Source organism: Triticum aestivum, chromosome 2D, assembly GCF_018294505.1.
Source record: "Triticum aestivum cultivar Chinese Spring chromosome 2D, IWGSC CS RefSeq v2.1, whole genome shotgun sequence".
NCBI classification, from domain to species: Eukaryota; Viridiplantae; Streptophyta; class Magnoliopsida; order Poales; family Poaceae; genus Triticum; species Triticum aestivum.
The window spans coordinates 156,973,806-157,045,894 of record NC_057799.1 but is presented as its reverse complement, the minus strand read 5'-3'; the positions used below and the strand labels follow the sequence as shown (position 1 = coordinate 157,045,894).

The 72,089-nt window shown below is 42.5% G+C and overlaps 3 protein-coding genes and 1 pseudogene across 6 annotated transcripts; 2 read left to right on the top strand and 2 right to left on the bottom strand.

Moving 5' to 3' along the window:
- Positions 1–16,224: 16,224 nt before the first annotated feature.
- LOC123049100 (uncharacterized) lies at positions 16,225–17,091 on the top strand. Its single transcript, XM_044472091.1, has one exon. It carries the CDS (start codon positions 16,303–16,305, stop codon positions 16,897–16,899), a length of 597 nt encoding a protein of 198 aa, XP_044328026.1. The 5' UTR covers positions 16,225–16,302; the 3' UTR covers positions 16,900–17,091.
- Positions 17,092–17,799: 708 nt separating this feature from the next.
- On the bottom strand, positions 17,800–25,393 carry LOC123052318 (switch 2). Of its 3 annotated transcripts, none has more exons than XR_006424608.1 (9): positions 24,983–25,393; positions 24,178–24,284; positions 22,604–23,522; positions 22,281–22,528; positions 21,056–21,182; positions 20,691–20,966; positions 19,602–19,836; positions 18,610–19,039; positions 17,800–18,494 (listed from the first exon to the last, which is right to left on the bottom strand). XR_006424608.1 is itself a non-coding variant. In XM_044475457.1 (8 exons), exons 1-8 carry the CDS (start codon positions 25,346–25,348, stop codon positions 18,714–18,716), a joined length of 2,604 nt encoding a protein of 867 aa, XP_044331392.1. In that variant the 5' UTR covers positions 25,349–25,393; the 3' UTR covers positions 18,539–18,713. The 3 variants fall into 3 exon arrangements, 1 of the variants encoding a protein (XP_044331392.1); XR_006424607.1 differs by having other exon boundaries at positions 17,801–18,499; XM_044475457.1 differs by lacking the exon at positions 17,800–18,494 and having other exon boundaries at positions 18,539–19,039.
- A 10,936-nt stretch (positions 25,394–36,329) lies between these two features.
- LOC123049099 (uncharacterized) lies at positions 36,330–39,746 on the top strand. Of its 2 annotated transcripts, XM_044472089.1 has the most exons (3): positions 36,330–36,499; positions 36,972–37,071; positions 38,895–39,746. In XM_044472089.1, the coding sequence occupies exon 3, from the start codon at positions 39,052–39,054 to the stop codon at positions 39,547–39,549; it is 498 nt and encodes a 165-aa protein (XP_044328024.1). In that variant the 5' UTR covers positions 36,330–36,499; positions 36,972–37,071; positions 38,895–39,051; the 3' UTR covers positions 39,550–39,746. The 2 variants fall into 2 exon arrangements, with proteins under 2 accessions (XP_044328024.1, XP_044328025.1); XM_044472090.1 differs by lacking the exon at positions 36,972–37,071 and having other exon boundaries at positions 36,349–36,499.
- A 553-nt stretch (positions 39,747–40,299) lies between these two features.
- On the bottom strand, positions 40,300–44,253 carry LOC123055727 (E3 ubiquitin-protein ligase RNF14-like; annotated as a pseudogene).
- Positions 44,254–72,089: the final 27,836 nt, after the last annotated feature.

Below are 72,089 nucleotides of genomic sequence, written 5' to 3'. Positions count from 1 at the left end.
TCCCCGGCAACGGCGCCAGAAATGCTTCTTGCTACCTCTTGAGCATGCGTTGGTTTTTCCCTTGAAGAGAAAAGGGTGATGCAGCAAAGTAGCGTAAGTATTTCCCTCAGTTTTTGAGAACCAAGGTATCAATCCAGTAGGAGGCCACACGCAAGTCCCTCGTACCTACACAAACAATTAAGAACCTTGCAACCAACGCGATAAAGGGGTTGTCAATCCCTTCACGGCCACTTGCAAAAGTGAGATCTGATAGAGATGATAAGATAATATTTTTGGTATTTTATGGTAAAGACTAAAAGTAAAGATTGCAAAGTAAAAATAGATTGCAAACTTATATGATGGAAAATAGACCCGGGGGCCATAGGTTTCACTAGTGGCTTCTCTCAAGATAGCATAAGTATTACGGTGGGTGAACAAATTACTGTCGAGCAATTGATAGAAAAGTGCATAATTATGAGAATATCTAGGCATGATCATGTATATAGGCATCACGTCCGCAATAAGTAGATCGACTCCTGCCTGCATCTACTACTATTACTCCACACATCGACCGCTATCCAGCATGCATCTAGAGTATTAAAGTTTATAAGAACAGAGTAACGCATTAGGCAAGATGACATGATGTAGAGGGATAAACTCAAGCAATATGATATAAACCTCATCTTTTTATCCTCGATGGCAACAATACAATACGTGTCATTTCCCCCACTGTCACTGGGATCGAGCACCGCATGATTGAACCCAAAGCTAAGCACTTCTCCCATTGCAAGAAAGATCAATCTAGTAGGCCAAACCAAATGACAATTCGAAGAGACTTGCAAAGATAACCAATCATACATAAAAGAATTCAGAGAAGATTCAAATATTGTTCGATAATCTTGATCATAAACCCACAATTCATCAGATCTCGATAAACACACCGCAAAAAGAGTTACATCGAATAGAACTCCAAGAAGATCGAGGAGAACTTTGTATTGAGATCCAAAGAGAGAGAAGAAGCCATCTAGCTAATAACTATGGACTCGAAGGTCTGTGGTAAACTACTCACACATCATCGGAGAGGCTATGGTGTTGATGTAGAAGCCCTCCGTGATCGATTCCCCCTCCGGCAGAGCGCCGGAAAAGGCCCCAAGATGGGATCTCACGGGTACAGAAGGTTGCGGCGGTGGAAATAGGTTTTCGTGGTGCTCCTGGATGGTTTCGGGGTACGTAGGTATATATAGGAGGAAGAAGTAGGTCGGTGGAGCCACGAGGGGCCTACGAGGGCGCGCCTAGGGGGTAGGCGCGCCCCCTGCCTCGTGGCCTCCTCGTTGGTTTCTTAACGTCCACTCCAAGTCCTCTGGCTCACGTTTGTTCCAAAAATCACGCTCCCGAAGGTTTCATTCCTTTTGGACTCCGTTTGATATTCCTTTTCTGTGAAACACTTAAAATAGGCAAAAAAAACAGCAATTTGCACTGGGCCTTGGGTTAATAGATTAGTCCCAAAAATAATATAAAAGTGTATAATAAAGCCCATTAAACATCCAAAACATAATATATATAATAGCATGGAGCAATCAAAAATTATAGATACGTTGGATACGTATCAAGCAACACAGCGTAAACAACACCTGCACACAAATAACAACTACTCGCAACCCCACGTGTAAAAGGGGTTCTCAATCCCTTTCGGGTAGCAGCGCCTCAAGATAGGCAAACGAACGTGAATAATTTTGTAGTAAATTGACAGATCGATCGCCAAATAAAATAAATAGAAATATGCAGCAAGGTATTTTTGTATTTTTATATTAATAGATCTGAAAATAAATGCAAGAGAAAATATATCGCAAAGGCAAATAATATGAGAAAGAGACCCGGGGGCCGTAGGTTTCACTAGTGGCTTCTCTCAAAAAAATTTAGCAAATGGTGGGTGAACAATTACTATTGGGCAATTGATAGAACTTCAAAAACTCATGACGATATCCAGGCAATGATCATTATATAGGCATCACGTCAAAGATTAGTAGACCGACTCCTGCCTGCATCTACTACTATTACTCCACACATCGACCGCTATCCAGCATGCATCTAGTGTATTAAGTTCATGGAGAAACAGAGTAATGCAATAAGAACGATGACATGATGTAGACAAGATCTATCTATGTAGAGATAGACCCCATCGTTTTATCTTAGTAGCAACGATACATACGTGTCGGTTGCCCTTCTATCACTGGGATCAAGCACCGTAAGATCGAACCCACTACAAAGCACCTCTTCCCATTGCAAGATAAATAGATCAAGTTGGCTAAACAAAACCCAAATGTCGGAGAAGAAATACAAGGCTATAAGCAATCATGCATAAAAGAGACCAAAGAAACTCAAATACTTTCATGGATATAAAAAGATAGATCTGATCATAAACTCAAAGTTCATCGATCCCAACAAACACACCGCAAAAGAATTACATCATATGGATCTCCAAGAGGCCATTGTATTGAGAATCCATCAAGAGAGAGATGAAGCCATCTAGCTACTAACTACGGACCCGAAGGTCTACAAAGAACTACTCACGCATCATCGGAGAGGCACCAATGGAGGTGGTGAACCCCATCCGAGATGGTGTCTAGATTGGGTCTGGTGGTTCTGGACTCTGCGGCCGCTGGATGAATATTTCGTTGACTCCCCTAGGGTTTCTGGAATATTAGGGTATTTATAAAGCAAAGAGGCGGTCTGGGGGGCACCCGAGGTGGGCACAATCCACCAGGGCGCGCCTGGGCCTCCTGGCGCGCCCCGGTGGGTTGTGCCCTCCTCGAGGCACCCCCCTAGGCGTAGCCAGGGCCCATTATGTTCCTTCTGGTCCAAAAAAATCTCCATAAAGTTTCGTTGCGTTTGGACTCCGTCTGATATTGATTTCCTGCGATGTAAAAAACATGCAGAAAACAACAACTGGCACTTGGCACTATGTCAATAGGTTAGTACTAAAACATGATATAAAATGATTATAAAACATCCAAGATTGATAATATAATAGCATGGAACAAAAAATTATAGATACGTTGGAGACGTATCAAGCAACACAGCGTAAACAACACCTGCACACAAATAACAACTACTCGCAACCCAACGTGTAAAAGGGGCTGTCAATCCCTTTCGGGTAGCAGCGCCTCAAGATAGGCAAATGAATGTGAATAATTTTGTAGTAAATTGATAGATCGAACGCCAAATAAAATAAATAGAAATATGCAGCAAGGTTTTTGGTATTTCTATGATAAAGATTGAAAGTAAAGATTGCAAATTAAAAATAGATCAGAAACTTATATGATGGAAAATAGACCCGGGGGCCATAGGTTTCACTAGTGGCTTCTCTCAAGATAGCATAAGTATTACGGTGGGTGAACAAATTACTGTCGAGCAATTGATAGAAAAGTGCATAATTATGAGAATATCTAGGCATGATCATGTATATAGGCATCACGTCCGCAATAAGTAGATCGACTCCTGCCTGCATCTACTACTATTACTCCACACATCGACCGCTATCCAGCATGCATCTAGAGTATTAAAGTTTATAAGAACAGAGTAACGCATTAGGCAAGATGACATGATGTAGAGGGATAAACTCAAGCAATATGATATAAACCTCATCTTTTTATCCTCGATGGCAACAATACAATACGTGTCATTTCCCCCACTGTCACTGGGATCGAGCACCGCATGATTGAACCCAAAGCTAAGCACTTCTCCCATTGCAAGAAAGATCAATCTAGTAGGCCAAACCAAATGACAATTCGAAGAGACTTGCAAAGATAACCAATCATACATAAAAGAATTCAGAGAAGATTCAAATATTGTTCGATAATCTTGATCATAAACCCACAATTCATCAGATCTCGATAAACACACCGCAAAAAGAGTTACATCGAATAGAACTCCAAGAAGATCGAGGAGAACTTTGTATTGAGATCCAAAGAGAGAGAAGAAGCCATCTAGCTAATAACTATGGACTCGAAGGTCTGTGGTAAACTACTCACACATCATCGGAGAGGCTATGGTGTTGATGTAGAAGCCCTCCGTGATCGATTCCCCCTCCGGCAGAGCGCCGGAAAAGGCCCCAAGATGGGATCTCACGGGTACAGAAGGTTGCGGCGGTGGAAATAGGTTTTCGTGGTGCTCCTGGATGGTTTCGGGGTACGTAGGTATATATAGGAGGAAGAAGTAGGTCGGTGGAGCCACGAGGGGCCTACGAGGGCGCGCCTAGGGGGTAGGCGCGCCCCCTGCCTCGTGGCCTCCTCGTTGGTTTCTTAACGTCCACTCCAAGTCCTCTGGCTCACGTTTGTTCCAAAAATCACGCTCCCGAAGGTTTCATTCCTTTTGGACTCCGTTTGATATTCCTTTTCTGTGAAACACTTAAAATAGGCAAAAAAAACAGCAATTTGCACTGGGCCTTGGGTTAATAGATTAGTCCCAAAAATAATATAAAAGTGTATAATAAAGCCCATTAAACATCCAAAACATAATATATATAATAGCATGGAGCAATCAAAAATTATAGATACGTTGGATACGTATCAAGCAACACAGCGTAAACAACACCTGCACACAAATAACAACTACTCGCAACCCCACGTGTAAAAGGGGTTCTCAATCCCTTTCGGGTAGCAGCGCCTCAAGATAGGCAAACGAACGTGAATAATTTTGTAGTAAATTGACAGATCGATCGCCAAATAAAATAAATAGAAATATGCAGCAAGGTATTTTTGTATTTTTATATTAATAGATCTGAAAATAAATGCAAGAGAAAATATATCGCAAAGGCAAATAATATGAGAAAGAGACCCGGGGGCCGTAGGTTTCACTAGTGGCTTCTCTCAAAAAAATTTAGCAAATGGTGGGTGAACAATTACTATTGGGCAATTGATAGAACTTCAAAAACTCATGACGATATCCAGGCAATGATCATTATATAGGCATCACGTCAAAGATTAGTAGACCGACTCCTGCCTGCATCTACTACTATTACTCCACACATCGACCGCTATCCAGCATGCATCTAGTGTATTAAGTTCATGGAGAAACAGAGTAATGCAATAAGAACGATGACATGATGTAGACAAGATCTATCTATGTAGAGATAGACCCCATCGTTTTATCTTAGTAGCAACGATACATACGTGTCGGTTGCCCTTCTATCACTGGGATCAAGCACCGTAAGATCGAACCCACTACAAAGCACCTCTTCCCATTGCAAGATAAATAGATCAAGTTGGCTAAACAAAACCCAAATGTCGGAGAAGAAATACAAGGCTATAAGCAATCATGCATAAAAGAGACCAAAGAAACTCAAATACTTTCATGGATATAAAAAGATAGATCTGATCATAAACTCAAAGTTCATCGATCCCAACAAACACACCGCAAAAGAATTACATCATATGGATCTCCAAGAGGCCATTGTATTGAGAATCCATCAAGAGAGAGATGAAGCCATCTAGCTACTAACTACGGACCCGAAGGTCTACAAAGAACTACTCACGCATCATCGGAGAGGCACCAATGGAGGTGGTGAACCCCATCCGAGATGGTGTCTAGATTGGGTCTGGTGGTTCTGGACTCTGCGGCCGCTGGATGAATATTTCGTTGACTCCCCTAGGGTTTCTGGAATATTAGGGTATTTATAAAGCAAAGAGGCGGTCTGGGGGGCACCCGAGGTGGGCACAATCCACCAGGGCGCGCCTGGGCCTCCTGGCGCGCCCCGGTGGGTTGTGCCCTCCTCGAGGCACCCCCCTAGGCGTAGCCAGGGCCCATTATGTTCCTTCTGGTCCAAAAAAATCTCCATAAAGTTTCGTTGCGTTTGGACTCCGTCTGATATTGATTTCCTGCGATGTAAAAAACATGCAGAAAACAACAACTGGCACTTGGCACTATGTCAATAGGTTAGTACTAAAACATGATATAAAATGATTATAAAACATCCAAGATTGATAATATAATAGCATGGAACAAAAAATTATAGATACGTTGGAGACGTATCAAGCAACACAGCGTAAACAACACCTGCACACAAATAACAACTACTCGCAACCCAACGTGTAAAAGGGGCTGTCAATCCCTTTCGGGTAGCAGCGCCTCAAGATAGGCAAATGAATGTGAATAATTTTGTAGTAAATTGATAGATCGAACGCCAAATAAAATAAATAGAAATATGCAGCAAGGTTTTTTGTATTTTTATATTAATAGATCTGAAAATAAATGCAAGAGAAAATATATCGCAAAGGCAAATAATATGAGAAAGAGACCCGGGGGCCGTAGGTTTCACTAGTGGCTTCTCTCAAAAAAATAGCAAAGGGTGGGTGAACAAATTACTATTGGGCAATTGATAGAACTTCAAAAACTCATGACGATATCCACGCAATGATCATTATATAGGCATCACGTCAAAGATTAGTAGACCGACTCTTGTGTGCATCTACTACTATTACTCCACACATCGACCGCTATCCAGCATGCATCTAGTGTATTAAGTTCATGGAGAAACAGAGTAATGCAATAAGAACGATGACATGATGTAGACAAGAACTATCTATGTAGAGATAGACCCCATCGTTTTATCTTAGTAGCAACGATACATATGTGTCGGTTGCCCTTCTATCACTGGGATCAAGCACCGTAAGATCGAACCCACTACAAAGCACCTCTTCCCATTGCAAGATAAATAGATCAAGTTGGCTAAACAAAACCCAAATGTCGGAGAAGAAATACAAGGCTATAAGCAATCATGCATAAAAGAGATCAAAGAAACTCAAATACTTTCATGGATATAAAAAGATAGATCTGATCATAAACTCAAAGTTCATCGATCCCAACAAACACACCGCAAAAGAATTACATCATATGGATCTCCAAGAGACCATTGTATTGAGAATCCATCAAGAGAGAGATGAAGCCATCTAGCTACTAACTACGGACCCGAAGGTCTACAAAGAACTACTCACGCATCATCGGAGAGGCACCAATGGAGGTGGTGAACCCCATTCGAGATGGTGTCTAGATTGGGTCTGGTGGTTCTGGACTCTGCGGCCGCTGGATGAATATTTCGTTGACTCCCCTAGGGTTTTTGGAATATTGGGGTATTTATAAAGCAAAGAGGCGGTCTGGGGGGCACCCGAGGTGGGCCCAATCCACCAGGGCGCGCCTGGGCCTCCTGGCGCGCCCCGGTGGGTTGTGCCCTCCTCGAGGCACCCCCCTAGGCGCAGCCAGGGCCCATTACGTTCCTTCTGGTCCAAAAAAATCTCCGTAAAGTTTCGTTGCGTTTGGACTCCGTCTTATATTGATTTCCTGCGATGTAAAAAACATGCAGAAAACAACAACTGGCACTTGGCACTATGTCAATAGGTTAGTACTAAAACATGATATAAAATGATTATAAAACATCCAAGATTGATAATATAACAGCATGGAACAAAAAATTATAGATACGTTGGAGACGTATCAAGCAACACAGCATAAACAACACCTGCACACAAATAACAACTACTCGCAACCCAACGTGTAAAAGGGGCTGTCAATCCCTTTCGGGTACCAGTGCCTCAAGATAGGCAAACGAATGTGAATAATTTTGTAGTAAATTGTTAGATCGAACGCCAAATAAAATAAATAGAAATATGCAGCAAGGTTTTTTGTATTTTTATATTAATAGATCTGAAAATAAATGCAAGAGAAAATATATCGCAAAGGCAAATAATATGAGAAAGAGACCCGGGGGCCGTAGGTTTCACTAGTGGCTTCTCTCAAAAAAAATAGCAAATTGTGGGTGAAGAAATAACTATTGGGCAATTGATAGAACTTCAAAAACTCATGACGATATCCACGCAATGATCATTATATAGGCATCACGTCAAAGATTAGTAGACCGACTCATGTGTGCATCTACTACTATTACTCCACACATCGACATCCAGCATGCATCTAGTGTATTAAGTTCATGGAGAAACAGAGTAATGCAATAAGAACGATGACATGATGTAGACAAGAATTATCTATGTAGAGATAGACCCCATCGTTTTATCTTAGTAGCAACGATACATACATGTCGGTTGCCCTTCTATCACTGGGATCAAGCACCGTAAGATCGAACCCACTACAAAGCACCTCTTCCCATTGCAAGATAAATAGATCAAGTTGGCTAAACAAAACCCAAATGTCGGAGAAGAAATACAAGGCTATAAGCAATCATGCATAAAAGAGATCAAAGAAACTCAAATACTTTCATGGATATAAAAAGATAGATCTGATCATAAACTCAAAGTTCATCGATCCCAACAAACACACCGCAAAAGAATTACATCATATGGATCTCCAAGAGACCATTGTATTGAGAATCCATCAAGAGAGAGATGAAGCCATCTAGCTACTAACTACGGACCCGAAGGTCTACAAAGAACTACTCACGCATCATCGGAGAGGCACCAATGGAGGTGGTGAACCCCATTCGAGATGGTGTCTAGATTGGGTCTGGTGGTTCTGGACTCTGCGGCCGCTGGATGAATATTTCGTTGACTCCCCTAGGGTTTCTGGAATATTGGGGTATTTATAAAGCAAAGAGGCGGTCTGGGGGCACCCGAGGTGGGCCCAATCCACCAGGGCGCGCCTGGGCCTCCTGGCGCGCCCCGGTGGGTTGTGCCCTCCTCGAGGCACCCCCTAGGCGCAGCCAGGGCCCATTACTTTCCTTCTGGTCCAAAAAAATCTCCGTAAAGTTTCGTTGCGTTTGGACTCCGTCTTATATTGATTTCCTGCGATGTAAAAAACATGCAGAAAACAACAACTGGCACTTGGCACTATGTCAATAGGTTAGTACTAAAACATGATATAAAATGATTATAAAACATCCAAGATTGATAATATAACAGCATGGAACAAAAAATTATAGATACGTTGGAGACGTATCAAGCAACACAGCGTAAACAACACCTGCACACAAATAACAACTACTCGCAACCCAACGTGTAAAAGGGGCTGTCAATCCCTTTCGGGTAGCAGCGCCTCAAGATAGGCAAACGAATGTGAATAATTTTGTAGTAAATTGATAGATCGAACGCCAAATAAAATAAATAGAAATATGCAGCAAGGTTTTTTGTATTTTTATATTAATAGATCTGAAAATAAATGCAAGAGAAAATATATCGCAAAGGCAAATAATATGAGAAAGAGACCCGGGGGCCGTAGGTTTCACTAGTGGCTTCTCTCAAAAAAATAGCAAATGGTGGGTGAACAAATTACTATTGGGCAATTGATAGAACTTCAAAAACTCATGACGATATCCACGCAATGATCATTATATAGGCATCACGTCAAAGATTAGTAGACCGACTCTTGTGTGGATCTACTACTATTACTCCACACATCGACCGCTATCCAGCATGCATCTAGTGTATTATGTTCATGGAGAAACAGAGTAATGCAATAAGAACGATGACATGATGTAGACAAGAATTATCTATGTAGAGATAGACCCCATCGTTTTATCTTAGTAGCAACGATACATACGTGTCGGTTGCCCTTCTATCACTGGGATCAAGAACCGTAAGATCGAACCCACTACAAAGCACCTCTTCCCATTGCAAGATAAATAGATCAAGTTGGCTAAACAAAACCCAAATGTCGGAGAAGAAATACAAGGCTATAAGCAATCATGCATAAAAGAGATCAAAGAAACTCAAATACTTTCATGGATATAAAAAGATAGATCTGATCATAAACTCAAAGTTCATCGATCCCAACAAACACACCGCAAAAGAATTACATCATATGGATCTCCAAGAGACCATTGTATTGAGAATCCATCAAGAGAGAGATGAAGCCATCTAGCTACTAACTACGGACCCGAAGGTCTACAAAGAACTACTCACGCATCATCGGAGAGGCACCAATGGAGGTGGTGAACCCCATTCGAGATGGTGTCTAGATTGGGTCTGGTGGTTCTGGACTCTGCGGCCGCTGGATGAATATTTCGTTGACTCCCCTAGGGTTTCTGGAATATTGGGGTATTTATAAAGCAAAGAGGCGGTCTGGGGGGCACCCGAGGTGGGCCCAATCCACCAGGGCGCGCCTGGGCCTCCTGGCGCGCCCCGGTGGGTTGTGCCCTCCTCGAGGCACCCCCCTAGGCGCAGCCAGGGCCCATTACGTTCCTTCTGGTCCAAAAAATCTCCGTAAAGTTTCGTTGCGTTTGGACTCCGTCTGATATTGATTTCCTGCGATGTAAAAAACATGCAGAAAACAACAACTGGCACTTGGCACTATGTCAATAGGTTAGTACTAAAACATGATATAAAATGATTATAAAACATCCAAGATTGATAATATAACAGCATGGAACAAAAAATTATAGATACGTTGGAGACGTATCAAGCAACACAGCGTAAACAACACCTGCACACAAATAACAACTACTCGCAACCCAACGTGTAAAAGGGGCTGTCAATCCCTTTCGGGTAGCAGCGCCTCAAGATAGGCAAACGAATGTGAATAATTTTGTAGTAAATTGATAGATCGAACGCCAAATAAAATAAATAGAAATATGCAGCAAGGTTTTTTGTATTTTTATATTAATAGATCTGAAAATAAATGCAAGAGAAAATATATCGCTAAGGCAAATAATATGAGAAAGAGACCCGGGGGCCGTAGGTTTCACTAGTGGCTTCTCTCAAAAAAATAGCAAATGGTGGGTGAACAAATTACTATTGGGCAATTGATAGAACTTCAAAAACTCATGACGATATCCACGCAATGATCATTATATAGGCATCACGTCAAAGATTAGTAGACCGACTCTTGTGTGGATCTACTACTATTACTCCACACATCGACCGCTATCCAGCATGCATCTAGTGTATTATGTTCATGGAGAAACAGAGTAATGCAATAAGAACGATGACATGATGTAGACAAGAATTATCTATGTAGAGATAGACCCCATCGTTTTATCTTAGTAGCAACGATACATACGTGTCGGTTGCCCTTCTATCACTGGGATCAAGCACCGTAAGATCGAACCCACTACAAAGCACCTCTTCCCATTGCAAGATAAATAGATCAAGTTGGCTAAACAAAACCCAAATGTCGGAGAAGAAATACAAGGCTATAAGCAATCATGCATAAAAGAGATCAAAGAAACTCAAATACTTTCATGGATATAAAAAGATAGATCTGATCATAAACTCAAAGTTCATCGATCCCAACAAACACACCGCAAAAGAATTACATCATATGGATCTCCAAGAGACCATTGTATTGAGAATCCATCAAGAGAGAGATGAAGCCATCTAGCTACTAACTACGGACCCGAAGGTCTACAAAGAACTACTCACGCATCATCGGAGAGGCACCAATGGAGGTGGTGAACCCCATTCGAGATGGTGTCTAGATTGGGTCTGGTGGTTCTGGACTCTGCGGCCGCTGGATGAATATTTCGTTGACTCCCCTAGGGTTTCTGGAATATTGGGGTATTTATAAAGCAAAGAGGCGGTCTGGGGGGCACCCGAGGTGGGCCCAATCCACCAGGGCGCGCCTGGGCCTCCTGGCGCGCCCCGGTGGGTTGTGCCCTCCTCGAGGCACCCCCCTAGGCGCAGCCAGGGCCCATTACGTTCCTTCTGGTCCAAAAAAATCTCCGTAAAGTTTCGTTGCGTTTGGACTCCGTCTGATATTGATTTCCTACGATGTAAAAAACATGCAGAAAACAACAACTGGCACTTGGCACTATGTCAATAGGTTAGTACTAAAACATGATATAAAATGACTATAAAATGATTATAAAACATCCAAGATTGATAATATAACAGCATGGAACAAAAAATTATAGATACGTTGGAGACGTATCAAGCAACACAACGTAAACAACACCTGCACACAAATAACAACTACTCGCAACCCAACGTGTAAAAGGGGCTGTCAATCCCTTTCGGGTACCAGTGCCTCAAGATAGGCAAACGAATGTGAATAATTTTGTAGTAAATTGTTAGATCGAACGCCAAATAAAATAAATAGAAATATGCAGCAAGGTTTTTTGTATTTTTATATTAATAGATCTGAAAATAAATGCAAGAGAAAATATATCGCAAAGGCAAATAATATGAGAAAGAGACCCGGGGGCCGTAGGTTTCACTAGTGGCTTCTCTCAAAAAAAATTAGCAAATTGTGGGTGAACAAATTACTATTGGGCAATTGATAGAACTTCAAAAACTCATGACGATATCCACGCAATGATCATTATATAGGCATCACGTCAAAGATTAGTAGACCGACTCCTGCGTGCATCTACTACTATTACTCCACACATCGACCGCTATCCAGCATGCATCTAGTGTATTAAGTTCATGGAGAAACAGAGTAATGCAATAAGAATGATGACATGATGTAGACAAGAACTATCTATGTAGAGATAGACCCCATCGTTTTATCTTAGTAGCAACGATACATACGTGTCGGTTGCCCTTCTATCACTGGGATCAAGCACCGTAAGATCGAACCCACTACAAAGCACCTCTTCCCATTGCAAGATAAATAGATCAAGTTGGCTAAACAAAACCCAAATGTCGGAGAGGAAATACAAGGCTATAAGCAATCATGCATAAAAGAGACCAAAGAAACTCAAATACTTTCATGGATATAAAAAGATAGATCTGATCATAAACTCAAAGTTCATCGATCCCAACAAACACACCGCAAAAGAATTAGATCATATGGATCTCCAAGAGACCATTGTATTGAGAATCCATCAAGAGAGAGATGAAGCCATCTAGCTACTAACTACGGACCCGAAGGTCTACAAAGAACTACTCACGCATCATCGGAGAGGCACCAATGGAGGTGGTGAACCCCATCCGAGATGGTGTCTAGATTGGGTCTGGTGGTTCTGGACTTTGCGGCCGCTGGATGAATATTTCGTCGACTCCCCTAGGGTTTCTGGAATATTGGGGTATTTATAAAGCAAAGAGGCGGTCTGGGGGGGCACCCGAGGTGGGCACAATCCACCAGGGCGCGCCTGGGCCTCCTGGCGCGCCCTGGTGGGTTGTGCCCTCCTCGAGGCACCCCCCCTAGGCGCAGCCAGGGCCCATTACGTTCCTTCTGGTCCAAAAAAATCTCCGTAAAGTTTCGTTGCGTTTGGACTCCGTCTGATATTGATTTCCTGTGATGTAAAAAACATGCAGAAAACAACAACTGGCACTTGGCACTATGTTAATAGGTTAGTACCAAAACATGATATAAAATGACTATAAAATGATTATAAAACATCCAAGATTGATAATATAACAGCATGAAACAAAAAATTATAGATACGTTGGAGACATATCAGCTCCTCTAACACACATCAATTGTTCCTAGCCGTGTGCGGCGCCCCCCTCCACCGTTTACTCCTCCGGTCATAGTGTCTTAGTGCTTAGGTGAAGCCCTACGTGGATCACTTCACCATTACCGTCACCACGCCGTCGTGCTGACGAAACTCTCCCTCGACACTTTGCTGGATCAAGAGTTCGAGGGACGTCATCGAGCTGAACGTGTGCAGAACTCGGAGGTGTCGTACGTTTGGTGCTTGATCGGTTGAATCGAGAAGACGTTCGACTACATCAACCGCGTTAAGCTAACGCTTCTGCTTTCGGTCTACGAGGGTACGTAGACACACTCTCCCCCTCTCGTTGCTATGCATCTCCTAGATAGATCTTTGCGTGATCGTAGGAAATTTTTTGAAATTGCATGCCACGTTCCCCAACAAAATGTTTGCGGTTCCTCTCGAAACTATTTTGAATATTAACGAAACTATTTCATAAATATTTTCTTATCACTCCTGTCCTATTAACATTCAAAAAATCATGATTACCTTAAGCTTGTGACCCTGTAGGTTCGGTAAAACATAGACATGAACAAAACCCCTTTCGTTCAATGACCGATAGCGGATCCGTGGACGTCCATATCGATCCCTATGAGTATACGAATGAAATTCGAGTGAACCTTTGGTTATCATGTGTTATTCCCTTTGCTTCGCGATACTTTACAAAATCTGAGGTGGGATATATCGCTATCCTCTTGAGTCATACACATGCTATACCTGTCTTCTTGTTACTGGTTTTGTTCTTCTTTCTCGTTGACATGTTCCAGCATCCCCGTGACATAGTCACATGTGTCTAGCCAGACAATGACGAATGACGTCACACCAAGAGGGCCCTAAGAATATCTCTCCGTCGTCAGAGGAGCAAATACCACTCTCGAGTTATCTAGTCCCTTGTCAAACTTTCCAATGAACCTATAAGTACAAATGACGTTTGAGCAACCCCAAAGTTCATCGTACGGTAAGAAGTGACTACGATACTCTCATGGTCTAAGGAACTAAAACACGTTAACACTCCATGTTATAACAATTGACTTCTGACGATATTATCTCAGAGTATAACAAACAAGTTTGGGTCGATTCAATATGATCGTTCTTCTAATGACGTACTCTCAATGTTGTTTTAGGACTATAGTTACACTAAGGATATCCTAAGATCCAGAAAACATGATCACCAACAAAACTTGAGCTAGTCTTAGAGGCGAGACTAAGAATCTTGTTTTTACCGCTTATCATTCCACACGTGCATATGAATTTTTCACTGAATTGCATATTCCAGGATCATAGCAGTTATATCATAGAATATAAACTCTCAATTATGAATATAACAATATAATAAACAATATTATTGCCTCTAGGGTATATATCCAACACAAAGTGAGTATGTAGAGCCATTGGCATACGATCTCATCACCACACAATGGAACAACTTTGGAAAATAGCAATGTTGCCACACCTACCGACCTCCATCACCACATTCATCCTTCTCCTTTTTCTGTGAAAAATTTGGGATGCTAGAAATGCACAAGTTTTCTGCGGTGTCAACCTTGATGCCAATGATGTAATCCTTAATATCATCGCCGATCTAATGCTTTGGTCCTATAGATCCAAGAACTTCGAAATCAACAGTCATGCCCCACCCCCTCCCCCCGGGGCTGTGGCGTTAAAAAAAACATAAATACCTTTGGACATGAATACTTTGAGTCTATCTAATCCATTTATCTCCAGAACCCGGTTAGCATTTCCATAAGACTACCCACAGTGGGAGTAACAAAGGTAGTAACATCACACATATCTAGGTTAAATAGATGATGTGGCATGCAATAAATGAAGAAAGAGATGAAAGTAGTAACATAGCTAGTTACTACTAGTATGAGTAACATCACACATATCAAGACAAGATGTGTCTATAGCCTAATAAATGAAGTGCTCCATATTACCACACATATGTTACCCCCCACTATAGAGGTAGTAACATAGTGGGTGTTTGGTTCCAGGGACTTTTTTGTGTTAGGACTAAAAAAGTCCCTAAAAGTCCCTAGCAAAACAAAAAGGGGGGGCTTTTTTAGGACTTTTTGCTAAAAGTCCTTAGAAGCACCTCCTTGAGAGTCTTTTTCAAAAAGTCCTAGGGACTAGAAAAAATCCTAGGACTAGAGAACCAAACACCACCATAGACTAGTAACATAGGCATGTTACTAGTCTATGTTACTACCCATTGTGGCTAGTCTAAGGAAATTCTAGCTAACCCTATCCTAAGCTTTCTCATTGTCCAGCTCAAGGATAATAGCCTCATATAACTGGATATATGTACCTCATGGGTGACTTCATGAGCAGTAATCACACTTTCTAGTATAAATCTCTCTTTTATAAAAGCAGCTTGGTTGAGGGAAATAAGCATATCTCCGAGAGGGGAAACTCTACTTGTCATGACCTTAGTGAAGATTTCAAAAGATCGATTGCTAAGGCTAATTTAGCCTAGCATCATTTTCTTTAAGGTTTAGAGCAACAATGGCAAAATTCAATCTAAAAACATCGAAAGAACCATTTTCAAAATCTCCAACAGGAGCCACTTTTTTTAGCTTCCAACAAGAGCCACTTTCCACTTTTAATCGGAAAAGGTTAAAATCTTGGTAGAAAAGGAAGGATAGGGGAAGTGTAATTTGTTCTGGCAGTATTTATGTTTTTTTTTCAACAGCGCTTTAATTTAACCTCTTCTTCGAGTATAGTAGTAGTTGGAAAAGAACAAATGCCTGGTCGCTTCGATCCCTGCGCAGAGTTTGATCGTTCAAGATCCCCGCATGGAGTTACTGTGGTGCGGCAACCGAAAGGTCCAGCGCCGATACGAATTCCCGGGTTAATTAAACCACGGCCATTTTATAAGCAGCGCGCAGATCGCCTCCAGGCCAAACCATAGCAGAAGCCAACACAAGCACATTGGCGTAGACATGTCGCGGCAGGGCGTGGACGAGGAGGAGGAGGACCAGAAGCCGGTGATCAAGCCCGGCGTGCACGTGACACTCAAGGTGCGGAACACCGACGGCCACACCGTCTACCGCACCATGCGGCGGACGGAGCAGCTGCAGAGCCTCATGGACTTCTACTACGCCAGCGTGCCGGCGGTCCAGCGCGGCACGGGGCGGTTCCTGTACGACGGCGGCCGGCTGCGCGGCTGGCAGACGCCGGCGGAGCTCCAGATGGAGGACGGCGACGAGGTGGACTTCTTCACCGAGCTGCTGGGAGGCGGCGGGACAAGCGCGCTCCCGAAAGCTGAGCGGGGCATGGCGGCGGATCTCCGTTTCGTCACGCTCAAGGTGGTCGATCAGGAGCAGCGCCTGGTCCGCCGCACCATCAGGATGACCGCCCAGCTCCAGATTGTCATGGATGCGTACTACGACGAGGCGGGGGACGTCGTCAGAGGCACCGGCTCCTTCTGGTTCGAAAACGTTCGGCTGCGCGGCGAGCGCACGCCGGCGTATTTCAAGCTGCAAGACGGGGACGCCATCGACTTTGAAACGCAGCTTGGCGGCGGGATCCCGTTCTAGGCAGTAGTGCTCATATCATATTTGCATTGCACTTCACCAAGTGATCGCCGAGCTCTTTAGGGAACGCAAAATAAAATATGATGCATTTCGATGTTCCCGGTTTCAGTTCATTTCAATGTCGTCGTAGTTCTATCTTCACTCCGTTTCTGGCTTCACAAACCACAGTGCTCATATGGTTTTCAGATGGTGGGTTGTAAAATACTTCCTCCGTTCCTAAATATAAGTCTTTTTAAAGATTCACTAGATGGACTACATACGGAGCAAAATGAATGAATCTAAACTTAAAATGCATCTATATACATCCGTATGTGGTTCATAATGAAATCTCTACAAAGACTTATATTTAGGAACGGAGGGAGTACTATGTATCCAACTAGTCATTTCGCTGCGTTTGAGGGTCCTTTTTTATTCGAAAGATCTTCATATAAGATTTAGTCATTTAGATGGATTAAAATCGTTATGAAATTATCCTATCTGGATTGCTTGGTTTGTATGACTGAATCATCATGCAAAAGAATTTCTAAGATTACTTTCCACTGTATTTTTTAGCTCTACATGTTCATTTTCAGGGCATGTACATATGCATTTTCAATACTTTATAAGATTTTTTTTGTGTGGATGCCAACCATTAGATCCTTGTACTCCCTTTTTTTATGACACGGCAATGCTACGTTTTTTCTATTTCCAGTTTGACTCCTAAACTTCCTACTGAAGGTAATGAAGTTGAGCCCTGCTTAGCTTCAGCTTTTATCGACGGATTCCGCTTCCGCGCAGCAGAATATGAACCAAAGGGCGAACCTAGCAAAATCTGATTCCAGAAATCCGCTGCCAAAATCTGAACCAAAAGCGGAAGCAGCTCAAGACGTGCTTTCCAAAATCTGATTCCACTGCGGGCCAAAATCTGAAAAAGTTGTATCAGCTGGTTTGACAAATGACCTACATCTTTTTTACATCAGATTTTCCATAGTTGTTTTTCCACAGCAGATTTTCACAGCTGCTTTTAGAAATCCACGGCCGAACCAAACAGGGCCTTAGGGTTACAGGGTTACGTCGAAAATTGACTCCCTTCGTCTGCTTCCAACTACATAGGGCGAGCGGCGGCTTGGAAGTAAAGCCCTGCTTAGAAAACCAGATCTTTTTGGGTTTGACCTGAGATCCTCAACTAAGCCCCTCCATAAGCTGAAAAGAACTGGACCTAAGTAAAAGCGATGAAAGGAGTGAACAATAATTTATTTTTTTGATAATGTAGATATTTATACTCCCTCCGTTCTAAATTACTTACAGAAATGAAGACGTACTTTTTAGTTTTAGATACATCATTTATGCGACAAGTAGTAATTTGGGACCGAGGAAGTAGTATCGAAAGACATGAGCGAAAAATAGAACAAACCACTGAGCCGTCGAACCACACAATACTCTGCATCGTTGTGCGGATGATCTGATGTTATGTCCAACTGATGTCAAAGTTTTGGTAGGCAAGAGTTCCTCCTCTTAAGCAAGCGCTGTTGCGACTTCATTGCTGTTCCCTGGAGCACCGATTTGATTTGGGCGTCATGTTTATGGTCACGCAAGCTTAGAGCCAACTTTCGTCTCGCCTTCCCTTAAAATAAAATAAAAAACTTTAGTCTCGCCACTCGCCTGATGTTAATGGATTTTCATCACTTCTCAAACAGATAAACATGGAGATGTCCCTAAAGGAAAGCATAGCACCTTGCTAGACAGCCAAAGCATATGTGAAAGCTCGGCACTACTCCACTCTCAAGGCCTTCCAAAAAATATGAAGCAAAAAAAAATCTGAAGAAGCCCTGCGTAATTTATTGTTCGGTGAAACTTCTTTTCTTCCTATGATCGTCCAGGACCCGCTGCCGCTGCATAGGAGAGACGGATAGCAGCCACTTGCTGAACTCGAGGTCGTTCATACCCACACAGGCCGCGATACGGCTGAACTCCTTCCGTTTCTGTTCCTCCACCGAGCGAAGTTTCGCCCTGTCCGCCGTGGGCTTTATTTGCTTCTTACTATGCAGGCCTTCCGAGGTGCCCTCGACGCGTTCTTCTGTCGCGTCGTCGTTTCTTTCGTTGTTGTCGTCGTCGTGCGTCCTAGAGTTAACAACGTCCTCGTTCCGGTGAGCATACACAACTCCTGTTTACAGGGAACAAACTCTGTCAGTAAGTGCTCGGTTTCATAAATCGGCTTAGCAGGCACGCAACATTTTGTTCGCAATAAGTTGACATACTAGCATCGTTCTGGAATGAATAATGAACATGCAACTATGGCAGAAAAACTAGAGCATATTCTCTACATCAAAAACTGAAGAGTGGAAATATTTAGGATCCAAACACAGCTCGTGAGGCTAATGAAGTGTAAAGCTCAACTCAAGAAAATGGATTTTGTAGTGCGACCTTGTAAAATAAAACATTCTGCAAATATTAAGTTTGTGTGTCGGGACATGGGATGAAATCTCTTTCTGATTATGTGAATGAAAGAGGCTGGGCACCAATACACACAACTCAAAATGACTAGAGCCGGTATTTGAAATGAAGAGTTGACATGGAAATTAAAATGTTCAATTGCTAATATCAAATTATTTTCCACACACCAGGAGTAACATGCTACTTAGTCATTTCTCCCTCTAAAGCTTTCATACATCATATTACAGCACAGCAATTAAAGCGGTTTAAATCAAGATACTGACAGGACTTACCATAATCAGCCAATGCCTGATTTTCATCACCTATTGCTGCCGTGGATGATTTCATTTGCCCTTGTGTACCAAATAAATCAGTGTCAACTATTTCTCTTATCCCTGTTTCTTCAGATGTTTTAGCTTTCTCATCCTCTCCGTGCATCTCAATAATCTCACTAGTAAAAAGCTTATCAGACAAGTCACGGAACAGATTACAGATCCCAAAGAGCTCACCCTGAAATTTCTTGTCATCCTGAAACAAACAAGTTAACCAAATTAACCAATGTTCAAAACTAGACAGAGCCCTGGTACATAGTGACTGATGTGGTGTTGTTAAAGAGATTACCAAAAAGCCAAAAACTGAAGTGTGCTTATAAGTGCAGCAAATTCTTATACTTACAACATCCAAACTAACAGCTCAAGTTGAAATTAAGCAAATAAACACCAATCTGTGCAATAATGTGAAGTTCACCTGTCTTGTTCCTTATATAATGCCATCTAACCATAAATACTAATGAAGTTATCCGTAGACTAGTAAAGATATAAACTTCTATGTAACAATGCCAATACAACCAGGTACTTTACATAGACTTGTGAATTCTTACATTACCCTGCATTAGGAAGGGAGGGAGGGACTCATTGTTGATTTGAGTAAATTCAAAATGTTGATATCAAACTAATGTTTAATTATCAAATGCTTTCAACCAACACATTCCTCAAGTGTAAAAAACATGTTTCTGAACATAATATGGCCTCACCCTTTAAGTAATAATTGAATATTCAGCCCAAAAGATAAAACACAGCCATGAAATGAGAAGCATGCAATTTTTTAAAAGAACCAAGTGCATCAGGTGATTAGGAGAAAATAAAAATTATAGTGGGATAGGAAAGGAACATTATTTTGGTTCTTATGTTTAAAACTTGATGTATTCTTCCAAATATTAGGATTCCAGTTCTTGATTACCATTTTCTAAGATAATGGGCCAAATAAACCTCGCCCCCATCACCTTTTGTGCTTAATTTGTCCACAACTGTAAATACCTCAAGTAAAGTACATCAGATTCTCCACCTAATCTTATTAAAGTTCTGAAGCAAATGTGGCATTACCTGCACACCATCAAAGTATCGCTTTTCTATTTTCCCTGAGACTGCAATGTTGGAAAGCTGTTGTTTATATATTTGTCGAGAATAAATGAGTTCTTCTAGGGATCCAGCTCCAAGTAGGCGAAATACTGTGACATGCCGTTTCTGTCCAAATCGGAACGATCTGTCCTGTGCTTGCAAGTCTTGTGCAGGATTCCAACTTGGATCAAAAATCACCACACGGTTAGCACTGACAAGGTTAACGCCTAAATTGCCTGCCCGGGTAGATATAAGAAAAACCTGCAAAAAAGTGTTTCGCACAATAAATTCACCGAGCTTTCTAAACAAAGAATAGACTGAAATACAAATACAAATCAACATAAATTTACCTGTTTGCTAGGGCTTTTGTTGAATTCGTCAACTAGCGATTGGCGTGCATTCATGGGTGTTGACCCGTCTAAGCGAGAAAAGCAGTAACCCTTCCTTATAAGAAACTTCTCTAGTATGTCGAGCATTCTATTTGTAAAGTTTATATGTGAAATAAAACAATTAGTCACACACAAATGATGTTCAAAGTGGCATATCTAAAGTACAAATATCTAAAAAAGAAAACTTTCCAGAAATAAACGCAACGCTAAAAAGTGCAAAGAAGATGACTACACAAATAAGTTACCATAATATAGGCTAGGGTTTGTTTGAACCTTTTTATAGTGCAAAATAGGCTCTGTTTCGGATCAGTGCAAGTTATATAAGGGTCGGGTGGTAAAAATTGACAAGTTACAAAAGTTTTAATTCGTCAACATCTTATCATCATCGCTTAAGTTACAATAAAGATTAATAAAATACTCCGCCTGGGATCATTTTGGCATAAATAGCAGCACTTTAACAAATGGGGCCATGGGGGTATTCTGGGCTACAACAAAGCATGCCTACTTAGTGGAAAAAATACAAATAATTATAAATGACTATCGATCGAAGAAAAGGGAAGAGATCTTACTTTAATAGAAGTATGATAGTTTCATGCATTCGTGATCCATCGTCAAATTATTGTTCAAAACCAAGAGTTCTTAGTTATGAAATACTCCCTCCATATCACAGATAAGTGATGTTTTGGACATCAAAACAGTTTTCGTGGTGTAACTTTGACCACTTATTTCTATTGTAATATATCTATGGAACCCAAGAAAATTATAAGACTCTAAAAATACTTTTTGAGACAAATCTTTATCTTCAAATTTCCAATCCAAATAATTAAAAATGATGTTCATAGTCAAAATTTTGGAAGTTTGACTGAAAGCATGTCCAAAACATCACTTATTATGATATGGAGGCAGTATGGCCTTTTTGCTTTCCTTGAAATATGACAAACTTGATTGGTTGTAAAGCCAATATAAAGATGTTTTTTGCTGTTGATATAACTAATTTGCTAATACAGTTGGCAAACATCTCTTGGTTCTAACTGAGGAAATAAATAACACTAATTTGTGCCATAAAACAGGGTAACTGCAAAACGGCGATTGGATCTAGATATATATACCTCACTGGGTAGCTAAGGTAAATGGAAATATATCAAGTCTTTTAGTGAGTAATCAATAGCACACAAACAAACAATACCTGACAGAATAGCTGAAAAGAAGAATCTTGTCACCCTGTAGGGTCCACAAAGACAGAAGTCTTTCCAGTGCACGCATCTTTCCACAGTGTTCTGAGTCACTGAGACCCATGAAATTCTCACTTTTAGCACTACCGCCAACTAATTCAATATCTGTATCAAAGACAGCAGCCGCAAGCTCAGCGTCTTTCTTCTGCTTCTCAATCTCATCCCTTGGATTGGGCTTTATCAATTCCAGATGGTTACTAATCTACATGAAGGGAAACTAAGTTACAAGAACTTCAAAATTGAAACTGTCGAAGGTATTACAAGAATAAAAAATAACCTGCTGAAGCTTGACAAGGCAAGGAAGAACAAGGCAGAAGGGGCATAGAGGACAGCCATCCAGATTCTCTCTGTGGAGATAGGACCAGATAATGCCACGTGGTTCAATTTTCTTGCAACACTCAACCTGAGTCAGAGGACTTCCACAGCTACAGGGGAGATCCTTATTTACAAGGATTTGTATGTCAGGCTGTTGCAGCATTCTTCTATAAACACGTTTTTGAACATCACTCATTCTGCAGAAAACAATATTATCTTCCTTCCCAAGCATGAGATGCCCAATAGTCTCCTCTTTTGTTCTTCTCAACAGGAATTTCTTTAGAACAGAGACAAGGTGCTTCTTGCGCTTATCAGCAACTTGAACAAATCTCTCAGGAGCGCTTAATCTCTGGCCATGTTTTAAGGGCTCGTCATAATATTCTCTAAAGTGTTCTCGGTCCCCCAAACAACCAGGTACAACCCAGTCAAACACATTAAATAATTCCATTATCTTGTTCTGCATTATGGTTCCTGTGAGACAAAAGCGTTTTTGTGTAGTAATTCCCAAGCAGGCTGTATATAACTTCGATTTTTCATTCTTGAGTCGGTGTGCCTCATCAACCACCACTAGTTCCCATGAGATGTCACATAAAACCTTGTCACGAGTCCTAAAAGTATCAAAACTGGTAATGAGCACCTCTAGTCCTTGACCTTCAATTTTTTCAAGAACTAAGTCACGATTTGGACCATGATAGACAGCAACAGAAAAATTTGCCCACTCAGAAAATTCATTTTCCCAATTCCGAATTACTGAAGTGGGACAGAGGATGAGTACAGGACTGGACTTCTTTCCTTTGTCTGTTGATTTCTCGCCCTGATTATTATCTTTTCCAATAACAGAGGATAAAAATGCTATTGTTTGAATAGTCTTTCCCAATCCCCTAAAATATAATAAGAGAAAGTATTAATAAATCTAAACGAATATATGTCAATGGGTCTGCCCATTGAATGTATGAAGTACAGAATTCACTCAACTACATTGATCGCATAAATGCCTAAGAAAATCATGTGTATGATAACCAATCTACAGTATAAGCTAAGCTGCATTTCTTTAACAGGTGTCCAAAAGGTTCCTGAATGATCCTAGCGCCAGAAACCCTTTTGAATGTTAGGGTTTCATTTAATGTTACTTTGATACTTTGAAATATATTGATACGTTGAACTCTGGAAATTAAGAACATGGATGATGAAAATCATAAGAAAGAGAATGATTAAAAGGAAGTCGGGCGTTACACATGACTCCACATCCATCATATTTTGTGCAAAGTCTACCTCATATCCAACCAGTTGCTAAACTGATATTATCTGCAGTTAATGAAAAGGACTTGACAATTCTCATTATATCCAGTTCCGAACCTAGTATTATCTACAGTTAAGGAAAATGAGATGGAAATTCCAATCTATTGTTTTGCTTCCATATACAATGTTTTAGATGTGAATATGTGATTGTGGATGCTGTACAGTTAATTTCAGTTCAGCCACAAAAATCTAAGAGCATTCTTATAATATAGTAACACAACAACTGTCAAGTCTTACATATCATCTCCAAGCACGCCGCCATGGTTGTTTCTATACAGATTGTATAAGAATCTCACACCATCCCTCTGATGCGCAAGTAGCCTGCAATTAATTGATGGGGGCACCTACAACCACACAAAATAAAATTACAGTAATACGAAACTAATGATAGTAACTAAAATATCTACCAGAAGAAAATATATTTCTGACAATGTGGATCACACAAATAATGGATGAACACTCGCAGTCTGTTTTATAAAAATTTAAGCAGGCAACAATGCATCGATTGGCAATAGCAAAAGATACAAAAGGCATATGTCGCGGGTAGAATCGAAGAGAAGCGAATCCGTATTAGAAGGTCCAGTGAGCATTCATCATGTAAAGACACACTACGCTACGAAACCTTGTCGGTGGTATAATTGGGTCAGCACATGGGAGTGCGCATGAGCAAACTTTCGGTTCCGCAAACTTGCAGCAAATATTAACACCTAAGCTTTAGTCTGGTTTGAACCTATAAATTTTTAGAGTTAAAAGCAGGAAACTACCTAGGTTTGCAGAAAACCACCAGCTTGCTAATTTTCTGCAAAAGTCACCGTGTTTCTAGTAACTTTTTTGCCATGTGAATCCCCATGAGGGAGGAGCCCCGAATTGAAAGGTGTAAGGATCAATCTTTGAAATGTTTAAAGCCTACTTAATAACCTAAACAATAGTAGGTTTCGGGGAATATTTAGGTTTTATTTTGCCATGTGAATCCCCATGAAGGAGGAGCCCCGCATTGTAACCAGAGGGAAATTGAGGGAGGAGAACACAATTACGATGGTACCTGGACGATGGGGTGCTCTCCGAGCGGCGAGAGGACAAGTGGCTCATAGGGCCCGCGGGGCTCAAAGGAAGCCGCTGGTGGCGGGGCCGGACGGCGTCGGGGGCGGGGGGCCACGTCCTCCTCCGACGAAGAAGTCGGTTGTTCGGCCGCATCCTCCGCTGTCTTCTGGCTCAAGGGTTTGGGAGGGGACGGTGGCGGCGCGGGCAGGGAGTAGGAGGCCTCGAGTCGGAGGAGCTGCTGCGAGAGGGAGGTCTTGGGCGGCCTCCGCGGTGGGCGAGGAGGCGAGGGCGATCGGGGTTGAGATTGGCTCTGCGCGGAGGAGGAAGAGCAGGGAAGGAGTGTTTCCTTGAGGCGGTTGAGCGACATGGCGACCGGCGGCGGCGGTGGTTTCCGGTGAGCGAAATTGGTCAATTGCCACTTCAAAACACCTTTTATATAACGTATAAATTTTATTTGAACTATAATTTGATAAAAAAAATAGGTTTACAAGGTAAATTCGCAAGGAGAATTTGAAACTTTGCACACCACACAAAGAAAACGAAAAATATAAAAGAACTCTACCATAGTAAAATGGGTTGAAAAAAACAAAAGGGAAACTTAACATTTATTGACGTGTGTCATATTCCTAACTCTCTAGAGTAGACTAGAGTAGAGTGCAAATTCGGTACGAAGATAATGACTTGATTAGGTAGATTTAAAAATTTAGATGGACAGCTTTACAGATGATAAGTGAAAATCCGTAGGCTCAGGAATTGGCCAGTACGCCTAGTAGAAGCATCATCGACCAAGGAGAAAACTTTTACGACATACAAGAAATCCATATAGGTTATATAGGAAAGGTAAACGTATATACTAGTTCGACTTCTACTTCTAGACATCGGATCCATCGACATGAATACAAGATTTTAGCGCATAACAAATAGACGTTGCAACACATAGAGATCTCGGCACTTTCCGTCGAGACCTAGTTGATCACATTGACTTCCGTCGAGACCTAGTTGGTCTCATTGGCGTTGGGTATATAAGAGCATCCTTTAATGTGTAGTATTTATTTGAATTATTTTGAAACAATTTAAAGTTTACAAAATAGAACTCCAGGGAGAATTTGAAACTCAATTACTTACGACACAGAGAAAACGCACAAAAAAATCTCTATCATAGAAAAATGAGTTGAGAAAGACAAGACAAAACATAAAATTTATTGGTGTGTGTTATGTTCCTAACTCTGTGGAGTATAGCAACAACAAATTTGAGATGTAGATAATGACTCAACTATGAAGATATGGGAATTTAGGTCTAATACAAGTTCTTCCTCATCTCAACTACCTCCATCTAACGCTTAAGTAGGCGTCGCTTCCTCTTGTAAATGGGTTAAAACCCTAACGTATGACTTACAAGGCCCATGGTACATATTAGGCCATAGTCAAGTGCGGGGGTAGACACTTCAATGGGACGCGTGACATTCTCCCTCCTTTTTGAAGACGGCTTGTCCTCACAGAGCACAAGCAAGGCTTGAGTCGTGGGCGTCCTCCCAAATGATGGTGCCTGTAAGCCTTTCAAGTGCACACGGACCAGAGTCATGGTTGTCGTGTCGTGGAACACCAAGCCCGATAAGTGATTGATGCCGGAGTAGGAATGAATGCGAAAACCGAAGAGATAAGCATTAGGGTGGCATTCACCCTTGTCAGGGTTTGCACATGGCGATTCAGTTGGGATAAGCGGACCCACCGGGTGGACTTGACTCGACTCGGGAAAAATATGCAATGGTGCCCACCTGTTGGAAAATATGCCCTAAGGGCAATCATGTGATGATGTTATTTTCTTGTGTATATATGACTTACTAGACCAACAGTGCGTGATACGTCTCCAACGTATCTATAATTTTTTATTGTTCCATGCTATTATATTATCTGTTTTGGATGTTTAATGGGCTTTAATATGCTCTTTTATATTATTTTTGGGACTAACCTATTAACCGGAGGCCCAGTGACAGTTGCTGTCTTTTTGCCTATTTCAGTGTTTCGCAGAAAAGGAATATCAAACGGAATCCAAACGGAACGAAACCTTCGACAGGATCTTTCTTGGAACAAACGCAATCCAGGAGACTTGGAGTGGAAGTCAGAGACGCAACGAGGCGGCCACGAGGCAGGAGGGCGCGCCCAGGGGGGTGGGCGCGCCCCCCACCCTCATGGGTCCCTCGTAGCTCCACCGACGTACTTCTTTCGCCTATATATACCCTTGTACCCTAAAAACATCAAGGAGAGCCACGAAACCACTTTTCCACCGCCGCAACCTTCTATACCCGTGAGATCCCATCTGGGGCCTTTTCCGGCGATCTGCCGAAGGGGGATTCGATCACGGAGGGCTTCTACATCAACGTCATAGCCTCTCCGATGATGTGTGAGTAGTTTACCACAGACCTTCGGGTCCATAGTTATTAGCTAGATGACTTCTTCTCTCTCTTTGGTTCGCAATACAAAGTTCTCCTCGATGTTCTTGGAGATCTATTCGATGTAATATTCTTTTGCGGTGTGTTTGCCGAGATCCGGTGGATTGTGGGTTTATGATCAAAATTATCTATGAACAATATTTGGTTCTTCTCTGAATTCTTATATGTATGATTTGATATATTTGCAAGTTTCTTCGAATTATCGGTTTAGTTTGGCCTACTAGATTGATCTTTCTTGGAATGGAGAAGTGCTTAGCTTTGGGTTCAATCTTGCGGTGTCCTTTCCAAGTGATAGTAGGGGCAGCAAGGAACGTATTGTATTGTTGCCATCAAGGATAAAAAGATGGGGTTTATATCATATTGCTTGAGTTTATCCCTCTACATCATGTCATCTTGCCTAATGCGTTACTCTGTTCTTATGAACTTAATACTCGAGATGCATGCTGGATAGCGGTCGATGTGTGGAGTAATAGTAGTAGATGCAGAATCGTTTCGGTCTACTTGACACGGACGTGATGCCTATATTCATGATCATGCCTAGATATTCTCATAACTATGCGCTTTTCTATCAATTGCTCGGCAGTAATTTGTTCACCCACCGTAATATATGCTATCATGAGAGAAGCCACTAGTGAAACCTATGGCCCCCGGGTTTACTTTACATCATATAAGTTTCCGATCTACAATTCTAGTTTACTATTTATTTTGCAATCTTTATTTTCCAATCTATACAACAAAAATACCAAAAATATTTATCTTATTATCTTTATCAGATCTCACTTTTGCAAGTGGCCGTGAAGGGATTGACAACCCCTTTATCGCGTTGGTTGCAAGGTTCTTGATTGTTTGTGCAGGTACTAGGTGACTTGCGAGTAGTCTCCTACTGGATTGATACCTTGGTTCTCAAAAACTGAGGGAAATACTTACGCTACTTTGTTGCATCACCCTTTCCTCTTCAAGGGAAAACCAACGCATGCTCAAGAGGTAGCAAGAAGGATTTCTGGCACCGTTGCCGGGGAGATCTACGCTCGAGTCAAGACATACCAAGTACCCATCACAAACTCTTATCCCTCGCATTATATTATTTGTCATTTGCCTCTCGTTTTCCTCCCCCCCCTTCACCTTTGTCGTTTTATTAGCCCTTTTTCGTTCGTCTCTTTTCGCTTGCTTCTTGTGTGCTTGTGTGTTGGATTGATTGTTTGTCACGATGGCTCAAGATAATACTAAATTATGTGACATTTCCAATACGAACAACAATGATTTTATTAGCACTCCGATTGCTCCTATTACCGATGCTGAATCTTGTGAAATTAATGCTGCTTTGTTGAATCTTGTCATGAAAAAACAATTTTTTTGGCCTTCCTAGTGAAGATGCCGCTACCCATCTAAACAACTTTGTTGATTTGTGCGATATGCAAAAGAAGAAAGATATGGATAATGATATTGTTAAATTGAAGCTATTTCCGTTTTCGCTTAGAGATCGTGCTAAAACTTGGTTCTCTTCTTTGCCTAAAAATAGTATTGATTCATGGAATAAGTGCAAAGATGCTTTTATCTCTAAGTATTTTACTCCCGCTAAGATCATCTCTCTTAGAAACGATATTATGAATTTTAAGCAACTTGATCATGAGCATGTTGCACAAGCTTGGGAGAGCATGAAATTAATGATACGTAATTGCCCTACACATGGTTTGAATCTATGGATGATTATACAAAAAAATTATGCCGGATTGAATTTTGCTTCTAGAAATCTTTTAGATTCGGCCGCGGGAGGAACTTTTATGGAAATCACTTTAGGAGAAGCTACTAAACTCCTAGATAATATTATGGTTAATTATTCTCAATGGCATACCGAAAGATCCACTACTAAAAAGGTTCATGCGATAGAAGAGATTAATGTTTTGAGTGGAAAGATGGATGAACTTATGAAATTGTTTGCTAATAAGAGTGTTTCTTCTAATCCTAATGATATGCCTTTGTCCACTTTGATTGAGAATAATAATGAATCTATGGATGTGAATTTTGTTGGTAGGAACAACTTTGGTAATAATGCGTATAGAGGAAACTTTAATTCTAGGCTGTTTCCTAGTAATTTCTCTAATAATTATGGTAATTCCTACAACAAATATTATGGAAATTTTAATAAGATGCCCTCTGATTTTGAGACTAGTGTTAAAGAATTTATGAATTCACAAAAAAATTTCAACGCTTTGCTTGAAGAACAATTGCCTAAGATTGATGAGTTGGCTAGGAACGTGGATAGAATTTCTCTTGATGTTGATTCTTTGAAACTTAGGTCTCTTCCACCTAATCATGATATCAATGAGTCTCTCAAAGCCATGATAATTTCCATTAATGAGTGCAAAGAAAGAACCGCTAGGATGCGTGCTAAAAAAGATTGCTTTGTGAAAGCGTGTTCTTCTAGTTTTCATGATAATAATGATGAAGATCTGAAAGTGATTGATGTGTCTCCTATTAAATCTTTGTTTTCCAATATGAATCTTGATAAAGATGGGACTGGAGATGAGTCAACTTTAGTTAAAAGGCGTCCCAATGATTCGGAGTTTTTAGATCTTGATGCTAAAATTAATACAAGTGGGATTGAAGAGGTCAAAACTTTACATAGCAATGAACCCACTATTTTGGATTTCAAGGAATTTAATTATGATAATTTCTCTTTGATAGATTGTATTTCCTTGTTGCAATCTGTGTTAAATTCTCCTCATGTGCATGATCAAAATAAGGCCTTTACTAAACATATCGTTGATGATTTAATGCAATCTTATGAAGAAAAGCTTGAATTAGAAGTTTCTATCCCTAGAAAACTTTATGATGAGTGGGAACCTACTATTAGAATTAAGATTAAAGATCATGAATGCTATGCTTTATGTGATTTGGGTGCTAGTGTTTCCACGAATCCCAAAACTTTGTGTGGTGTGTTAGGTTTCCGTGAATTTGATGATTGTTCTTTAAATTTGCACCTTGCGGATTCCACCATTAAGAAAACTATGGGAAGGATTAATGATGTTCTTATTGTTGCAAATAGGAATTATGTGCCCATAGATTTCATTGTTCTTGATATAGATTGCAATCCTACATGTCTTATTATTCTTGGTAGACCTTTCCTTAGAACGAATGGTGCAATAATTGATATAAAAGAAGGAAATATTATATTCCAATTTCCGTTAAGGAAAGGCATGGAACACTTTCCTAGAAAGAAAATTAAATTACCTTATGAATCTATTATGAATTGCACATCAAAGATGACAATACCTAGATCTATTCTTGTTTTTATGCCTAGCTAGGGGCGTTAAACGATATCACTTGTTGGGAGGCAACCCAATTTTATTTTTGTTCCTTTCTTTTTGTTCCTGTTTAGTAATAGATAATTCATCTAGCTTCTGGTTAGATGTGGTTTTATGTTTTAATTAGTGTTTGTGCCAAATAGAACTTTTGGGAGAACTTGGGTGAAGTCTTTGCAATCTTGCTGTAAAAAACAGAAACTTTTGCGCTCATGAGATTAGATGCCACTTTTTACTGGAGAGTGCTTTTAGGTTGATTATTTTTGCAGATGATTAATAGACAAATTCCTCACGTCCACCAATTTATTTCAGAATTTTTGGAGTTCCAGAAGTATTTATTTGATGCAGATTGCTACAAACTGTTCTGTTTTGACAGATTCTGTTTTTCGTGTGTTGTTTGCTTATTTTGATGAATCTATGGCTAGTATCGGGAGGGGGGTATGAACCATAGAGAAGTTGGAATATAGTAGGTTTAACAACAATATAAATAAAGAATGAGTTCATTACAGTACCTTAAGGTGGTGGTTTGTTTTCTTATACTAACGGAGCTCATGAGATTTTCTGTTTAAGTTTTGTGTTGTGAAGTTTTCTTTTTGGGTAAAGATTTGATGGATTTTGGAATAAGGAGTGGCAAGAGCCTAAGCTTGGGGATGCCCAAGGCACACCAAGGTAAAATTCAAGGACAACCAAAAGCCTAAGCTTGGGGATGCCCCGGAAGGCATCCCCTCTTTCGTCTTCGTCTATCGGTAACTTTACTTGAGGCTATATTTTTATTCACCACATGATATGTGTTTTGCTTGGAGCGTCTTGTATGATTTGAGTCTTTGCTTTTTAGTTTACCACAATCATCCTTGCTGTACACACCTTTTGGGAGAGACAAACATGAATCCGAATTTATTAGAATACTCTATGTGCTTTACTTATATCTTTTGAGCTAGATAAATTTGCTCTAGTGCTTCACTTATATCTTTTTAGAGCACGGTGGTGGTTTTATTTTATAGAAATTATTGATCTCTCATGCTTCACTTATATTATTTTGAGAGTCTTTTAGAATAGCATGGTAATTTGCTTTGGCTATAAAATTAGTCCTAATATGATAGGCATCCAAGATGGGTATAATAAAAACTTTCATATAGAGTGCATTAAATACTATGAGGGGTTTGATACTTGATAATTGTTTTGAGATATAAAGATGGTGATATTAGAGTCGTGCTAGTTGAGTAATTGTGAAATTGAGAAATACTTATGTTGAGGTTTGCAAGTCCCGTAGCATGCACGTATGGTAACCGTTGTGTGACAAATTTGAAGCTTGAGGTGTTCTTTGATTGCCTTACTTATGAGTGGCGATCGGGGACGAGCGATGGTCTTTTCCTACCAATCTATCCCCCTAGGAGCATGCGCGTAGTGCTTGGTTTTGATGACTTGTAGATTTTTGCAATAAGTATGTGAGTTCTTTATGACTAATGTTGAGTCCATGGATTATACGCACTCTCACCCTTCCATCATTGCTAGCCTCTTCGGTACCGTGCATTGCCCTTTCTCACCTCGAGAGTTGGTGCAAACTTCGCTGGTGCATCCAAACCCCGTGATATGATACGCTCTATCACACATAAGCCTCCTTATATCTTCCTCAAAACAGCCACCATAACTACCTATTATGGCATTTTCATAGCCATTCTGAGATATATTGTCATGCAACTTTCCACCGCTCCGTTTATTATGACACGCTTCATCATTGTCATATTGCCTTGCATGATCATGTAGTTGACATCGTATTTGTGGCAAAGCCACCGTTCATATTTTTTATTTACATGTCACTCTTGATTCATTGCACATCCCGATACACCGCAGGAGGCATCTACATAGAGTCATATATTGTTCTAAGTATCGAGTTGTAATTCTTGAGTTGTAAATAAATAAAAGTGTGATGATCATCATTATTAGAGCATTGTCCCATGTGAGGAAATAAAAAAATAAAAAAAGAGAAAGGCCAAATAAAAAAAAGAGAAGGCCCAAAAAAAGGAGAGAAAGGCCAAATAAAAAAAGAAAAGGCCCCAAAAAATGAGAGAAAAAGAGAGAAGGGGCAATGTTACTATCCTTTTTTTCATGCTTGTGCTTCAAGTAGAACCATGATCTTCATGATAGAGAGTCTCTTATTTTGTCACTTTCATATACTAGTGGGAATTTTCGTTATAGAACTTGGCTTGTATATTCCAACAATGGGCTTCCTCAAATGCCCTAGGTCTTCGTGAGCAAGTAAGTTGGATGCACACCCACTTAGTTTCTTTTGTTGAGCTTTCATTCATTTATAGCTCTAGTGCATCTGTTGCATGGAAATCCCTACTCCTCGCATTGACATCAATTGATGGGCATCTCCATAGCCCGTTGATTAGCCGTGTCGATGTGAGACTTTCTCCCTTTTTGTCTTCTCCACACAACCTCCATCATCATATTCTGCTCCACCTATAGTGCTATGTCCATGGCTCGCGCTCATATATTGCGTGAAAGTTTAAAAAGTTTGAGAATGCTAAAGTATGAAACAATTGCTTGGCTTGTCATCGGGGTTGTGCATGATTAGAGCATTTTGTGTGACAAAAATAAAGCATGGCCAAACTATATGATTTTGTAGGGATGAGCTTTCTTTGGCTATGTTATTTTGAGAAGACATAATTGCTTGGTTAGTATGCTTGAAGTATTATTATTTTTATGTCAATATTAAACTTTTGTCTTGAAACTTTTGGATCTAAACATTCATGCCACAATAAAGAAAATTACATTGAAAATTATGTTAGGTAGCATTCCACATCAAAAATTCTGTTTTTATCATTTACCTACTCGAGGACGAGCAGGAATTAAGCTTGGGGATGCTGATACGTCTCCAACGTACTATAATTTTTTATTGTTCCATGCTATTATATTATTTGTTTTGGATGTTTAGTGGGCTCTAATATACTCTTTTATATTATTTTTGGGACTAACCTATTAACCGGAGGCCCAGTGCCAGTTGCTGTTTTTTTTGCCTATTTTAGTGTTTCGCAGAAAAGAAATATCAAACGGAATCCAAACGGAACGAAACCTTCGCGAGGATATTTCTTGAAACAAACGCCATCCAGGAGATTTGGAGTGGAAGTCAGAGACGCAACGAGGCGGCCACGAGGCAGGAGGGCGCCCCCCACCCTCGTGGGCCCCTCGTAGCTCCACTGACGTACTTCTTTCGCCTATATATACCCTTGTACCCTAAAAACATCAAGGAGAGCCACGAAACCACTACTTTTCCACCGCCGCAACCTTCTATACCCGTGAGATCCCATTTGGGGCCTTTTCCGGCACCTTTTCATGCACCGATTGTTTGAATTTGAGTTATCTACATTAATGCCTAGAAAATGCACATAATCCCCTAAATATTATAAATGAACCCGGAAAAGTGCCAAATTTGAACACGGTGATTTGCAGGGTTTATGTTCACCGTAGAAGAAAACTCATGGACAAAGGACAAAGGAAATTTGGACTCCCCTTCAATCTCGGTGATTTACTATCGCACACGATTCATATCCGTCGCCTCTGTAAATCGTGTGTGTTCACCCACACATGCAAAAGGAAAAAAGAAAACCCTTGCCCACTTCTTCCCCACCCACTCGCCGCGGACTCCTCCGCAACTCTGCACCTCATCAACTTCTATCGCGACAGCCACCCTAAGCTCGACGGTTGTTGTCGGCGGGCGGAGGTCGCGCTCCAAACGGTACGGGATTTCGCCCCTACCGCTTTTCGCCGCCTATCTGCACCGACATTCTAGACTCTGGTCGATTGGGGTTTTTAGATCAAACTTAACAGTAGCGCCCTACTCTGAAAACGCGCTACTACTATTTTATTAGCAGTAGCTCAGTTTGCGGAAGGGCCCTACTATACCTAGCCTGTCGACAACGGTGTGGCAATTATAGTAGTAGCGCCCTTTGTGACCACACACTAATGCTAAGTAGCAGTACCGCCTCCTTTTAACCAACACTACTGATAAGCTTCTGTGTATAAGGTTTTCGTAGTAGTGCATGGTTATCCCGTGTATAGTTTATTGTTTGGCTTTGGAAAATTTTATGTTTCTCTTTTAGTAGTGTTGGAGACTAACTGAAAAGCCAGAACACATTGGTGTTAGTTGGTTACACGGGAGCTCCGTCCCTGATCCTTATGCGTGTTGGGCCGAAAAAAATATGCATCTACTCCCTTGCTTTTCTTCTTACTCTGCATATTAGATTTGTCTGAAATCAAACTCCTCAAAGTTTGACCAAGTTTATACAAAATATTATTAACATTCACAATACAAGAACGCCATCTTTAGGTCCATCATGAAATATAATTTCATATTATACTTATTAGGTATTGTAGATGTTGATATTTTCTAATATAAAGTTGTTATAACTTTGCAAAGTTTGACCTCAGACAAATCCAATACATGAAGTAAAACGATACAGAGGGAATATTACATGTGTATACATGGCCACAAGAAATGCCATGATTCAAGAGTAAAAAATGGCAGTTGACCTGGCATCCAAAATTTGGCAGCTGTAAGAGCACTCTAGCAGACTCCTTAAAACCGGTAAAACCCTTATAATTTTTAGATTTTTAAGAGTTTGGTCGTAAAAAGTGTCCAAAACAGAAACTGTAAAAGCGGCCCGACCCTTAAATATTCTAAAGGCCACCATAAACCCACACCTGAGACCAATATATTTGAAGGCTTGAAGGCCAAACTGAGGGTGACCCTTATATCGGTCAAACCTCATCGGGAAGGACGCACCGCCGCAATTTCATCGCATACCTCACCAGAATCGTCCGCTGCCCACTAGAATTGGCCACCGCCCGCTAGAATCGGGCACCGCCGGTTCGAATTGGAGCCGGAGAAGGGTGGGGCGAGGTGGCCGAGATGAGCGCGGATGTGGCCGGCCGCCGGCGAGGGCGTTCGAGGGATGAGGGGGAACGAGCAAGGGAGGCGGAGGAGGACGACAGGGAAGGAGAGGAATATTTGTTTTTACAGTGCCGTTTACAGGGTCTGTTCCGGGAGGTAAAGCCGACTCTTAAAACACGTTTTTTGCAACCCTTATAACGGTTCTAAGGGTCTGCGATATAAAGGGTCTGCTAGAGATGCTCTAGGGATCTTAAAAGATGAAAATAAAATTAAAAATAGTAGTATACGGCGCATGAAACCCTAAATTTTTTTATCTCAAAATATGGAAAAGTAGTATACGGGAGAGGCTGAAAAGATGGCGCATGAAATCCTAAAATTTTGGATCTCAAGACATAGAAATGAGGACTCTAAGGACTTTTCTGTAAAATCAGTAGAACACGTGTGGGGTAAAAAGTAAAAAAGGGCTGAAAAGATGGCGCGCGAAATCCTAAAATTTTGGATTCAAGACATAGAAATGAGAACTTTGAGGACTTTTCTGTAAATCAGTAGAACACGTGTGGGGTAAAAAGTAAAAACATAGTGACATCCTTATGTGTGCAGATCCTTGCTACGCTTTATAATTTTAGGTTATCGGGTGTCCCGGAAGGGACAGCTGTTGAAGCAGCGCGGTACTTATAAACAGGTCCTGCTCTATCTGGCTAGCCGATGTGGGACTAAATGAACGATCGTTTTGCTCCTGGGCAGTGCTCCTCGACGCCACCGTCGGGGCGGGGACGGGGTACTCGCAGGCGCGCTACTACACCTCGCTGGGGTTCTTCGTGCTGTCCGTGCCGGGGCTCTGGTTGCTCATCAAGCGCTCCGTCAAGTCCAAGGTCTCTCCCGGCCTCTCCTCCTCCGTACTTGCTTCCTCTATTTCTTAGTCCCACAGTCTGCCCTCCTTTCTATCGAACCAAATTAGTCAAATAAGTTAAATCTCGAAAGTTTATATTGTTGGAGACGCCTTCTCCAAATTGTAAAATATATAAGTGGATCAATTTTACAACGATGGATCTGTCCCTCTTTGAGGTAGTGACTTCATGCCGGCTTTGTGAACAATTGCTATTCTTGAATAGGATCTATTCGAATTAAACGTGCATACACAGACTTCTTAAAATTTGTTGAGAGGGTGCACTTTTAGGAACAATTACTCTCAACTTCTTCCAGGTTGAATTTGACTAAAAAGTAAGTGTCATGTTGTTCTAATGACCACCAGAAAATATTTTCCTTGCAATGCCAATTGTTGCAGGTTTTCATCCTTCCTGTTTCTATCTAAATTTATTCTTAAGGTAGTCAATGTTTTTCTAGGATGTATGCCCTGGCGTAGTGGTAAAGCTGCACGAGGTCACGGGTTCAAGTCCTGGAAACAGCCTCTTACAGAAATGTAGGGAAAGACTCACTTCGCAAGGTGAGAGACCCCTTTCCTTTCCATTTGTTGGGTTTCGCTTTGTGCCATCATTTGGTTGGTCGACAGGCACCGGAAGAAAGGAAGAACAGAGTACTTCTCTCCTATGATGTACTCATATGTATGAATTTTATCTCAAATGACCCGACATCCAGTGGACTGCATGAATTATTTCAGATGTTTTGGGGCAAATGAAAATTATAAGAAATTAAATTGACCCCATTAGTAATATCTATAATCTCTTCATTCTGGGTCTATCTTTCTACTGCACAAAAATATATTAATTATTTTGCATATATTGGTTAAAATTATGTCTGGTTTCATCCTTGGCTCAAAATGTTGGTGTGTAGTGCTAAAATTTGCTTGGGATAGATAGTTAAAGGGAAACTCTTCTGTTCACTCGACCGATCTTTCTGCGCGCATCCATCGCCTTTATGCTCATCGGATGTTTCTTTAATCAGATGGCTTGGAAGTATCCTTTTTCCACGGTCTAGCTTTGCAACTGGACCATTGTTGCAATTTTTGCCCCGCAACAACTAGCTTGTTGCAAGATCTGAATCCCCACGCGCCGGCGTGGACGGCCATGCTCTCATCCTTCATGGGCCCTCTCCTCTCTCCTCCTCCTTTCTCTCCTCCGTTGATGGGCCCGACCCGCTCTCATGATCCATCTGCTCGGTCGTTGGTTGCCTCTCCACGACCGCTCGGTGACCTCGTCCGAGCTGCCTCCCGCCGGATATGTGGTGCTCCGGCGAGATCGACGCTGCATTGCCTTGGCAGCCTCCGCCCCTCGGTTGTCCCCGACGTAGCTTACATCTGACGTTGCTGTTGGACGGCGTGTAGAGGGATCCGCAATTGATTTTTGTCTTCTGCAACAGCATGTTTTTTGCAAAAAGGCTCTTGTTGCAACAGGTTAAGAGGAAAAAATAGTTTAAAATTTTAATGCAACTGGCCTTTGTTGCGAATAATTTCGGCAACTAGACCTCTGTTGCAGAAAGTACTGCAGCAACACATTTGTTGCAAAGATGACGGATCACGTGGGTAGATCACACAGCCATCCGCAGCTTCATCCAATGGTCAGGGAGGCAGCTGATCTTTTAACTTTATCCGCCGGCGAACGATAAATGATAGAACTTGTTTCAGTATAGGGTATCTTGCTGGGAAACACACTCTGTAGACTGTACTGTATGTGCCTGTCAAACTGTTTATTGCTACTGCAACTGAAGCTAGCTCTGTATAGAAGGGCTTTGGGTTGTTTAAAGTTCCACTGAAAAGAATGTTTATTTCACTCCAGATCTTATTTACAGTATGTTGTGCCATCCTAAAATCTGCCTGCAAAATACATGGCCTTATAGTAGATTCGGTCAGGAAATTGGGGTGCTTTTGTTTGTGGTGCTCAAAATTTGACTGCAACTTTGTTTAGTTCCATTCTTAGCTACGGCATGTTGTGTGATGCTAAACCTGCCTGGAATAGATAGATGGCGCATAGATGGATGATGGAATTGTTTCAGTCCGGATATTTCGTTTGGAAAAAATTGTCATGTGGCAGGAAAATTCTTTGTATATGGTGTGAAACTATTTATTTATTAGTCCCTCCGTTCCAGAATGATGTGAAGATGTTTCACTAGTTTCCCGAATTGCCATCTAGGTTTACTGAAAAGAGCAAGTTTTAACCATTTCATGTGCTTCGTATCGCATTGCTCCGATTTTATGGACCGTAATTATCGGGCTAGGTTTACACTGGCTGGGAGTTGGGGCAGATTGCTGGTTATCACTTCAACACTTCGTGCAAGTGTGATTCTGATGATTTTTCTGGTCTTATTACGCAGGGCTCTGCGATGAGGCTTAACGGTTTGGAGCGAAACCTGATGCCAGGAATAGAAGACGCCTTGATGAAGGATTCGCCCAAGGCTTCCTCCTTGGAGGTGGAAAAACCTTCCCTTGGTGACAGCGAGGGGCCCACGCTTGCAGGGAAGAAAAGGAAGGATGTTCCTGGGCGCGAGAATGGCGGCGTGGCGAAGAGGGTGCTCAGGTCGGAGAGATGCTGAGCCTGAGGGTGAAGCCGCCGCCGTGGATGTTAGCGAGGGTGACAGTTTGGAGAAGGCTGACTGTGAGGCTACTGTGGGTGACAGTTTGGAGAAGACTGACTGTGAGGCAACTGCGGGTGACAGTCAGGAGAAGACCAACTGTGAGGCTGTTGCAGAGGAAGGCAGAAGCGGGGTGCAGGCAGTTGATGCTTGTAAAGATGATGAGCAAATGGATGATGCTCCAGTGAAAGTCAATAATGCTATAGAAGTGCCAGCTAAGTGTTCTGAAAATAATGTGGAAAGTGCCGGCATTGCTGAAGAGAACGGCTCGGATAACCAAAAAAGCAATTTTGAATCTGATGATAAGAAAGAGAAGGCATACGAGAAGATTTACTCTGCAACTCAGGAGGAGGAGAATGTGTCCTTCTACTTCAGCTCAGTCTTCCCAGCAAGTTAGTTTTTTCTCCAAACGATAGACTCAGCTGGTTTCACTTGTGCAGAACCATTCATTAAGAATCCCCTGGAAAGCAACAGGAGTAAATTAAAGGTGCAGAGCTACCAAATTAATCTGACAATGCTGCATCTTTCTTACCATCTTATTATTTACAGTCTGTGTACTCTTAAGATCCAAAGTAATCAACCAAAGTATCTCACTATCTCCTGTTATCACTGATTTCCACAATCCAATCAGATTATTTCTCTCTCAGCAAAATAGACAACGATATTATGTTGTCTGAAGATATTCTCAAAAGGAAATGGCATTTTCATCTTTAAGAGGGTTAAAGATGAACCTATACTGTGAATGGTCTGTGATGTATACGTATGTTCCAGAAGCGATCACCAATTTTAACTGATTTGTGAAGTTCACAGTTGTAAGAAACCAAACCATACTAAATGAAGCTACTGCCATTACCACTGCCAGAAAAATGCTAGTACTTCCATCAACGATAGGAGGATGCCTTAGAGAACAACAAAGCATTACATAGAACTAAGGCGCATATATGTGATATGTTTGTACTAAAGCCAAACTGTAGTTACGCTGAAATAGATTGTTTGACTGCTGCTATATGTTAATTTTATATACAAGCAGTGTGGTACGCTGAAATAGATATACACGGAAATATCCCAGAATGTAGAGTATTTGAATTCTAATAATTAGGTATTATACCCCAGAACTAAAATTTCAAAAAACAGTACCAAAATTTTGTTTGATTTGTGCATAAATCATGGTGCCCTGGCTCCATGGAGCAGCAATTCAGTGTCCAATATATACTGTATCAGTAGTGTTCTCCCTTACTGTTTCAAAACAACAAATTTAAGTTACAATGAAGATGTAGTTGTGAAATGAGCAGCAGGGAGAGTATCCAAGAATCAAATGGAGCATCTGAATTATCTGGGTGCTCACTGAAACAAATTGCGCAGACATGGAGGCCCCGAATAAATGTTTCAAGGCATTGCTCTTCATCGTAGTTGATCAACCGTTGAACAACATCCTCTACAGACAGAATCTCTCCAACAACCCGAGCATCCACAGGAGCCATCGTACTATCAGACATGCGTATGATTATCCCGCCATCAAAACCAAGATGAGAGAGCGTAAAGCCCTGCACCCACTCAAAAACAACTTCCTGTGCAGACTGATGTGCCCAAATCAATTCAAGCATGTGACAAAGGGTTGAGACCTTCACAGTATCCAACCACTGTACACTGAGAAAGAAGTATGGAGGATGATGGCTCAGGTATGATGGAGGCATAAGGCATGTCAGTGATATTGGAGCCAAGTGCTTGACACTGAATGTGAACTGGTTGTCTGGGTAATCATCAACACTCTGGAGTTCTGTGGGCACACTGATACCATCTGGAATTTCACGGTGCACATGGATCTGCAAAGAATTGAAAACGAGCAAGGAAAGAGCACCGCACATTTTGTCAGTATTTTGGTAACTGATGAGTACTGGAACTGGGAGTCTGGAACCAATTAAAACAACCATAAACTCCTCAAGAAAATAAATCATACAGCTGTGGCAAATATTGTAGTAATAGTTTACTTGAAAGGTAACCTCAACTTAACATCTAGTGAAGATTCTCATAGGAAAACTCAGGTCTTAGAAAGGATTCACATTGGAAATCTCAGTAGACTTATAGGATATTTCTATTTTTCTCACCAATAAAAGAAGTTCCTCCAAATGAATAAATCATACAGCAGTGCCACATAATGTAATAGTTTAGTGGCCTTTCAAGACCAATTGCAGTAACAGTAGTTTGATAGCTTAATTGGCAGGGCCGTAATAAAATAAGCTGATTTTTATGATTAAGTGTATGATGAGAGGAATACGGAATGGCATGAATGGATTTGGTACCTGGATGCAGTGCTGCTTATCCCTTTTGTTGTAGACAGTTAAGACGTAAACCATCTGCAGGAGAACAAATGAGCAAAGAAAATAATTAGAGTGCAATGGGCATTGTTGCAGATTGGTAATCAAAATCTCAAGCACGCGGGCCGGCACGGCACGGCCCGTATAGTAATCGTGCCCTGGCGAGCCGTGCCGGGCCAGGCACGATTACGATGGGCCGGGTCGTGCCGTGTCGGGCCGGCCCGTTTGGCCAGGTATGATCCACACCACGCCACGCACGACCACACACGTGAAATGCCACGAATGCGCTCGGCGGGGCAACAACGAAATTTCTGGCGGGGCCACTCGTCTTTGACCACAGAAGGATTGCACCGGGCACGCCTACAGCCAAGGCCGCTGACACGCACGACCCACGAACACCAGGCCCCACAGTTCAGCCAGATAAAATCAAAATCGTGAAGTGTATTTGTTTTTTTACTATTCATTGCTTCGAACCCGATTTTTATCTAACAGTCAGGAATCACTGGAGGCTAAATCGGACAGGTAGAATCGCATCAAGCTCGAGATCGGACATCATCACTAATATGTATCAATAAGTATGTGACTTGTTTGTGAGACATATATATTGTATAATATAATTTTTCTAATATTCCCTAGTTGATAAGATTATGCAGGGACATATGCTTTTGTTGGAAATATGAGCAATTTATCGTATGATTTTATTAACAGAAATACTAGATAAAACATGACTATTATAGCAGAGAAACAAATCATGCAATCTGACAATGAGAAGGTAAATAGCATCTGCAAATATGCACTGTAACCAAGCGTGTCTAAAGCAGACAATATATCAAATTGCATATATGAAGTAGAACCTAACATATGTAGGACAGACACTAGAACAAAGAACCGAGGCAGGATCTATAACAGAAAAAGCAAGAACACGTACGGGACAGCAGCAGCAGCACTAGACTTGGGGTAGACATCCTTGCCAGCCATGTCGTCGAAGAGGTTGTCGACGTCGGGGAAGAAGTCGTCGTTGGGGAAGTGGTCGTAGGTGTCCGGAGCGTCCGTGATGAACCGGTCAGTAGTCGCGCAGAGCGCTCCCCAAAAATCTTATCACCCTTCTCCCGTACAAGACTCAAAGGGGTGCGGTTTCGAAGGCCTACTGTCCCGACCTGCGGTGCACGCCGCAAGCTGGGATGGGGAAGATTGTGACAGTAGCTCAGTGCTCAAGAACTTGGTGGCTAGAGGAAGAGAGTCTTCTGGTGTGTATCTTTGGAGAGGAGCGACCTCCCTTTTATAGGCACGGGAGAAGAAGGCGAGAGGCTACGCCGAGAGCCGAAGGGTGCACCGTTCATATTCGGTATCCACTACAACAAAAACTTTCCAGCTCCCGAGTGACCTTTCGTATACCCGTAGTGCGTGGAAAAAATTTAGACATCGGCTCGGCTCATTCCCATAACCCGCGGCGCGTCGTGATGAGGCGTGGCATGGCGTGGCGAGGCGGACGAGGGAGGAGGAGCGCGCGTGAATGTCCCTCTTGTTCTCATGCTCATACATGTGGGGAAACACCCTCCTTTATAAGGAGGCCCAACTCCCACTAAACTAGCAACGTGGGACTAAACTTTAGTTCCACCTCTTGCCTTAAACGAATGGGTTGCGTGGGCCTCTAGGATTTATTAGGAATTTCTGAAACTGCTATTGGGCTTGTCCCAAAATAGACAAAATTCTAGCAATCCCCCATCAGATCCCAGAGGCACACAAAATTTGCCTTTGGTTCCAAAACACTGTTTTATATACCGGTACTGCAGTGGAGACTATTAAGTTGAACTTCCACCTAGAACTCTATGCTACACTAGTAAGAACTTGAACAGTGGACTGGGCCTTGAACTGCAAGTTTTCTGCGAATCTAGCTTCACATAAAGCCTTGACCGATACTTGGCTACCGTGGGTCTTCCCCGCGGGTGGAGCTTATGCGTCATACTCCGAGACCTTTCATGAGTTTACTAGAGAGTACCCTACTCTCATAGATTGTGACGTTTAACAATCAGACTCATATAGGTGTGTTCTTCAAAAGATGTTCTGCAGGACAACATCTCTGCTTCAATGAGCCACTTAGAACAAATTAAGATATAAATCAACCTGCCATGCAGATTAGGAGAGTATTGCATCTTCATCGAGTGGTATTATTAGTAGTAAGGATACTCTCCTCTCAGTTGACCAATAGCTTGTCTTTCACATCTAATTCATGGGATCTCCGATCACATAGACTAGGTTACCACTGTGAACAACTCACATTGTGGGTCTCATACCCATCTCCTTCGATGCATTATCTATCACATTACGTGATAGACCCTTAGTAAAAGGATCTGCCAGATTTTTAGACGTTCAGATATAATCCAATGCAATAACTCCAGAGTTTTTCATTTTTCTGACAGACTTTAACCTTCTCTGAACATGTCTTGATGACTTCATGTTATCCTTTGAGCTGCTCACTTTTGTGATCACAGTTTGATTGTCGCAGTTCATAAGGATACACGGTGCAGCTTTCTCAACAACCGGCGAGTCATTCAAGAGCCGACGAAGCCAATCTGCTTCGGCCGTAGCTGTATCTAGTGTCATGAGTTCTGCTTCCATTGTTGACCTCGTTAAGATGGTCTGCTTGCAAGACTTCCAAGAAATAGCGCCACCTCCATGAGTGAATACATATCCACTCGTGGCCTTTATCTCGTCGGCATCTGAGATCCAATTTGAGTCACTATACCCTTCCAGTACCTTTGGGTACCCAGTGTAGTGAATTCCATAACTCGCAGTGCCTTTTAAGTAACGCATAACTCTCTCTAGAGCTTTCCAATGCACATCTCCAGGTTTTGAGACAATCAGGCTCAGTTTGCTAACAACAAAAGAGACGTCAGATCTTGTGCCACTCGCTAAATACATAAGCGAGCCAATAATCTAATAATACTTCAATTGATCTCTAGCAATTCTTCGATTCTTTCGAAGCAGCATGCTAGCATCGTATGGTGTTGGAGAGGGCTTGCAGTCGCTGTAACCAAAGCGACTCAAGATCTTTTCTGAAGGAAATATGCCCTATAGGCAACAATAAAGTTGTCATTTTATATTTCCTTATTCATGATAAAGGTTTATTATTCATGCTAGAATTTTATTGATCAGAAACCTAAATACATGTGTTAAACAAACACCATGTCCCAAGTGAGCCTCTACTTGACTAGCTCGTTGATCAAAGATGGTTAAGGTTTCCTAACCATGGACATGAGTTGTCATTTGATAACGGGATCACATCATTAGGAGAATGATGTGATGGACAAGACCCATCCGTTATCTTACCATTATGATCGTTCAGTTTTATTGCTATTGCTTTCTTCATGTCAAATACATATTCCTTCGACTATGTGATTATGCAACTCCCAGATACCGGAGGAATGCCTTGTGTGCTATCAAACGTCAGAACGTGACTGGGTGATTATAAAGATGCTCTACAGGTATCTCCGAAGGTGTTTGTTGAGTTGGCCTAGATCGAGATTAGGATTTGTCACTCCGAGTATCAGAGAGGTATCTCTAGGCCCTCTCAGTAATACACATCATAAGCTTGCAAGCAAACGACTAAGGAGTTAGTCACGAGGTGATGTATTACGGGACGAGTAAAGAGACTTTCCGGTAACAAGATTGAACTAGGTATGAAGATACCGACGATCGAATCTCGGGCAAGTAACATACCGATGGACAAAGGGAATTACGTATGTTGTCATAACGGTTCGACCGATAAAGATCTTCGTAGAATATGTAGGAGCCAATATGGGCATCCAGGTTCCGCTGTTGGTTATTGGCCATAGAGGTGTCTCGGTCATGTCTACATAGTTCTAGAACCCGTAGGGTCCGCATGCTTAACGTTCGATGGTGATATAATATTATATGAGTTATGCGATTTGGTGACCGAATATTGTTCGGAGTCCCGGATGAGATCACTGACATGACGAGGAGTCTCAAAATGGTCGAGAGGTAAAGATTGATATATAGGACGATAGTACTCGGACACCGGAAGTGTTTCGGGGGGTACCGGGTACTTATCGGGTCACCGGAAGGGGTTCCGGGCACCCCCATCAATAGATATGGGCCTTATGAGCCAAGAGGGGAAACGCACCAGCCACAAGGAGCTGGTGCGCCCCCCATATGGGCCAGCCAAGGTGGAGAAGGAAAGGGGAAGGAGGAAAGGAAAGAAAGGGAATATGATTCCCCCTTCCCCCTCTTTCCTTCCCCCTCCGATAGATATGGCAGGGGGAGGCGCGCGGCTTGGGAGGAGCCCAAGTAGGATTCGGTCCTACTTGGGGCGCCTCCTGGCCTCTCCCCTCCCCCTCCCACCTATATATATATATAGGGGGGGGCGCCTAGCACACACCAGACAATTGTTTAGCCGTGTGCAGCGCCCCCCCTCCACCGTTTACACCCCGGTCATATTTTCGTAGTGCTTAGGCGAAGCACTACGAGGATCACTTCACCATCACTGTCACCACGCCGTCGTGCTGACGGAAATCATCTACTACCTCGACGTCTTGCTGGATCAAGAAGGCGAGGGATGTCACCGAGCTGAACGTTTGCAAAACGCGGAGGTGCCATGCGTTCGGTACTTGATCGGTTGAAGCGCGAAGAAGTTCGACTACATCAATTGCGTTGAGAAACGCTTTCGCTTACGGTCTATGAGGGTATGTAGACACACTCTCCCCCTCGTTGCTCTTGATCTCCATGGATAGATCATAGCGTGTGCGTAGAAATTTTTTGTTTTCCATGCAACGATTCCCAACAGTGGCATCATGAGCCAGGTCTATGCGTAGATGATATGCACGACTAGAACACAAAGAGTGGTGGGCGGTGATAGTCAAGCTGCTTACTACTAACGTCTTATTTTGATTCAACGGTATTGTGGGAAGAAGCGGCTCGGACCAACCTTACATGTCCACGCACATGAGACCGGTTCCACCGACTGACATGCAACTAGTTTTGCATAAAGGTAGCTGGCGGGTGTCTGTTTCTCCTACTTTAGTTGAATCGAATTTGACTGCGGCCGGTCCTTGAAGAAGGTTAAAACTGAAGGAAATATGCCCTAGAGGCAATAATAAAGTTATTATTTATTTCCTCATATCATGATAAATGTTTATTATTCATGCTAGAATTGTATTAACCGGAAACATAATACATGTGTGAATACATAGACAAATATAGTGTCACTGGTATGCCTCTACTTGACTAGCTCGTTGATGAAAGATGGTTGAGTTTCCTAGCCATAGACATGAGTTGTCATTTGATTAACGGGATCACATCATTAGGAGAATGATGTGATTAACTTGACCCATTCCATTAGCTTAGCACTTGATCGTTTAGTTTACTGCTATTGCTTTCTTCATGACTTATACATGTTCCTATGACTATGAGATTATGCAACTCCCGATTACCGGAGGAACACTTTGTGTGCTACCAAACGTCACAACGTAACTGGGTGATTATAAAGGTACTCTACAGGTGTCTCCGATGGTACTTGTTGAGTTAGCATAGATCGAGACTAGGATTTGTCACTCCGATTGTCGGAGAGGTATCTCTGGGCCCTCTCGATAATGCACATCACAATGAGCCTTGCAAGCAATGTAACTAATGAGTTAGTTATGGGATGATGCATTACGTAATGAGTAAAGAGACTTTCCGGTAACGAGATTGAACTAGGTATTGAGATACCGACGATCGAATCTCGGGCAAGTAACATACCGATGACAAAGGGAACAACGTATGTTGCTATGCAGTTTGACCGATAAAGATCTTCGTAGAATATGTAGGAGACAATATGAGCATCCAGGTTTCACTATTGGTTATTGACCGGAGACGTGTCTCGGTCATGTCTACATAGTTCTCGAACCCGTAGGGTCCGCACGCTTAAAGTTCGGTGACGATCGGTATTATGAGTTTTTGTGTTTTGATGTACCGAAGGTAGTTGGGAGTCCCGCATATGATCACGGACATGACGAGGAGTCTTGAGATGGTCGATACGTAAAGATCGATATATTGGACGACTATATTCGGACACCGGAAGTGTTTCGGATGGTTTCGGAGAAAACCGGAGTGCCGGAGGGTTACCGGAACCCCCCCGGGAGAAATAGTGGGCCTTATGGGCCTTAGTGGAGAGAGAGAGAGGGTTGGCCTAGGGCAGGCTGCGCGCTCCTCCCCCTCTGGTCCGAATTGGACTAGGAGAGGGGGGGCGACGCCCCCCTTTCCCTCTCCCTCTCCCCCTTCCTTTCCCCCTCCTAGTAGGAGTAGGAAAGAGGGGGGTCCTACTCCTACTAGGAGGAGGACTCCTCCTCCTGGCGCGCCCACAAGGGGCCGGCCGGCCTCCCCCTTCCTCCTTTATATACGGGGGCAGAGGGGCACCTCTAGATACACAAGTTGATCTGTTGATCTCTCCCAGCCGTGTGCGGTGCCCCCCTCCACCATAATCCACCTCGGTCATATCGTAGAGGTGCTTAGGCGAAGCCCTGCGTCGGTAGTAACATCATCACCATCATCACGCCGTCGTGCTGACGGAACTTTCCCGTGAAGTTCTGCTGGATCGAAGTTAGCGGGACGTCATCGAGCTGAACGTGTGCTGAGCCCGGAGGTGCCGTATGTTCGGTACTTGGATCGGTCGGATCGTGAAGACGTACGACTACATCAACCGCATTGTGCTAATGCTTCCGCTTTCGGTCTACGAGGGTACGTGGACAACACTCTCCCCTCTTGTTGCTATGCATCACCATGATCTTGCGTGTGCGTAGGAATTTTTTTGAAATTACTACGTTCCCCAACAGTGTCATCCGAGCCAGGTTTATGCGTAGATGTTATATGCACGAGTAGAACACAAGTGAGTTGTGGGCGATACAAGTCATACTGCTTACTAGCATGTCATACTTTGGTTCGGCGGTATTGTTGGATGAAGCGGCCCGGACCGACATTACGCGTACGCTTACGCGAGACTGGTTCTACCGACGTGCTTTGCACACATGTGGCTAGCGGGTGTCAGTTTCTCCAACTTTAGTTGAACCGAGTGTGACTACGCCCGGTCCTTGAGAAGGTTAAAACAACACTAACTTGATGAACTATCGTTGTGGTTTTGATGCGTAGGTAAGAACGGTTCTTGCTCAGCCCGTAGCAGCCACGTAAAACTTGCAACAACAAAGTAGAGGACGTCTAACTTGTTTTTGCAGGGCATGTTGTGATGTGATATGGTCAAGGCATGATGCTATATTTTATTGTATGAGATGATAATGTTTTGTAACCGAGTTATCGGCAACTGACAGGAGCCATATGGTTGTCGCTTTATTGTATGCAATGCAATCGCCCTGTAATTGCTTTACTTTATCACTAAGCGGTAGCGATAGTTGTAGAAGCAATAGTTGGCGAGACGATAACGATGCTACGATGGAGATCAAGGTGTCGCGCCGGTGACGATGGTGATCATGACGGTGCTTCGGAGATGGAGATCACAAGCACAAGATGATGATGGCCATATCATATCACTTATATTGATTGCATGTGATGTTTATCCTTTATGCATATTATTTTGCTTTGATTGACGGTAGCATTATAAGATGATCTCTCACTAAATTTCAAGGTAAAAGTGTTCTCCCTGAGTATGCACCGTTGCGAAAGTTCGTCGTGCCGAGACACCACGTGATGATCGGGTGTGATAAGCTCTACGTTCAAATACAATGGGTGTAAGACAGTTTTGCAGACGCAGAATACTCGGGTTAAACTTGACGAGCCTAGCATATGCAGATATGGCCTCGGGACACCGAGACCGAAAGGTCGAGCGTGAATCATATAGTAGATATGATCAACATAGTGATGTTCACCATTGAAAACTACTCCATCTCACGTGATGATCGGACATGGTTTAGTTGAGATGGATCACGTGATCACTTAGATGATTCGAGGGATGTCTATCTAAGTGGGAGTTCTAAAGTAATATGATTAATTGAACTTTAATTTATCATGAGCTTAGTACCTGATAGTATTTTGCTTGTCTATGTTGTTGTAGATAGATGGCCCGTGCTGTTGTTCCGTTGAATTTTAATGCGTTCCTTGAGAAAGCCAAGTTGAAAGATGATGGTAGCAATTACACGGACTGGGTCCGTAACTTGAGGATTATCCTCATTGCTGCACAGAAGAATTACGTCCTGGAAGCACCATTAGGTGTACCACCTGCGCCGACAACTGCAGACATTGTGAATGCCTGGCAGTCGTGTGTTGATGACTACTCGATAGTTCAGTGTGCCATGATTTACGGCTTAGAACCGGGGCTTCAACGATGTTTTGAACGTCATGGAGCATATGAGATGTTCCAGGAGTTGAAGCTAATATTTCAAGCAAATGCCCGGATTGAGAGATATGAAGTCTCCAATAAGTTCTATAGCTGCAAGATGGAGGAGAATAGTTCTGTCAGTGAACATATACTCAAAATGTCTGGGTACTGCAATCACTTGATTCAACCGGGAGTTAATCTTCCGGATGATAGTGTCATTGACAGAATTCTACAATCACTGCCACCAAGCTACAAAAGCTTCGTGATGAACTATAATATGCAAGGGATTGATAAGATGATTCCTGAGCTCTTCGCAATGCTAAAGGCTGCGGAGGTAGAAATCAAGAAGGAGCATCAAGTGTTGATGGTCAACAAGACCACCAGTTTCAAGAAAAAGTGCAAAGGGAAGAAGAAGGGGAACTTCAAGAAGAACAACAAACAAGTTGTTGCTCAAGAGAAGAAACCCAAGTCTGGACCTAAGCCTGAGACTGAGTGCTTCTACTGCAAGCAGACTGGTCACTAGAAGCGGAACTGCCCCAAGTATTTGGCGGATAAGAAGGATGGCAAGGTGAACAAAGGTATATGTGGTATACATGTTATTGATGTGTACCTTACTAATGCTCGCAGTAGCACCTGGGTATTTGATACTGGTTCTGTTGCTATTATTTGCAACTTGAAACAGGGACTATGGATTAACGGAAGATTGGCTAAGGACGAGGTGACGATGCGTGTGGGAAATGGTTCCAAAGTCGATGTGATCGCAGTCGGCACGCTACCTCTACATCTACCTTCGGGATTAGTTTTAGACCTGAATAATTGTTATTTGGTGCCAGCGTTAAGCATGAACATTATATCTGGATCTTGTTTGATGCGAGACGGTTATTCATTTAAATCAGAGAATAATGGTTGTTCTATTTATATGAGTAATATCTTTTATGGTCATGCACCCTTGAAGAGTGGTCTATTTTTATTAAATCTCGATAGTAGTGATACACATATTCATAATATTGAAGCCAAAAGATGCAGAGTTGATAATGATAGTGCAACTTATTTGTGGCACTGCCGTTTAGGTCATATTGGTGTAAAGCGCATGAAGAAACTCCATACTGATGGACTTTTGGAATCACTTGATTATGAATCACTTGGTACTTGCGAACCATGCCTCATGGGCAAGATGACTAAAATGCCGTTCTCTGGAACAATGGAGCAAGCAACAGATTTGTTGGAGATCATACATACTGATGTATGTGGTCCAATGAATATTGAGGCTCGCGGCGGGTATCGTCATTTTCTCACCTTCACAGATTATTTGAGCAGATATGGGTATATCTACTTAATGAAACATAAGTCTGAAACATTTGAAAAGTTCAAAGAATTTCAGAGTGAAGTGGAAAATCATCGTAACAAGAAAATAAAGTTTCTACGATCTGATCGTGGAGGAGAATATTTGAGTTACGAGTTTGGTCTTCATTTGAAACAATGTGGAATAGTTTCGCAACTGACGCCACCTGGAACAGCATAGCGTAATGGTGTGTCCGAACGTCGTAATCGTACTTTACTAGATATGGTGCGATCTATGATGTCTCTTACTGATTTACCGCTATCGTTTTGGGGTTATGCTCTAGAGACGGCTGCATTCACGTTAAATAGGGCACCATCTAAATCCGTTGAGACGACGCCTTATGAACTGTGGTTTGGCAAGAAACCAAAGTTGTCATTTCTTAAAGTTTGGGTCTGCGATGCTTATGTGAAAAAGCTTCAACCTGATAAGCTCGAACCCAAATCGGAGAAGTGTGTCTTCATAGGATACCCTAAGGAGACTATTGGGTACACCTTCTATCACGGATCTGAAGGCAAAACATTCGTTGCTAAGAATGGATCCTTTCTAGAGAAGGAGTTTCTCTCGAAAGAAGTGAGTGGGAGGAAAGTAGAACTTGATGAAGTAACTGTACCTGCTCCCTTATTGGAAAGTAGTTCATCACAGAAACCGGTTCCTGTGACACCTGCACCAATCAGTGAGGAAGCTAATGATATTGATCATGAAACTTCAGATCAAGTTACTACCGAACCTCATAGGTCAATCAGAGTAAGATCCGCACCAGAGTGGTATGGTAATCCTGTTCTGGAGGTCATGTTACTTAACCAAGGGGAACCTACGAACTATGAAGAAGCGATGGTGAGCCCAGATTCCGCAAAATGGCTTGAAGCCATGAAATCTGAGATGGGATTCATGTATGAGAACAAAGTGTGGACTTTGGTTGACTTGCCCGATGATCGGCAAGCCATAGAGAATAAATGGATATTCAAGAAGAAGACTGACGCTGATGGTAATGTTACTGTCTACAAAGCTCGACTTGTTGTGAAAGGTTTTCGACAAGTTCAAGGAGTTGACTACGATGAGACTTTCTCACCCGTAGCGATGCTTAAGTCTGTCCGAATCATGTTAGCAATTGCCGCATTTTATGATTATGAAATTTGGCAAATGGATGTCAAAACTGCATTCCTGAATGGATTTCTGGAAGAAGAGTTGTATATGATGCAACCGGAAGGTTTTGTCGATCCAAAGGGAGCAAACAAAGTGTGCAAGCTCCAGCGATCCATTTATGGACTGGTGCAAGCCTCTCGGAGTTGGAATAAACGTTTCGATAGTGTGATCAAAGCATATGGTTTTATACAGACTTTTGGAGAAGCCTGTATTTACAAGAAAGTGAGTGGGAGCTCTGTAGCATTTCTGATATTATATGTGGATGACATATTACTGATTGGAAATGATATAGAATTTTTGGATAGCATAAAAGTGATGCGGAGCATCCCTCGACCATCACCATGGACGTCACACCACCACCGCAAGCACCTCGTGGACCAATGACAAGAGCACGTGCACGCAACATCGAGAACGAGGTCACTTCTTTCCTCTTCGAGTTTCGTTCGGTTTCACATGAGAATGAGATTCTACCTCAAAGAGATATGCTATGCATTCGTAGGTACTTCCGAGATGATTGCGAGGAAGCACAGAGTGAAGCACCAAGTTCACCGGAGACCCAAGAGGAAGGAGAGGGAGAAGAGCGCGAAGCTACGGAGGCCTCGGACCCGTCCGGGTGCCGGGCCACCAACACCCTTGGGTGCCCGGCCACCAGCCGCCGGTTGTCCAAGGCCCAGGCCACCCCGGGTGCCCAGCCAGGAGGGCCCGGGTGCCCGGCCCTGCCCGCCTGGGTGCTGGTGCAGCCCACCCCGGGTGCCCGGGTCGCCACCCCCGGGTGCCGGGCCTCCTCCCGGCATGGCCCAGCCCCCCCACCGGGTGCCCGTGCCATCAACCCCCGGGTGCCCGGCCCAGCTCCAGCCGGTCTCGGCCTAGTCCGGGTGCCCGGCGCCTCGCGCCCCGGGTGCCCGGTCCTCCTTCGCTCGGCGCCTCTGGCCGGTCCGGGTGCCCGGACCCCTCCGAGAGTGTGTGTGTTTTCAGGGTCATTTTGGACCTTTGTATCCCCCTCTCCCTCTATTTCGTCCCTAGACTATAACTACATCCCACCTAGCTCATTTAAAGGGATAGCAAAGTATATGACATGATTTAGTGAGCTTTGCTCCTTGTATCTCCTCTTGTTAGAGAGAGACCACTCCATTGGAGTTCAAGACCTCCTATGGAGAAGATCCCCTAGTGGATTCAAGCCCCCCATCTAGGGAAAGATCCCCATCATAGGATCATCAAGACCTCTCTCCTCATAGGATTGGGATGAACTAGTACCTTGTATCTTTCCTTTGTTGTTCTTGAATCACTGTGAACTCTTGTATGTTCTTGGATCTAGCATATGTGTGATTGGATCTAGTCAATTTGAGTGTTTCCCCTCTCTTGTGTTCTTCGTGTTCTTGGGGATTTCCCCTCCAATTCGTGAAAGATCTCCATATAGGGTTCCACCCTACAACATCTTGGTATCATGAGCCATGGTTTCTCATGAAATTGGAGCCCCCCTTCTTGTTCTCTAGCCTAATTTTGTTGTGTTCTTACCCAAATTCAAAAATTCCCCACCAAAAATAGCCCCAATTTTTTTTTGATTTGTTGGTTTGATGAGGTTTTGTTGGATTTGATCCGTGGATTTGCTTGGTTTCAAGTGGATCTAGCCTTCCCCCATCCATCCCCACCTTTCCCTCCACGAAATCCACCAATTTCTTCCACTTTCCCACGAATTTCCGCCCAAATCCGACACCCCCGGGCACCCGGACCCCCTTGCCCACCCCCGCTGACCACCCCGGGTGCCCGCACCCCAAACCCCGGGCACCCGCACCCCCGGGCTGTTTGCCTCGGACCACCCCGGGTGCCCGCACCTTCCACCCCCGGGTACCCGCACCCCCCAGAATCAGCCGCGTGCACTTTACGTTTTCACTCATAACTTTCACTCCCGAACTCCGATTTGGGTGTTCTTTGGCTCGTTGAAAAGCTAGCGACGTGCCCGAGCTGCTCATCTTGGTTTTACCACCATTTGACTCCATCAAAATTCTGGCATTTTTGGCATCTTTGCCTAAGCCATCCACCATATCATCTGCAAAACCACCATAGCTTTCCGCAACCTAACCCATTTTGATCCATATAGCATTTGTGGTTGCTTGAGGGGTGACTTGATTCTCCTAAGGTGTTTCGGCTACTTAGGGACGGTCACTTCGTCATCACCCACCACCACCACTTCCGCATTGCTAACTCCGGAACCACTAACGCATTCCGCTACCACCATTTGACATTTGCCTTTGGAGATTTTGAGTTTGCGGTTTTTACCGTTTCCTAAGGTGTTTCGGCTACTTAGGGACGGGTCTACATCATCTTGGTATCTACATCAAGAACACCGCCACTCATCATCGCCACGAAGTCGTCATCGACATCGACCACTTCACCATTTTGACACCCTAACCGTAAGCAAGAACGGTAACCTCTATATCATCTTGGTATTGTGGTATCCCATCATTGTACATTCTTGCCATTACATTGTTAAGCCCTTAGCCCATTTTGCGTCACTTGCCTATTGAGGCTAGCCTTTGAGTATTGCCGGCAACGTCACTTGTGCACATTAGTGATCCGTACCTTCCATTGCATACATACCATATCATATCGGTATCATCATATCATCCCTTGTGCCACAAGATTGTTCCCGCATATACAAAATTGCTATCTTGGTTTGTGCATTTCGCATAGTGGCCATATCAAAAAAAAAGAAAAAAAAGAATAAGCTTTTAAGCAAAAAAGAGAGCAAAGAAGCTTGTAAGCAAGAGCCATAGCATCGCCACATTGCATACCATACTACCATATTGATCATCTTGGATCATCGTGTGCGAAACACCGGAACATCATACACATAGCATACTTGGGATAGAAAGCTCATACATTTTGCATCTTATAGGTTGTGCACAAGTGTCGTATCCGCCTGTTGAGCAATCGTGCTAGCGTCTCTCTAGAGTTGTGCAACACGAGCGTTTTCCGTGGATTCCACATTTTGTGCTCATTCCTTGGTTGCACGACCCCATCTATCTATCCGTGTGTGTGTTTCCGTGTGCCACATATTGCTATTGGTCTACTTGTTTCACTTGCGAATTTGTGAATCTTTTCCAACATTATTGACTCTTGCTAACATTTTGCATCAAATTTTTGTGCCACTATCCTCACCGAGCTCCACCATAAGCCTTACTTGTGTAGGTGTGAGAATTGACAAGATCCGGTACCAATTGTGCTATTTCCTTGTTACATTATTGAGTGACCATTGATCCATCTTCAACATTGGATAAGGTACATTGGTCTAGCTCTTTCCTTTCTTCCACTCACATTTGCTCGAGTCTTGTGATGGATAGGCAAGGCATTTCATCTCCGGTCTTCCACGACAACGACAACGCGAACAACTACATCACCAAAACGTCCATGTTCGGACTACAACGAGCAATGCAAGGCATTGAGCGACTCGCCATCGACATTCGCCAAAACAAAGCAAGGATAAGGGACTACCTCGGCACCAAGTTGGCCGAACAAAGGGATCAAGTACGAGACATGGTGGCCAACTACAAGTCTTCTTCCCCTTCATCATCTTCAAGGCGGCGACGCTCAAGTGGCCAATCTTCGGGGCGTCATCGAGCTCAAGCACTACAACACCATCAAGATGAAGATGCTCGCGATGCGTACACCTACAAGTCCCAAAAAGCTCTACATCAAGCTATGACCAGACATCATGAGCACAAGAGAAGATCGCGAGACAAGCACCACCAAGACGGAGCTACGACTACTACGACCACTTCGGCATCTTCGCCAAGTGTCATCAAGGCATCTTCGCCTTGGGACGTATGGCATCTTCGCCTACCTCCGACGAGTATGCCTACATCGGCCTTCCTCCACGGCGACGGTGATGAGATGATCGAGCATGGGATTTTCCCTTCGGTCATGGAGGAGAGCGATGATGTGCCATCTTCAGCCTTCATCCACGGCGACGACGACGAGATGGTTGAGCATGGGATTTTCCCTTCGACCATGGCGACGTATGATGACATGAGTGACTTGTGCCACCATATTGAGAGTGAGAGTGACTTCCCCACTAGCCCCATATATGACGAGTTGCCCCAATTCCCATGTGAGGAGAGCCGCTAACACCACCACTTGAGTGATTTGAGTGACTCCACCATATGTGAGATTGAGTGCACCTACCTTGAGGGAGTGAGTGAGCCACCACCACATAGAGAGAGTGAGGAAGTTGATAGGGCACGTGAGGCCATTTGCATTTCTAACAAATTGACTACCTCTATTGTGTCTTCTCATTTGGTGCTAGGTCCCATATATGATGATGCGCCGATCCGCGACGACTTCGTCCTTCCTATGGACAAGACGATGGCCATGGTGGAATATGATGCACCCCCCACATGGTTCCATCAAGATGAAGATGATGACCACCATTTGGTCTTTGCCACCTCACCTACACCACTTGAGTGGAATGAACAAGGTAACATAGGTGAAGGTGATGCTCTAGTCCCACTAGTGGACATTCTTGACATTGATTGCTTGCATGATGTTGATCCACCTATTACCATGATCCATGCTAGTGTGACTTCCCCATGCGATGATTTACCCATTTATGATGAGTTTGATGATTGCCATGTGGGGTCCATTAGTTGTGATGCCATGTTACATAGGATTTCTTGTGACAATTCTTTAGGTCACATCATGTTTGACAATCCGCTTGCCTTGTCATATGCTATGCATGAGATCAACAATATGTCATATTTGCAATCTCATCGTAGTGACTATGCATATGCCGTCAACATAAACCCAATTTGCACATATGGCATAGCTGACAAGCCCATGGTTATTGGCATTTGTTTTTCTTGCGATGATATTGCCATGCTTCCCTTACATGATTTGCGCAATTCATCTACTATGCCATGCCATGATCACATTGTTCCAAATATGCATTGTTTTGGATGTTGTCAATATTCTCCATATGATGTTTCCACTATTGCTCATGAGGAGACCCCCATAGTTTCCTCATACATGTTAGGAGATTTTGATTCATCCTATCCATTGCATGATCCCAATACTTGTGTGTACCATATGCTTCCCATGAATAAACATGCTAGTGATGTGCCATATACTTGCATTCTCAATTTGTGTCCCCATCGTGTCATACATACCAACTATTCTTTCATGATGGATGACATGTTTCTATATCACGCATCAAATTTCTTTGAGCGATGCTTATCTTGTGCTAACTCACACATGCACATACACATCATGGTGGATGATGTGTACATTTACCACGCGCACAATTTCTTTGGTTTGTGTCTCTTTTGTGTAGGTACCCATGAATACTTGTCAACCTCACAATCCCATGAGTTGACAAACCGAGCTCTAGAGAGCAATGATGACTTGGTATCCCATGGATTGAATTTCCCACCGCTCTCTTCGTGCAAAGACTTCGCGCATTTCTTCTACATGGCTCTCACATGGTTATGGGTTATCATCCATTACATATTATATGCCCATCTTGCCATGTTCACTTTGCATGATATGCTCATTCCTATGCCTTTGCCATGCATTTGTGACCCATGCTTTGCATTACACATGATGATTGATTCTACTACTTGTATGTGTATTTGCAAGCTTGGTGGAGATATTGCTTGTTATTGCCATGTTTGCTATGTGCCCCATGCCTATGATGATACAATGATCTTGGTTTGTGTTCGTACTTGCGATACGTCATGTGCATTGTCTATGCCTATTATTTGCTCACATGACATGATTGCCATGAGTTCCTCTAGTGTGTTGCATCTTCGCTCCACTAGTTTGCACGACTTGATTGCTATGCTTTCTCATGTTGCATCCACTTCTTGGATTACTTGCTACTATCACATGTTTGGTTGCAACAATGACATTACTTCACATATGCCTATGCCTACTATTTGTTCTCATGACTTGATTGCCTCGCACATGTTCCAAAATTGCTATATCATTTGTGTTGAGTGCCTCACTTTCTTCACCACACCATATTCACATTATGCTTGGATTGTCTTGCACTTGCCCCATGTGTTTAGGCATTTCATTTCTCTTGGTGTTGTGAATGATTCTTATGCCTACCATAGACCATTTGTCGAGCGCTTTGTGCATGTTTGCTATGATCTTGAGGTCGATGCTTGCTATCGTGTCAAACATATTTGCATCGCTACCTCACATTTCCATGCTTGTTTCCATGATGTCTTTGCTTGTGCTCCATTTATGTTCTTACATGCCATGTCACACTCCCTTGTCACACCATATCCTATGCTTGATGACGACACTTGTTTGTTGAACCACCTCTTGAATGCTTGGTTTTGCACTACCGCTAACCACATTTGTTTTTCCAAGTGTTTGTTGTCCTTGCTCCTTTTGAAGGAATCACAAGACGGTGCGACATTGGAGAGTGCCCATTTCGAGCTTGGAGATGATGAGTCCTTGGTGACGCACTCTCCTTCTCATGGTGATGACGATCACGATCCTTGGACGGATCTCTCCCAAGGGGGTGGGGGGGGGGGAGATGATGCGGAGCATCCCTCGACCGTCACCATGGACGTCACACCACCACCGCAAGAACCTCGTAGACCAATGACAAGAGCACGTGCACGCAACATCGAGAACGAGGTCACTTCTTTCCTCTTCGAGTTTCGTTCGGTTTCACATGAGAATGAGATTCTACCTCAAAGAGATATGCTATGCATGCGTAGGTACTTCCGAGATGATTGCGAGGAAGCACGGAGTGAAGCACCAAGTTCACCGGAGACCCAAGATGAAGGACAGGGAGAAGAGCGCGAAGCTACGGAGGCCTCGGACCCGTCTAGGTGCCCGGCCACCAACACCCCCGGGTGCCCGGCCACCAGCCGCCGGTTGGCCAAGGCCCAGGCCACCCCGGGTGCCCGGGTCCCCACCCCCGGGTTCCCGGCCTCCTCCCGGCACGGCCCAGCCCCCCCACCGGGTGCCCGGGCCATCAACCCCCGGGTGCTCGGCCCAGCTCCAGCCGGCCTCGGCCTAGTCCGGGTGCCCGGCCCCTCGCGCCCCGGGTGCCCGGTCCTCCTTCGCCCGGCGCCTCTGACCGGTCCGGGTGCCCGAACCCCTTTACCCCGGGTGCCCGGACCCCTCCGAGAGTGTGTGTGTTTTCAGGGTCATTTTGGACCTTTGTATCCCCCTCTCCCTCTATTTCGTCCCTAGACTATAAGTACCTCCCACCTAGCTCATTTAAAAGGATAGCAATGTATATGACATGATTTAGTGAGCTTTGCTCCTTGTATCTCCTCTTGTTAGAGAGAGACCACTCCATTGGAGTTCAAGACCTCCTATGGAGAAGATCCCCTAGTGGATTCAAGCCCCCCATCTAGGGAAAGATCCCCATCATAGGATCATCAAGACCTCTCTCCTCATAGGATTGGGATGAACTAGTACCTTGTATCTTTCCTTTGTTGTTCTTGAATCATTGTGAACTCTTGTATGTTCTTGGATCTAGCATATGTGTGATTGGATCTAGTCAATTTGAGTGTTTCCCCTCTCTTGTGTTCTTCGTGTTCTTGGGGATTTCCCCTCCAATTCGTGAAAGATCTTCATCTAGGGTTCCACCCTACAACAAAAATGATACTTGAATAAGAGTTTTTCAATGAAAGACCTCGGTGAAGCTACTTACATATTGGGCATCAAGATCTATAGAGATAGATCAAAACGCTTAATTGGACTTTCACAAAGCACATACCTTGACAAAGTTTTGAAAAAGTTCAAAATGGATCAAGCAAAGAAAGGGTTCTTGCCTGTGTTGCAAGGTGTGAAGTTGAGTTAGACTCAATGCCCGACCACTGTAGAAGATAGAGAGAAAATGAAAGATGTTCCCTATGCTTCAGCCATAGGCTCTATCATGTATGCAATGCTGTGTACCAGACCTGATGTGTGCCTTGCTATTAGTTTAACAGGGAGGTACCAAAGTAATCCAGGAGTGGATCACTGGACAGCGGTCAAGAACATCCTGAAATACCTGAAAAGGACTAAGGATATGTTTCTCGTTTATGGAGGTGACAAAGAGCTCGTCGTAAATGGTTACGTCGATGCAAGCTTTGACACTGATCCGTACGATTCTAAATCGCAAACCGGATATGTGTTTACATTGAACGGTGGAGCTGTCAGTTGGTGCAGTTCTAAACAAAGCGTCGTGGCGGGATCTACGTGTGAAGTGGAGTACATAGCTGCCTCGGAAGCAGCAAATGAAGGAGTCTCGATGAAGGAGTTCATATGCGATCTAGGTGTCATACCTGGTGCATCGGGACTAATGAAAAATCTTTTGTGACAATACTGGTGCAATTGCTTTGGCAAAGGAATCCAGATATCACAAGAGAACCAAGCACATCAAGAGACGCTTCAATTCCATCCGGGATCAAGTCCAGGTGGGAGACATAGAGATTTGCAAGATACATACAGATCTGAATGTTGCAGACCCGTTGACTAAGCCTCTTCCACGAGCAAAACATGATCAGCACCAAAACTCCATGGGTGTTATAATCATTACTGTGTAATCTAGATTATTGACTCTAATGCAAGTGGGAGACTAAAGGAAATATGCCCTAGAGGCAATAATAAAGTTATTATTTATTTCCTCATATCATGATAAATGTTTATAATTCATGCTAGAATTGTATTAACCGGAAACATAATACATGTGTGAATACATAGACAAACATAGTGTCACTAGTATGCCTCTACTTGACTAGCTCGTTGATCAAAGATGGTTGAGTTTCCTAGCCATAGACATGAGTTGTCATTTGATTAATGGGATCACATCATTAGGAGAATGATGTGATTGACTTGACCCATTCCTTTAGCTTAGCACTTGATCGTTTAGTTTACTGCTATTGCTTTCTTCATGACTTATACATGTTCCTATGACTATGAGATTATGCAACTCCCGATTACCGGAGGAACACTTTGTGTGCTACCAAACTTCACAACGTAACTGGGTGATTATAAAGGTACTCTACAGGTGTCTCCGATGGTACTTTTTGAGTTGGCATAGATCGAGACTAGGATTTGTCACTCCGATTGTCGGAGAGGTATCTCTGGGCCCTCTCGGTAATGCACATCACAATAGGCCTTGCAAGCAATGTAACTAATGAGTTAGTTACGGGATGATGCATTATGTAATGAGTAAAGAGACTTGCCGGTAACGAGATTGAACTAGGTATTGAGATACCGACGATCGAATCTCGGGCAAGTAACATACCGATGACAAAGGGAACAACGTATGTTGTTATGCGGTTTGACCTATAAAGATCTTCGTAGAATATGTAGGAGCCCATATGAGCATCCAGGTTCCACTATTGGTTATTGACCGGAGACGTGTCTCGGTCATGTCTACATAGTTCTCGAACCCGTAGAGTCCGCACACTTAAAGTTCGGTGACGATCGGTATTATGAGTTTTTGTATTTTGATGTACCGAAGGTAGTTCGGAGTCTCGGATATGATCGCGGACATGACGAGGAGTCTTGAGATGGTCGAGACGTAAAGATCGATATATTGGACGACTATATTCGGACATCGGAAGTGTTTCGGATGGTTTCGGAGAAAACCGGAGTGCGGGAGGGTTACCGGAACCCCCCGGGAGAAATAGTGGGCCTTATGGGCCTTAGTGGAGAGAGAGAGGGCTGGCCTAGGGCAGGCCGCGCGCCCCTCCCCCTCTGGTCCGAATTGGACTAGGAGAGGGGGGCGACGCCCCCCTTTCCCTCTCCCTCTCCCCCTTCCTTTCCCCCTCCTAGTAGGAGTAGGAAAGAGGACTCCTCCTCCTGGCGCGCCCACAAGTAGCCGGCCTCCCCCTTGCTCCTTTATATATGGGGGCAGGGGGCACCTCTAGACACACAAGTTGATCTGTTGATCTCTCCCAGCCGTGTGCGGTGCCCCCCTCCACCATAATCCACCTCGGTCATATCGTAGCGGTGCTTAGGCGAAGCCCTGCGTCGGTAGTAACATCATCACCGTCATCATGCCATCATGCTGACGGAACTCTCCCGTGAAGTTCTGCTGGATCGGAGTTAGCGGGACGTCGTCGAGCTGAACGTGTGCTGAACTCCAAGGTGCCGTACGTTCGGTACTTGGATCGGTCGGATCGTGAAGACGTACGACTACATCAACCGCGTTGTGCTAACGCTTCCGCTTTCGGTCTACGAGGGTACGTGGACAACGCTCTCCCCTCTCGTTGCTATGCATCACCATGATCTTGCGTGTGCGTAGGAATTTTTTTGAAATTACTACGTTCCCCAACAAAAACAACAAACTTGACGAAACACCGTTGTGGTTTTTGCCGTAGGTAAGAACGGTTCTTGCTAGAAACCCGTAGCAGCCATGTAAAACTTGCAACAACAAAGTAGAGGATGTCTAACTTGTTTTTGCAGGGTATGTTGTGATGTGATATGATCAAGACATGATGTGATATACGTTATTGTATGAGATGATCATGTTTTGTAAGATATCTAGCAACCGGCAGGAGCCTTATGGTTGTCTCTTTATTGTATGAAATGCATACGCCATGTAATTGCTTTACTTTATCACTATGAGTTAGCAATAGTTGTAGAAGCAATAGTTGGCGAGACAACCACGACGCAACAATGGAGATCAAGGTGTCGAGCTGGTGACGATGGAGATCACAACGATGCTTTGGAGATGGAGATCAAAAGCACGAGATGATGATGGCCATATTGTGTCACATATTTTGATTGCATTTGATGTTTATCTTTTATGCATCTTATTTTGCTTAGTATGGCGGTAGCATTATAAGATGATCCCTTAACTAAATTTCAAGGTAAAAGTGTTCTCCCTGAGTAAGCACCATTGCGGCAGTTCGTCATGTTGAGACACCACGCGATGATCGGGTGTGATGGACTCTACGTTCACATACAACGGGTGTAAGACAGTTTTACACATGCAGAATACTTGGGTTAAACTTGACGAGCCTAGCATGTACAGACATGGCCTCAGAAAACTGGAGATCAAAAGATTGAACGTGAATCATATATATAGTAGATATGATCAACATAGAGATATTCACCATTGATGACTACACCATCTCACGTGATGATCGGACATGGGTTAGTTGATTTGGATCACGTATCACTTAGATGACTTGAGGGATGTCTACTTAAGTGTGAGTTCTTAAGTAATTTGGTTAATTGAACTTAATTTATCATGAACTTAGTCCTGATAGTATTTGCATATCTATGTTGTAAATCAATGCCCCGTGCTACCGTTCCCCTGAGTTTTAATGCGTTCCTAGAGAAAGCTAAGTTGAAAGATGATGGTAGCAACTACACGGACTGGGTCCATAATTTGAGGATTATCCTCATTGCTGCACAGAAGAATTATGTCCTTGATACACCACTAGGTGAAAGGCCTGCTGCAACAGCAGATGCTGATGTTTTGAACGTCTAGCAAGCTCGATCTGATGACTACTGGATAGTTCAGTGTGCCATGCTTTACGACTTAGAACCGGGACTCCAAAGACGTTTTGAACGTCATGGAGCATATGAGATGTTCCGAGATTTGAAGTTAATATTTAAGCAAATGCCCGGGTTGAGAGATAGGAAGTCTCCAACAAGTTCTATAGCTGCAAGATGGAGGAGAACAGTTCTGTCAGTGAACACACACTCAAAATGTCTAGGTATTATAATCACTTGACTCAGCTAGGAATTGATCTTTCCAGTTGATTGTGTCATTGACAGAGTTCTTCAATCACTGCCACCAAGCTACAAATGCTTCCTGATGAACTGTAACATGCAAGGGATGGACAAGACAGTTCCCGAGCTCTTCGCAATGCTCAAAGCTGCAGAGGTAGAAATCAAGAAGGAGCATTGCTACTTCTTGAGCTTGCGTTGGTTTTTCCCTTGAAGAGGAAAGGGTGATGCAGCAAAGTAGGGATAAGTATTTCCCTCAGTTTGAGAACCAAGGTATCAATCCAGTAGGAGACAACGCACAAATCACTGAATACATGCACAAACAATCAAACAACTTGCACCCAACGCGATAAAGGGGTTGTCAATCCCTTCACTGTTACTTGCAGAAGTGAGATCTGATAGAGATAGATGAGAGTAACAGACGATAAAGTAAATATTTTTGGTTTATAGATCAGAAAGTAAAAGATTGCAAATTAGTAGATCGGAAACCTATATGATGGAAAATAGACCCCGGGGGCCATAGGTTTCAGTAGAGGCTTCTCTCAAGATAGAAAATAATACGGTGGGCGAACAAATTACTGCCGAGCAAATGATAGAAAAGTGCAAAGTTATGACGATATCTAAGGCAATGATCATGAATATAGGCATCACGTCCATGTCAAGTAGACCGAAATGATTCTGCATCTACTACTATTACTCCACACATCGACCGCTATCCAGCATGCATCTAGAGTATTAAGTTCATAAAGAACGGGATAACGCATTAAGTAAGGTGACATGATGTAGAGGAATTAACTCAAGCAATATGATGAAAACCCCATCTTTTTATCCTCGATGCCAACAATACAATATGTGCCTTGCTGCCCCTACTGTCACTGGGAAAGGACACCGATTGAACCCAAAGCTAAGCACTTCTCCCATTGCAAGAAAAACCAATCTAGCTGGCCAAACCAAACCGATAGTTCGAAGAGAATTACAAAGATATCATCATGCATAAATGAATTCAGAGAAGATTCAAATAATATTCATAGATAAGCTGATCATAAATCCACAATTCATCGGATCTCGGCAAACACACTGCAAAAAAGTATTACATCGAATAGATCTCAAAGAACATCGAGAAGAACATGGTATTGAGAATCAAAGAGAGAGAAGAAGCCATCTAGCTACTAGCTATGGACCCGTAGGTTTGTTGTAAACTACTCACGCTTCATCGGGAGGGCAATAGGGTTGATGCAGAAGCCCTCCATGATCGAATCCCCCTCTGGCAGGGTGCCGGAAAAGGTCCCTAGATGGGATCTCATGGCTACAGAAGGTTGCGGCGGTGGAAAAGTGTTTTCTTGGGATCCTCCGGTGGTTTGGGGATATATAGGCGAAAGAATTAGGTCAGGAGAGTCACGGGGGGGGGGGGGGCACAAGGGTGGGGGCGCGCCCTACCCCCTGAGTGCGCCCTCCGTCCTTGTGGCCACCTTTTGGCTCCTCCGACTTCATCTCCAAGTCTCCTGGTTGTCTTCTGGTCCAAGAAAAATCATCGCGAAGGTTTCATTCCATTTGGACTCCGTTTGGTATTCCTTTTCTGCGAAACTCAAAAACAAGGAAAAACAGAAACTGGCACTAGGCTCTAGGTTAATAAGTTAGTCCCAAAAATAATATAAAATAACATATTAATGCATATAAAACATCCAAAATAGATAATATAATAGCATGGAACAATAAAAAATTATAGATACGTTGGAGACGTATCAGGCATCAAGTGTTGATGGTTAACAAGACCACTAGTTTCAAGGAAAAGGGCAAGGGAAAGAAAGGGGAACTTCAAGAAGAATGGCAAGAAGGTTGCCACTCTTAGGAAGAAGCCCAAAGCTGGACCTAAGCCTGAAACTGAGTGCTTCTACTGCAAAGGGACTGGTCACTGGAAGCAGAACTGCCCCAAGTATTTGGCGGATAAGAAGGATGGCAAAGTGAACAAAGGTATATTTGATATACATGTTATCGATGTGTACCTTACTAATGCTCGTAGTAGCGCCTGGGTATTTGATACTGGTTCGGTTGCTCATATTTGTAACTCGAAACAGGAGCTACAGATTAAACGAAGATTGGCTAAGGACGAGGTGACGATGCGCGTTGGGAATAGTTCCAAGGTCGATGTTATCGCCGTCGGCACGTGATGTCTGCTAGAACTACGTCGGTATTTCCCCAATGAGGAAGGGATGATGCAATACATCAATGGTAGGTATTTCCCTCACTGATGACAAGGTTATCGAACCAGTAGGAGAACCACGCAACACCACGTAAACATCTCCTGCACACAAAGAACAAATACTTGCAACCCGACGTAAGAGCCTCATGGGTAAAAAGATAGATAAAATTGTAGTAGCTTGGATAAATAGATCTCGCGGGAACGCGAGATAAAATAAATAAACAAAAATTGCAGCAAGGTATTTTTGGGGTTTTGGAAATATAGATCTAAAAATAAAAGCAAATAAAAATAGATTGCGAAGGCAAATATAATAAGGAAGAGACCCGGGGGCCGTAGATTTCACTAGTGGCTTCTCTCAAGAAAAAATAGCAAACGGTGGGTAAACGAATTACTGTTGGGCAATTGATAAAACTTCAAATAATCATGACGATATCCAGGCAATGATCATTATATAGGCATCACATCCAAGATTAGTAGACCGACTCCTGCCTGCATCTACTACTATTACTCCACACATCAACCGCTATCCAACATGCATCCAATGTATTAAGTTCATGGGAAAATAGAGTAATGCAATAAGAACGATGGCATGATGTAGACAAGATCTACTTATGTAGAAATAGACCCCATCTTGTTATTCTTAATAGCAACGATACATACGTGTCGGTTCCCCATCTATCACTGGGATCAAGCACCATAAGATCGAACCCATCACAAAGCACCTCTTCCCATTGCAAGATAAATATATCAAGTTGGCCAAACAAAACCCAAATATTGGAGAAGAAATATGAGGCTATAAGCAATCATGCATATAAGAGATCAAATAAGACTCAAATAACTTTCATGGATAAAAACATAGATCTGATCATAAACTCAAAGTTCATTGGATCCCAACAAACACACCGCAAAAAGTGTTACATCGTATGGATCTCCAAGAGATCATTATATTGAGAATCAAAAGAGAGAGAGGAAGCCATCTAGCTACTAACTATGGACCCGTAGGTCTACAATGAACTACTCATGCATCATCGGAGAGGCACCAATGAGGATGATGAACCCCTCCGTGATGGTGTCTAGATTGGATCTGGTGGTTCTGGAACTTGCGCCGGCTGGAATTGATTTTCGTCGACTCCCCTAGGGTTTCTGGAATATTGGGGTATTTATAGAGCAAAGAGGCGATGCGGGAGGCCACCGAGGTGGGCACAACCCACCCCCAGGCGCGCCCTGGTGGGTTGTGTCCCCCTCGGGGCACCCCCAGGTGCTTCTCCGGCCCATTGGATGTCTTCTGGTCCATAAAAAATCCACAAAAAGTTTCGTTGCATTTGGACTCCATTTGGTATTGATTTCATGCGATGTAAAAAACAAGCAGAAAACAACAACTGGCATTGGGAACTATGTCAATTAGTACCAAAAAAATGATATAAAATGATTGTAAAACATCCAAGAATGATAATATAACAGCATGGGACAATAAAAAATTATAGATACGTTGGAGACATATCAGCATGCCCACTTAATTCCTGCTCGTCCTGGAGTAGGTAAATGATAAAAACAGAATTTTTGATGTGGAATGCTGCCTAACATGTTCATCACATATTCTTTTCTATGTAGCATGGACATTTGGACTTTTATATGGTTCAAAGCAATAGTCTAGTTTTGACATGAGGACTTTAATACTCAAGCATATCAACAAGCAACCATGTATTTCAAAATATCAACACTAAAATAAGTTATCCCTAGCCCATTATGCTCAGTCATTGATCCATTCATGAAACACACTCGCATATTAGCTACACCCAATGCTCAAGTACGAACATAGTGCCCCTTAGTTGGTGCTTTCTAAGAGAAGATGGAGACTCAAATAAAAATAAAAATTGCATAAAGTAAAAGAAAGGCCCTTCGTAGAGGGAAGTAGGGATTTGTAGAGGTGCCATAGCTCAAAGCGAAAAAGATAGAGATAAAAACATTTTGGGAGGCATGTTTTTCCTGTCAACGAAAACAATCGAGTAGTTCCCAATACTTTCCATGCTAGATATATCATAGGCGGTTCCCAGACAGAAAATAAAGTTTATTCCTTATTCAACCATACTTTCACTTTCCATGGCCAGCCGTATCCACGGGTGCCTTCCATTCCAACATCTTCCAAGGAATTTATTATTTGACAACATAAAGTAAATTCATTTTTCATTTCGGGACTCGGCATCCCTAATACCTTTGCCTTACTCCCGTGCAATGACAAGTGAATAAACACTCAACTTGAGAATAACATATCTAGCATGGAAATATATTAGCCATCCCCTACCGTTTCATGAGCGGTACGAGCACACAAAATAGAAGTTTATTTTGAAAATTAAAGATGGCACATACAAATTTGCTTAGAACGGCAAAAGAATACCGCATATAGGTAGGTATGGTGGACTCATGTGGCAAAAACGGGTTTAAAGGATTTTGGATGCACAAGTAGTGATCTTACTTAGTGCAAATGAAGGCTAGCAAAAGATTGAGAAGCATCCAACCAAGGAATGAAAAATCTGATAAGCAAGCATTAAGCATAACTAACACCGAATAATGCACCACAAGTAGGATGTAATTTCATTGCATAACTATTGACTTTCGTGCTTGCATAAGGAATCACAAACCTTAACACCAATATTCTCACTAAAGCATAATTACTCATCAACATGACTCACATATCATATCATCATATCTCAAAACTATTACAAAGAATCAAGTTTATTTTGTCCAATGATCTTCATGAAAGTTTTTATTATATCCTTCTTGGATATCTATCACTTTGGAACTAGTTTCATATGTTGCTTTTAATAAGCTCAAACAAATATAAGTGAAGATCATGAGCATCATATTTCTTTCTCCCAAAATAATTTAAGTGAAGCATGAGAGAATTTCTAAAAAAATTACTAACTCTCAAATAAATCTAAGTGAAGCATGAGAGCATGTCTTCAAAATAACAAAGCACACCGTGCTCAAAAAGATATAAGTGAAGCACTAGAGAAATTTCATAGCTCATAAAGATTTAAGTGAAGCATAGAGAGCAATTCTAACAAGTCATAGCATAATTTTGGCTCTCTCAAATAGGTGTGTCCAGCAAGGATATTTATTGAAAATTAAAAAGTAAAACAAGCAGAGACTCAAGACGCTCCAAGCAAAAATCATAATATGTGATGAATAAAAATATAGTTCCGAGTAAAATACCGATGGTCGTTAGAAGAAAGAGGGGATGCCACTCGGGCATCCCCAAGCTTAGTTGCTTGCTTCTCTTTGGATAATAGCTTGAGATGCCATGGGCATCCCCAAGCTTAGGCTCTTCTTACTCCTTATTCCTTCATCCATCGTAACATCACCCAAAACTTGAAAACTTTAATCACACAAAACTCAACAAAACCTTCATGAGATCTGTTAGTATAAGAAAGCAAATCACCACTATAAGTATTGTTGGAAACCCATTCATATTTTATTCTTGCATTGTATCTACCGTATTCCAAATTTTCTATGACAAAAACTCTTCAAAGAAAACCATAGAATCATCACAAACAAGCACACAACACAAAGAAAACACAATCTGCCAAAAACAGAACAGTCTGTAGCAATATGAATATTTTGAATACTTCTGTAATTCCAAAAATTCTGAAAAATTAGGAAAACGTGAGCAATTTGTATATCAATCTAGTGTAAAAACGTCAGATTTTTTCGTTGCTTCTGTGATATTTAAAAATTATTTTTCTAGATGCAAAAGTTTCTGTTTTTTAGCAAGATCAAATCAACTATCGTCCAACATGATCCCAAAGGCTTTGCTTGGCACAAACACTAATTTGAACCACAAAAACACATCTAAACAGAGGCATAATTGTGTATTTTATTGAAAACAGCAAGAAAACCAAAAAGCAAAAAGATACAAGTTGGGTTGCTTCCCAACGAGCGCTATCGTTTTACGCCCCTAGCTAGGTATAATGCAAAGGATCTACATATTGTCATCTTTGTTCTCCAACTCTTCAATCAAACACTCAGAACTCTTCAAAGATTTAGCATATAGATTTTCAACAACAATACCTCTAGGAACAAGTTTGAGGAATTCATTTTTGCCGATAGGATCTCTTATTATTTCAACGTAATCCGAGTGAATACTAATCATCTTAAGATCTTCTTTGTTGCTATTGGAAGTTGAACCCTTGTTCTTAGTAACTTGTGTAATCTTGATAATTTTTACGGGAGTTTTTTCAATAGTTTTAGCGGAAGCAAAAGCTGTGCTTAAATTACTAAAGATTTCTTCCAGTTTATCAATCCGAGACGGGCTTTCTTCAATTCTTTCATGAATTACGGTCCCCTTTTCTTTTAACAACTTAAAAACTTCTCCCGCTTTTGACCCAATTTTAGTACCAAAATTACGCATCTTTTTATCCAAGTTTTCAATATGCTCTTCAGTAAGCATTTTCTTTTCAATAGCGTCAAATATTTCCATGACATGCTCAAGAGTCAAAGTTGTTTCATTAATCATAAGAGGTGGTGAGCCTACTAAATTTCCCATAGCATTAAAAGCATCAAGAGAGTAACACATCAAGAAATTTCCACCAGTAATCGTATCAAGGACGAATCTATACCAAGTGGTGATGCCCACATAAAAACAGCGAAGAAGAACAACGGTGGGTTGCTTACAGATAGACCTATTATGAGCATTGCAAATCCTATACCAAGCATCTTTTAAATTCTCTCCTCCCCTTTGTTTAAAGTTGATAACCTCGTTCTCGGGAGTGCACGCAATAGAGGAAGAACTATCCATGACGACAAAAGTGGCAAACAGGATTGCACACAAAACATATCCGGCAAGAAAACGACAAACGAAAAAGAGGGCGAATAAAACGGCAAATTTTTGTGAAGTGGGGGAGAGGAAAACGAGAGGTGATGTCTACTACGCAACCTTCTTCTTGTAGACGTTGTTGGGCCTCCAAGTGCAGAGGTTTGTAGGACAGTAGCAAATTTCCCTCAAGTGGATGACCTAAGGTTTATCAATCCGTGGGAGGCGTAGGATGAAGATGGTCTCTCTCAAACAACCCTGCAACCAAATAACAAAGAGTCTCTTGTGTTCCCAACACACCCAATACAATGGTAAATTGTATAGGTGCACTAGTTCGGCCAAGAGATGGTGATACAAGTGCAATATGGATGGTAGATATAGGTTTTTGTAATCTGAAAATATAAAAACAGCAAGGTAACAAGTGGTAAAAATGAGCGTAAACGGTATTGCAAAGCTAGGAAACAAGGCCTAGGGTTCATACTTTCACTAGTGCAAGTTCTCTCAACAATAATAACATAACTAGATCACATAACTATCCCTCAACATGCAACAAAGAGTCACTCCAAAGTCACTAATAGCAGAGAACAAACGAAGAGATTATGGTAGGGTACAAAACCACCTCAAAGTTATTCTTTCCAATCAATCCGTTGGGCTATTCCTATAAGTGTCACAAACAACCCTAGAGTTCGTACTAGAATAACACCATAAGACACAAATCAACCCAAACCCTAATGTCACCTAGATACTCCAATGTCACCTCAAGTATCCGTGGGTATGATTATACAATATGCATCACACAATCTGAGATTCATCTATTCAACCAACACAAAGTACTTTCAAAGAGTGCCCCAAAGTTTATACCGGAGAGTCAAGACGAAAACGTGTGCCAACCCCTATGCATAGGTTCATGGGCGGAACCCGCAAGTTGATCACCAAAACATACATCAAGTGAGTCACGTGATATCCCATTGTCACCATAGATACGCATGGCAAGACATACATCAAGTGTTCTCAAATCATTAAAGACTCAATCCGATAAGATAACTTCAAAGGGAAAACTCAATCCATTACAAGAGAGTAGAGGGGGAGAAGAAACATAAGATCCAA

Excerpts from the sequence above, each read along its gene's own strand:
- LOC123049099 (XM_044472089.1), top strand. The coding sequence starts at position 39,052 with ATGTTCCTGGGCGCGAGAATGGCGGCGTGGCGAAGAGGGTGCTCAGGT.
- LOC123049100 (XM_044472091.1), top strand. The coding sequence starts at position 16,303 with ATGTCGCGGCAGGGCGTGGACGAGGAGGAGGAGGACCAGAAGCCGGTG.
- LOC123052318 (XM_044475457.1), bottom strand. The coding sequence starts at position 25,348 with ATGTCGCTCAACCGCCTCAAGGAAACACTCCTTCCCTGCTCTTCCTCC. Across the intron at positions 21,183-22,280 it reads CTTTTCAGCTATTCTGTCAG|AATGCTCGACATACTAGAGA; the intron begins GTATTGTTTGTT and ends CTTTACAAATAG. Across the intron at positions 19,837-20,690 it reads GATACTTTGATGGTGTGCAG|GATGACAAGAAATTTCAGGG; the intron begins GTAATGCCACAT and ends TGTTTGTTTCAG.